The following is a 72,089-nucleotide window of genomic DNA, read 5'->3' as shown; positions in this document are numbered from 1 at the left end:
TAGGTATAATAGGTATCCACTGCTGTGCAATGCATTACCACACACTCAGAAGTTTAGAATAAATATCTTAATATCTCATAGTTTGTGGGTCAGAATTCCAGGAATAACACGGCTTGGTCTTCTGCTGTCTCACAAGGCAGTATTCAATGTATTAGCAAGGTTGTATTTCTGTCTGAAGCTTGGGGTCCCCTTCCAAACTCATATGATTATTGGTAGAATTTCCTTCTTGCTACTGTAGGAGTATGGCCTCACTTTTCTTACTGGCTGTCATCACGGAGATGCTTTTAGCTCCCAGAGGCCACTCAGAATTTTTTGCCACATGGCCTTTTCTCAGGTTCTCTTACAGACCTCTGACAACATGACAGATTATGTCTTTAAGACTAGCAAGGGTCTTTCTGGCTTTACTCTGTTAATATGGGGTCTTACAAAACATGAGAATCACAAGAATGACTACCCCATCACTTTTGCCATACTCTGTTGGCAAAAGCAAGTCAGAGGTTTCACTCAAACTCATGAGGAAGAAAACTTTTCAAGGATCAGGACTCATAGGGGTCACCTTGCATATGCCCACTACAACAGGTTACCTTATAAGCCTTTGTTTTGATATCTTTTTAGCCTTGATTTTAAGAAAACCAAAATGGAGTGAGACTAACAGAGACCCATTTATTCATATTAGATCCAGTCTTGTGATTTTGCCAAGCCTATCACAATGAGCAAATTAAATACGTTCACATCATTTGAATATGTCATTGTGGAAACAGGCATGTGGAATGCAATTTGATACAAAGTTGTATGTTTAGAGAGTGATCAAAAGTGTGAATTAAATTAATCACATATAATAATATTTACATAATCCTGCCTAAGGCAAAAAATGTATTAAATTTTTCAGCAAATACTTGATCTGAGTGTGTCATAAATAAATGTCCTTCCTTCAAAAAAAGAAATTTTAAGGTATTTTTGGAAGTAGTTTAAAAAAAGTTAAGAGTCAATCAATCTAAATTGAGACTAGAGGGAGATTTTGGTTAAAATAATACAGGATATTCATATCCAGTCTATATTTATATTTCCTTGAGCTAAAAATCAATTGAGCCAAAATCATCATGTTTATTTATGTAGAAAGGATATGACATAAAGGCAAATATAATTTCTAACCTCGTTTCACTTTTTCGAAGAGTAAGCATAAAATACACAAATAGAACATAAATTTGAAAAAGTTAATATTTAATATGAAGCATAACAATTTTTGAAGTAGGTATTCTGCCTCAAGGATGTTTTGTATAAAATAAAACCTAATGACTGTTGAGATCCACCTGAAGAATATGACAGAGGATATGTTACGGTATCCTCAGATGAAGATGAGGGTGTTATGCATTAATTTTAGTGCCTATAATTCCTCTAATCAAAGTTGTATCTGAAGGCTTTAGAAAAAAAAAAAAACAAAACAGCTTGACTTTCTTCTCATCTTTACTTTGTTACCGTAACTTATAAATGGAAAAATACTAATAGTACTTGCTTACAGAGTTTACTTTAATGTTTTAATTTTGTTTGGATTGTATACTTCAAATTCATCAATCAGACATATTAATTGTCCTGATTTGTAATTTTTTTCTAAATTTTATTCCAGTAGGTAAACATGTAAATTGTTTCAAATGGATGTCCTTGTCGTTTTCATGCTAAGGATGCATTTAGAGATAGATATCAAGTAATTGCCATATGCTTCTTTGAATACAGGTTAGCACAAAGGGTTTTATAGAAAATGTAAAGAATGATATGATCACCAAGGGAAACACTTACAGTGTGTATAGCTATTAATAGAAATAGTTGCTTTTATGATATTATGTTTTTCATTACAAAAGATGATTCTTTGATGACTAGTCAAATACAAAGGACTACAAAATCATGTTTAAGATAAACTACAAGTGTTTAGTGACCTATAGACAAAAACGACAAATATGTTTACATTACATTGTTTAAATATTTCACATTTCATAATATTGAATACCGATTTTCTTTTAGAGAAAGTAAAAAACAATTCATAAATCTCTGAATGGGTATTCAGTGTACTGTGAAGAGGTGTTAATGTGCATCTTTGCTTAATTGCAATGATATTGTATATGGAAATATTAAGTTTAATATACTTTTAAATAGTGAGTTTCAATAAATTCCCAATGCATAATGGTTTATAAAAACTGTGCAAATGAGGCCGGACATAGTGATTCACACCTGTAATCTCAGCATCTTGGGAGGCTGAAGTGGATGGAACATCTGAGGGCAGGAGTTCAAGACTAGCCTGGTCAACATGGTGAAACCCCGTCTCTCCTAATAATATAAAAATTAGCTGGGCTAATAAAAAACAAACAAATAAAACAAACAACAACAACAACAACAAAAGCAAGACTGGAATTCTGCAAGAAAGCAAAGATATTCAGTAAAAGTTTTAGTTAAGTTCTAGGCATCTACATAATTACACAAAAATTCTTGAAGAAACAGAAGTTCAATTGACAAATGATGATTGTGAAGCCAGGGCAAGAATTGCATCATTAGTTGAGAAAGAAATAATTTACAGAGGAATTATAAGAATTTTAAAAGTTATTTCCAAGGTAAAATGTCAAAAGCCTCTTATACATTTAGTATAGATTCTGTTTCACTTAGGGCAGTGAATATAAGGTGATCAAATGTCTCCATTGACGCAGGAATACGGGCTTTCCCAAGAATGGTAAAAGTAAGATAATCCATCATCAAAACATGACAAGCTGGTCAGTCTAGCAGTGGTTCTTACCATTTACCAAATTATCTGGGGATTTTTTTTTAACAAGAAAAAATGAATTGAAAACATGCCCAAGCTCCTACAAATAGATTAGCTTTGAACTGGTCTGAGGTCAAGCCAGGCATCGCGTTGTTTGTGTAATGGTTTTCTATTGCTACCATAACAGATTTCCAGAAATGTAGTGGTTTAAACACAAATGCATTATTTCATTGTTCTGTAATTCAGACATCTGGGTGCAATGTAGCTTGGCTGGTTTCTCTGGTTAGTCTCAAAGGACTGAAAGCTAGGTGTCAGGAAGTGTGATCCTAGAGGCATTGGGAATGAATCCATTTCCTTACTCACTCAGGTTGCTGGGGGAATTCAATTTCTTGAAGTGGGTAATGGAGTGAGAACCTTTGTATCCTTGGCCAGCTGTATGCTGCAGACTGTTCCCAAATCCTAGAGTCCACCCACATTCCCTAGGTGGTGAACACTTACTCTCTCTTCAAAACTCACAATGCCAGGTTGAACCCTTTCCATGCATCCAGTCTCCATGATCTGCCCCGTAGCTTCTCTCCTGCTCTTTCCTCTACATCGCTGATTCTTTTCCATCCTCTTCTGCTTGTTTAAGGCCATGTAATTACCTTGTGCCCACCTGGATAATGTAAATCCATCTCCTTATTTTAAGGTGAGCTGATTAGTAACTTATTTTCACCTAAAGCCTTTTTACAGCAGTGCCTAGACTGGTGTTTGAATAACCAAAACGATGGGAGTTTTGGAAAACATCCTTAGAATTCTGCCTACTCCAGTTTGTTCTATTATAGGTTATCTGAGTAATTCTAACCTGGCAGCCAGGTTAATTGCTTAATTTTGTCAAAGACCTTCTTTGCATTTATTGCAGTATCAGGTGGTTTTAGTCTCTGGTTCTGTATATGTGATGGATTACATTTATTGATTTGTGTATGTTAAACTAACTTTGCATCCTAGAGATGAAGCTGAATTGATCATGGTGGACAACTTTTTGATGAACTGCTGGATTTGGTCTGCTAGTATTTCATTGAGGATTTTCACGTCAATGTTCATCAGGGATATTGGCCTGAAATTTTCTTTACTTTGTGTGTCTTTGCCAGGTTTTGGTATCAGGATGATGCTAGCCTCATACAATGAATTAGGGAAGAGTCCCTTTTTTTCTCTTGTTTGGAATAGTTTCAGAGGGAATGGTACAAGCTCCACCAAAAAGTGGGCAGAGGATATGAACATTTTTCAAAAGAAAATATGTGTGGCCAAAAAGCATGTGAGGAAATGTTCAATATCACTAATCATTAGAGAAATATGAATCAAAACCACAATGAAATGCCATTCACACCAGTAAGAATGGCTACTATTGAATAAAGTTTAAGGAAATGCTGGATAGGTTGCAGAGAAAATGGAACACCTATACACTGCTGGTGGGAATGTAACTAGTTCAGCCATTGTGGAAGCACTTTGGCAATTTATCAGAGAACTTAAAACACAGTTACCATTTGACTCAGCCATCCCGTGACTCGGTATATACCCCAAAAATTATAAATTGTTCTACCATCAAGACAAATGCATACATATGTTTATTGCAGCACTATTTACAATAGCAAAGACATGAAATCAATGTAAATATCCATCAGCAATAGACTGGATTTTAAAAATACGGTATACATACCATGGAATATTATGCAGCCATGTAAAAGAAAAAGATAATGCCCTTTACAGCAATGTTGATGTAGCTGGAAGTCATTATCCTAAGTGAACCAACATAGAAACAGAAAACGAAACACTACATGTTCTCACTCGTAAATGAGAGCTAAACACTACATATGTATGGACACAATGAAACACACTGGGGTAGACCTGAGGGTGAAGGTTGGAAGGAGAGTGAGCATCAAAAACTACCTATCAGATGCTACGCTCATACACCAAACGTCTGCAACACCCAGTTTACCAATATAACAAACCTTCACATGTACCCATGAATACAAAATAAAAGTTAAAAATTAAAGTACCTAGAGCAATGCTTGACTCATGAAAGTTAATTTGATAAATTTTGTCTATACTACTATTACTGTTATACATAAAACTTGGTGTTTCTATTGCTGTTGGGAGTTTTACTGTGGTGTAAAGTGGGTTCTAGTCTTAATTTCTGGAAGATTTTATTGGGCCAAGGCTCAGCTCAGCACTCCTGGGTTGTGTGTTCCAACGTTGGGGAGCTGGTACTGGGCTCTGGCTTTGCTTTCTGGAATTCCAAGGTAAGAAATCTGCTATGCTATAGGGGCCAAGGTGTTCCCAGTCCAGTGGCCACAACTCTCCACTCAGTGGTGCCATTGTTGGCATCACTTATCAATTTGCTGCAAAAATGTTTACCTAGGAAAACAGGCCTGTAAATCTGTAAATAATTTTGCATTTTTACCAAGACTTCTTTTCCAAGTCATTTTATTTTTCCTCAAGTGAAGAGTTAGATTTAGGCACGCAAGTCTCCCCTTAGACAATAGATTGCTAACCTGTCCAAATATCTTGCTTATTTCACAGCAATTTGCTTAGCAAGCCTATCATCTAACTGTGTCCACTAATCTTAATTATGTTACCATCTTTGCACAAACCCAATTAGATTCTGTCTTTGAAAGAACTGAAATAATCTACTATATCACAGATTGAGGCATCCTGTAACTATCATCTACTGTCCATTCCATTCTGAAATGGTGCAAAGACCCAGGACTTTTTTTTTCAGTAGGAACAATTTACTTATCTTTCTTTGATGAACAGTTTTCTTTGTTATTGTTGATTTTTTGATGGTACCAGCAGTCAAAACCTATTTTGTAGCAGATGTAGAAATAGGTTCTAATCCATGGTTTGACTCAACGGTCTCAACATTCTTCAGTCATCTTATTGAATACATCTTATTAAAATACATCTCCACTGTATTTTTTACTCTATGGAAATGAGTTTCCTTAAAATACTCACTTCTATGCAACAGAATAATTTATCTTAATCTCTAGTTTTTACCATTCTTTTAACTTCAGTCTTGCATTTTCTACTGCCTGCAGGACTTTTCTGCTTGACTACATTTCCATCATCTGACTCCATTTAACTGACACTATTTAAACTAAACTCATCTATGCCAAAAATGTAATTCTCTGGACTTCATTATTATACCAAAATTTGACAGACGTTTTAAAAATCTTATGCATACATTTTTGTCACCCTATTAACATTGTAAATGTCCTGAGGAAAAGGATCTCATAAGATACTCCTCGATATTGTCCTTCTCTTCTGCTAAGCACAATGTAGTGCATGAGGTATTCAGTAAAAGGGAGAAAAAGCAAAAAATGAGAGAGCTGTAAGTCATTTTAATTACTATATAAAATTAGGTTTAGCGTGACATTTAAAATTACAATTTAATTTGATTCAGTGGTCATGAGCTACTTTCATTAGGGGTGTTCAAGAAACCCTGGGGGTACTTATAATGAATAATTATTATACCCTGACCCCTAGGCAGGCTATTCTTAGGTTTTGGTTTTCATGAAATGAACCCTGGAGGTGATATTAGGGAAAAGAGAATAAGTGAAGATGGAAAGGTAGGGGCTTCTTTTTAATCTTTTTGCTTTCTCTCACTGGAATAGTCTATTGACAAGAGGCAATTAAATTTTCAAGGATATTTGAGACCGGAAGCCCATTTTAAAAATGGAAGAGAAAGTTGAGTGATAGTAGGGTTAGATAAACTAAGTTTAAGTTAGATAAATTAGTTTGCTAAACTTAATTTATCTTTAATTTAACCTATTCTTGCAAACCCAAGAATAAGTTCCGAAAGGAAATCCTTGTAAACCGTTTTTTTTTTTTTTTTTTTTTTTTTTTTTTTTTTTTTTTTTTTTTTATAGAATCACTTAGTTGGTCGCCACAGAGATGAGACAAGCGATGATGACAGTCTTCTCTTCCTCTAAGCTTGAAAATGCTTCTGTAAGAATGGGCACTAGCAAATTACGTCCCACAAAAAAGAGATATAATAGAAAGAGAGCAATATTGTCAAACACCAGGACTTCCAATCTATGTTCCAGCAGTAAAAAGGGAATCAACAAAATAAATGTAACTATTTTCTTCCTATAATTGTAGATATACATGAGAAGTCATATATTATTAGATCAAGGATAAGTCAAAAACGATGCAGTATTCATTCAATTTAATTCAACAAATATTTAGTAGAAGTCGTGGTAGATATTCTACCAATATTGTAGATACACAAAGGGAATTAAGACATAATCTGTTCCCTCAAAAATATGTATTTATTTGTAGTTAGAAGCTTTGGTGCTATGTGGAAATTCTATATATTTTTATTCCCTTCCTCTTTCTACTTTCTTGGATCATTTCACACTTTTCCCATTCTTATTAAACTTCTCAAAATTCATTCTGACAAGAAAACTCTTAAGTTCCTCAGGAAAGAAAATATATAACGAAATGAATGTGTGAATGAAATAAAATAATTTCAGTATTTTTGTGTAATAAAAATCACAAAAACAAAGTTATCTGGTTTTGACTTAATATTTTTGGCAAATAGCTCTTTTTCTGATGGCTTATTTGTTTTTAGAGAAATATTGCCACGATTCTGGTTGCTTTTTTACACTAACCATCACAGCAGATAGGTAAATGTAGAAACCTTTCCTGTATAATTTCAGAAGGCAATGCATTTTAATGTAACCCTATTTTTTAAGATTTTGATTTTAGAACAGGGCTTTAGTGTTGGTAAGGCATAATTATATACATGTATTAATAATTACATGCATGTACAGGTATCATATATAGTGGACATTTAATATAATATAAACAAAAATAAAATTATAAGCAAATGAACATTATTAAAATGCATTATTAACAAAACTAATGCTGTAGGCAAAACTAACTAAAATCAAAATATTTACTAAATCTACTTACTCCTATAATTTGCTTTGCTGGTTAAAACCCAGGTATAAAAATTTTGATCAAAGATTTTTATTTTGTAAAAGATCTGAGACAGCATAAACGTTAATCACATTTCTTTATTTTATTTGCAGATTAATTTGAGTAAATGAAAAATTATTAATGGTCCTAATTACTCTCAACACCTTACAGTATTTCCTGTAGACACTGTTGGTGGTACTGAATTTAAGTTACATTTAACAAAATAGTTTTTAAAGTAAAAATTATGATTTGGAGTTTACCAACTAAATCTTGTTAGCTTTCACTGTCTGTATTGAGAAGAGCAGCAATTCTTGTCTTCCTCCTTTTTCCTCTTTAATTAACAGGAGCCTATTTGTATAATAGTTATAAAACCAGTTCAGGTCTTGCCTGACACCCCTGATTGCAATGGTGCACAGTTTACTCTATTATATTAGTCAGCTTTCATGCTGCTGATTAAAGACATACCTGAGACTGGGTAATTTATAAAGAAAAAGAAGTTTAGTGGACTCACAGTTCCGTGTGGCTGGGGGGGCCTCACAATCATGGTGGAAGGCAAAAGTCATGTCTTACACGGAATCAGCCACAAGAGAATGGGACCCAAGTGAAAGGGGAAACCCCTTATAGAAACGTTAGCTCTCATGAGACTTATTCACTACCAGGAGAACAGTATGAGAGAAACTGCCCCACAGTCCAGTTTTCTACTCCTGGTTCTCTCTCACAATGCTTGGGAATTATGGAAGCTGCAATTCAAGATGAAATTTGGGTGGAGACACAGGCAAACCATATTATCTATCAAAGCATTATTTTTCCCTGACAAGCTGATCTAGAAGTGCAGCTTATGATCAACTTTGGTGGCCATGATCAGTGAGGCGGTTAAGGAAATCTACAGATTTTGTGGATTTGTGCCTTCACAGACAACCAGAATCTATTTCTGTGTTCGTGATGAGTTAACTAACAAAGCTTTATCCAAAATTTTGAATTTCTTGTTAAATGTATTGTGACGAAAGAACAGAGGTTACAATCAATCATTCAGTCACACAGTCTCTTCATCAGTCATTAAGGCACATATCTGGTGTTCCAGTTATTCAGTGTGGTGTAACAAACTACCTGGAACTTAATGGCTTGAAATATTCACTGTTTCATTATGATTGTCCATTCTCTGCATCAATAGTTAGGATTTGGCAAAGAGAGAATGGTTTGCTTCTAATGGAAAGACTCCAATGGCTGGGAATAACTTGAGAATATAAAGGCTTATTTTTAAATTTATTTTCTTTAAGATTATTTTTATTCCCTATATTTAAGGTGTACCCAATGATGTTTTTATATACACATGAATTTGGCGTCATGTTTTAAGACCATGATCTGGATCTGGTGAGGGATAGGTGACAATAGAAAAATGGTGTTAGAGATGGCTCCTTTAACAGACCAGAAGAAGAGTTACTACTTAGCTAGCATATTTAATCTACATAGACTACCACTAGAAAATAGTCATATTCTAGGTTGAGATACAAGCAATAGGATGTGTAAGAGAAAGATAATGAAGATGCCGATAAATTCTCCATTTTCTGTGTTATTTGATTCTACATAGCATATTGGTAAAAGACTACAACTATTTATTTTACTACTTATGATAGCATCATTGTAACAGATTTTTAACACAAATGCATAAACTACTGTAGTAGTTTGTTTAATAACTCTTTCATTCTGAAGCTTCTCAGGCAAATGCTAAGTGAACATAAAATGAATGTACATTATCTACACATTTAATATGGAAAATGAATGAATGAATGGATAAATAAAGGTGGAGTTCTTAAAACATAAATGATTTAATATTTTCAAAAAACCATTTTCATTTTAAATAGTTCAGGGACAATTTTTAATTCCTTATTTCCCTTAAAATAATTCAAGATAATTATTATAAAATTATTCAACAAATCGCTCACTCTAGAATTAATATGAATGGCGTATTCCCTTCTCTATCTTGGAAACAGTCAAAATCTACCACATAATTATTAGGCAATATTTTGGAAAAAATCTTAAAGACGCTAATTAAAGAGTTTGTTTTTCGTTTTAAAAGGTCACTAACAAGTAATGTGCTGGTAAGGGTCACTTTTAGAAAATGAAAGTTATGAACAATAAAAATTCAAGTTCATTTTTTATCTAGGAATATTAAATGTTTTATTATTACACTTAGTTGTAACTTTATCTGACTCCATATTACTGATGGTAGGGACTTTTGAAAAAAAGTAAGGATGATATTACTCATGGGTTGCTCATCAGAGATATTGATTATGCTCAAATATTTCCTATAAATGCAGGATTAAAGTTTATGAACACAAATGAAGGAGCTTGGTTTACTACATTCAACCATTACTTGAAAGTATACATATTATACATATATATATATATATATATATATATATACACACACATATATGTAAATTTTTGTTGTTGTTCCGGTTTCTTTTTGTAGTCCATTTAAATAGTCAAATTTGGTTCGTTTCTGCTAAAATATCAAAACGTCTTAATCCTCTGGATTATTATGATAATTCGTTCATTAATTCAAAATTTGTCAAGCACCTCTTAGGTACTTGGAAAAAAACCACTAAACGTAACAAATGTTTCTTTCCTACTTCCGTAGAACAACAAATACAAAATAAATAAGTAAATTATGTGATATGTTTATATGTGATAAATATTATGAACAATAGAAAAATTAGATGAAATAGAGATGGGGGAGGCAATGATGTGTATCATGGCTTATAATTATAAATAATTGATTCCGATCAATATCTCCTTATTGGGAAGATGGCATTTGAACAACAAGTAGAAGGAAGATAAACACTAAATTGTGAGGATATTTCAAGTTCATAAAGCAGAAGTGTGCCTTCCCCGTTTGTGAAACCTCTGAGATGTTGGTAAGCCTGAAATGCGATACTCAAGGAAAAGGGACTGAGAGACGAGAGGTTGGTGCAGTTTGTAGATTTATGGAGGGACCTGTGGGCTACTGTGAGGAATTTGCTTATACTCTGACTGAATGATGGAGCCAGTATTAGGTTTTGAGATGATCTGATAGAGTCACTCGAGCTACCGGGTTAAGTGTAGGTTGGTAAGAGCGGAGTTAGGGAAATTAATTAGGAGGCCATTGAAGAAATACAAACAAGAGATGACAGCGTCGAGGACCGGCACGTAGGTAGTGGAGGTGGTGAGCAGTAACCATTTTCTGCATATTTGCAAAGTAAATGCCGCAGAAATTCCTGGTGGATTGGAAAAGAGAAGAGACGTGAAAAAGGAGAGACCAGAAAGAGGCTTGTTTGGGCCTGATTGGAAGGGCAGTGTCGCCATCAGCTGGCCGTATAGAAGACTGCAGTGGAGCAGGTGCGGTAGGGAGGAGCCAAGTTTTTGTTTTAATTAAGCATGAAAACTCAACACAGACGTGAAAGTTTTTGTTCATTCAGAAATCGTTTTGTTTGGTTTGCTAAGGCTAACACTGATTTTTTTGAGGGGGATTGTGGGACACATTGTGATGTAACAAAGGTTAACTGATATAAATACCAACCAGGTTAGTTAGTTAACTTCATCGATATTGTAATCTAGATGATTACAACATCTCCATTTCATTGAAAAAAGACAAACTTTTTTTTTTTTTTTTTTTTTTTTTTTTTTTTTTTTTTTTTGAGACGGAGTCTCACTCTGTTGCCCAGGCTGGAGTGCAATGGCGTGATCTTGGCTCACTGCAACCTCCACCTCCTGGGTTCCAGTGATTCTCTTGCCTAAGGCTTCAGAGTAGCTGGGATTACAGGCACCCATCACCATGAACAGCTAATTTTCTTGTAATTTTAGTAGAGAATGATTTTCACCATGTTGGCCAGGCTGGTCTTGAACTCTTGACTCAGTTGATCCACTCACCTAGGCCTCCCAAAGTGCTGGAAATACAGGTGTGAGCCACCGCGCCCAGCCAAGGCGTAACTTTTGAGATGGGTAAGACGTGGCTTTAAATCTGGACCTTGACACTTTGCTGTTGTGTGACTCTTATCTCTTAATTTTGCCTCTTAATTTTGCTGCACTTCAGTTGAGCCCTAAGAAAAAAACAGGGGCAAAACCTTTTACTTTTTGTAAATGAAATAAACTGTATAAATAAAATATACTTGGCATATACTACATGCTCAACAAAACTTATTTTCATGAATTACATGTCATTATTTAGACATTGTAATTTACTTATTCTGTTCCTTATATTATTATTATTATTAATATTTCACTGTCAAAGCTTTAGAGCTTACAATTTACATTCTCAGCTATCATTAATTACATCTTTGGGCATTTTACTAACATTTCATGGAATTCAAATCAGCATTACAATTCCTTGAAAAAAAAAAGTGATTTCCTTGCTACATTCCTTGTATATTAACCCATAGCTGATCTTTCTTTCCTGGCAGAACTGTGAGGAAATTGGCCTTTGAAGGCATTCATGACAGCATCTGTAAAAGATTTACAGCACTTAATCTGTCAGAGATTTGTCCTTAGAATTAAAGAGCAGTAGGATATCTTTAGACCACAGTTCTCATGCTTAGTTTCATTCAAAATATCTTGTAAAATTAGTTTCAATGTCAGCATACTAACGCCTATGTCAGCTTTTTAAAAAGAGTGGCAATGATATACAGCCACCTAAACTTTGACTGGAGACTATAAAATAGATGGAGTGGTCAAATTTAGTCCTAAGTAACCTTTTATTCAATGACAGTAATTACTTATTTGAACCTTTAATTCATTTAAATTTGCTTGAACTTTCAAGTGACTACCCACATATTTTCCATTTTGACAGATAAAATTAAATGACTAATATGTAGAACAACCTACCTAATGCTTGGTGTGATTGACAGTTAAAAAAATCAGAAAGCACCTTTTCCTCTGCCAGATTTGAAAAACTGAATCTTCAATAAGATCAATTTATACTTATTACTTTTTTCACTATTTTTATAGAAACATTCTCCAAAATAAAAATTAATGATCCATGAATGAGATTGCAGAGATTTGAGAAAACATGAAAATATCTTGTATATATACACTTTGCTTGTGAGAATTCCAAACTTTTCATGATTTTTCAAGTTTGTGTGTGTGTGTGTATGTGACCAGGTGAAATTATAATCACTGCTTTAATGACATTTTAAACATTTGTGAATCGAATAACAAGTGATTTTACAAAAAATACATTACAAATGTATTGCTCTACTGAAATAATCAAATAGAAATATTCTTCTTAATTTTTCCTCCCACATATTTTTCTCTAACTCACTTGCATCGGTTACAATGCATGGGTATATTTATGGACATAAAGTGGATGTATTTGTTGAATAAAATCCTTTGAAATGGTTTGCTTTATGTGGTCTTCTAAAAAAAATTAATGTGTTAGTTTTACATTTGTATTTTTGTTATTTCTGATAGACCAGATAACAAATCAGCCATTTATTGGTTGAGCATGCAGAATTTTGGAATACCGACTTTGTGCTTGGACACATTCTCTGGAACTGTGGTAGTGCAGCCACATTCTCCCCACAGCTAACACTCAGAATGTCGATGGAATTGCACTGTTTTTGAGAGCTTTCAGTCAGGTTGCTATGGGAGTGATTATAAGGAGTAAACTTTCCTATGGTTTCACTGAACTACTTGAAAAGACTCTCTCCCAACTCTCTTGCCATCTCTTTGTTACCATAGCTTAAAGGCTAGCTCTAAACTAACCTGAAAAATCTTGCTTCAGCTACAGAATCACAACATTCTTTCTAAGGTTATCAGTTCAAACTCATATAACTTGGAACCAGTGGTCATCCAGATGCAGAATAGATGACTCATGGCAAATTTGTTTAAAAATAAATTAAAGCAGGTACGATGGTATCTGCAATTAGCCTGTAATGTCTGTTTTTGTAGTTATTATTGGCTGCCATTTTTTTTTTTTTTCTAATTCTAATTACAGGTTGTTCTCGGATTTTATCAGTAAAGCTTGGGCAATTTATCATAAAAGATAATTATTGAGATCCATTGTTACTTTCTAATCCAATAGATTTTAGATGCAGCCCAGGGATATGAATTTTTTATGCTCTTCCACTAATGATTCTTCTTCTGATTTTCTGAAGATCCTGGTTTGAGAAAATTGCTTGAGAATTTAAGATGGGTCTCTCAGCTAAGAGACTGTTTCTCTTTCCGAAACTTCATAAGTTGCAGTCAGGAGATATATCCAATAAATATTGTACAATCTTGGGGAAAACTTAAGGCATTCTTTTAGATATGAGGATTCTTGTTTTTGTACGTAAACTTTTGTGCTGTTTATGTCACCATCCTCCCTACTCCTATTTTTTCTCATAAATATTCATAAATAAAAAGTAAGTCATTTTCTTGGTTTTCCAATGTGTGTATTCAGAGATAAAAGTATATTTTCCATGCTTTTTTTTTTTTTTTTTTTTTGAGTCAGAGTCTTGCTCTGTGGCCCAGGCTGAAGTGCAGTGGCATGATCTCAGCTCACTGCAACCTTAGCCTCCAAGGTTCAAGAGATTCTGTCATTCCTCAGCCTCCCAAGTACCTGGAATTACAGGTCTGTACCACCACACCCATCTATTTTTTGTATTATTAATAGAGATAGAGATGGGGTTTCACTATGTTGGCCAGGCTGATCTCCAGCTCGACCTCAAGTGATCTGCCCACCTCAGCCTCTCAGCGTGCTGGGATTACAGGTGTGAGTCACCATGTCCGGCCTATTTTCCACACTTCTTAATGGAAACAAGGTTATATATCTGTGTATATGTATATACATACAGCAAAAAATTAGATATATAGAACTGTTAAGTGTTTGATTTGCCAATGCATACTACAACATGATCCCTGATTTCATACTATTGAAAAACATATATTTTTAAAATAAGAAAATGCTTGATTCAAATACGGATTTTTTCCATTTCTAGTTGTGTAACTTTATGTTATATAAGCAGTTAAAGAGTTTCTGCAAAGCTCATGTTATAAAGTTGCAAGGCTTGGACTTAATCAAACATTTTATTGATAAATCCAATCCTAGGATGTATTTATCCCTGACTTGTTTAACCTCAGGACATATGCTATGTCCTAAGAAAATGAGAATTATGAACAACCAAGGTGAGTTTATTTTTCTTCAAGAAATAAAATGTGCTTCATAGCAAATTTTAAAAAATAAGTATTGTAGACGCATACTAGTTTTACACATTTATGGGGAACATGTGATATTTTGATGCAAGCACACAATGTGTAACGGTCAAATCAGGATATTCATTGTATCTATCACCTAAAAAATTTATCCTTTTTTTGTGTTAGGGACTTTCAAACACCACTCTTTTTTTTTTCTTTGCTTTTTATTTCAATAGTTTTTGGGATACAGATGGTTTTTGGTTACATGATAAGTTCTTCACTGATGACTTGTGAGATTTTAGTGCACCCATCACCCAAGCAGTATGCGCTGTACCCAATATGTAGCCTTTTACCGACCCCCTGCCAGCCTTCCCCCCAAGTCCCCAAAGTCCATTATTCATTCTTAAGCCTTTGCGTTTTCACCGTTTAGCTCCCACTTATAAGTTAGAACAACGATATTTGGTTTTCCATTCCTGGGTTACTTCACTTAGAATAATGGCCTCCAGCTCCAGCCGAGTTCTTTAAAAGACATTATTTCATTCCTTTTTATGGCTGAGTAGTAATCCATGATGTATATGTGTGTGTGTGTGTATATATATATATATATATATATATATATATATATATATACATTTTGTTCATCCACTTGTTGGTTGATGGGTACTTAAGTTGGTTCTGTATCTTGGCAATTATGAATTGCCAGCAATACTCTTTTAGTTATTTTGAAATATACAATAAATCATTGTTAATTATAGTGGCCCTATTGTGCTACCAAACACTAGATGTTATTCCTTCTATCTAACTGTATTTTTGTATCCATTAAACATCCCCTCTTTATCCTCCCTGCCTACTGCTTTTCCCAGTTTCTGATAACCATAATTCTCCTCTTTTCTTGAGTTCAATATATTTTTAGCTTCCACAAGATATTTGTCTTTCTGTAAACAATTTAAAAATCATTGACTAAGATTTGTGTATTTTTGTTTTGAGTAGAAACACGGTTATTGCTAATGACATTACTTTTTGTCCTTACCTTCCTTTTTCCTGGGCAGTGTTATAACTTTGTCAGGTTATGATAACAGGAGGTAATAAACTCCACTTTTGTTCATCAACAGGCTATTCTGATGGTCTTTGGGAAGTCACATTCTATATTTTTATGTCATATTATTACTATAATATTAAAAATAATCCTTTATAAGCCAAATAATTAGTCAAATTAAATTTTTCCTGATTGTGATCAAATATTTCATTAGGCTATAATGTTTTCCTTTTTATTGTCTAAGATTTCTTCATTTAGTCTCTTGTTTGCAATGCAAATTATTTTGTAACCAATTCTTACAATAGTCCTCAAGTCATAATTTCTTTTTGTCATTGTTGAAACAATTACAAAGAAATTGTCTGTAGATGTCTTCTAGAGTTTCCAAATCTTACTTCACGATCTATCTTTTTACTCTACACCAGTGATTTAATTTTTTTTTTTTTTTTTTTTTTTTTTTTTTTTTTTTTGAGACAGTTTTGCTCTTGTTACCCAGGCTGGAGTGCAATGGCGTGATCTCAGCTCACTGCAACTTCGGCCTCCGGGGTTCAGGCAATTCTCCTGCCTCAGCCTCCTGAGTAGCTGGGATTACAGGCACGCACCACCATGCCCAGCTAATTTTTCGTATTTTTAGTAGAGACGGGGTTTCACCATGTTGACCAGGATGGTCTCGATCTCCTGACCTCGTGATCCACCCGCCTCAGCCTCCCAAAGTGCTGGGATTACAGGCGTGAGCCACCTCTCAGGTTGTTAATTTCTGAATTGAACATTGAACACAAATAGTTAAAGTTCATGTCTCCTGCTGAATTATTCTGTTAATAACTTAGTAATAACAAGTGAAATTACTTTAGCTATTCATGAATACCTTCCACAGCTTTCAACATAAGGACTTATTTTTAAGCTTTTTTATTTTTTTTGCTAAGCATAAAAGATTATGTGTAAGATAATTAATGCCTAATTGAGTTAAACAAACTCTAAAAGGGCTTCCAATAATTCTAGCTTTAAGATGTCCACAGCCCTGTGTTATGTCTTCCACGCGAGTACTTTGCTTCTAACCAACAGAATGCAGCAGAATTGAGGAGATGTCACTTCTTGGATGAAGTTATAAAAGATTGTAACTTCTGCAATGCTAGCACGTTTTCTCAATTACCTTCTCAACCTGCATGCTTTGATAAAGCAAACTGCTCTATGAGAGAGTCCCACATGGCACAGAACTGCCAGCAGCCTCAGGTCAACAGCCAGCAGAGAACAGAGGCCCTCAGTCCGATTGTGTGTGGAAGAACAAAGTGCTGCAACAATCACTGAGTGAGTTTGCAAAGGGTTTCTTCTCCAGCTGAGACTTGAGTGAGACCACAGATGCTAAACCAGTAACCTGATTACAGCTTCCTGAGAGACAGTGAAGCAGAGGACCATAGCTGGATTGTTGACCCATAGGAACTGTAATGTAAGTAATTTGTTAACTGCTAAATTTGGGGGTAATTTGTCATTCATTCATCAGTGACCGATATACTCATAGATGAATTAAAACCTTTTTGGGGGTTTCTTCTGATGCCCATCAGGTTCTGCTTCTCTGAGTGCAATGATCGTTTTAAAAAAATAGGCTTAGTGGCTGGAACCTGTAATTCCAGCACTTTGGGAGGCTGAGATGAGGAATTTGAGGCCAGCCTGGCCAACCTGGTGAAACCCCATCTCTACTAAAAAAAAAAAAAAAAAAAAGAAAGAAAGAAAGAATAAAATACAGTACAATACAAAAAAAAAAAAAAAAAAAAAAGGCTTTCTAAAGTCAGAGAGTCTTCATGATTTGATCATTTAGACGCCATGGTAATCAGTATTATTTGGAACTGATAGAACCCTGATTAAACAGAAGGGGAGATTTTGCTGCTGTTTTTGTTTGTCTCCCGACAGTCCATGGAAGTGCTGAGGACAAGAGAGCTATGCTGGAGACCCAGTTTGCTAAAACACAGAACAGGATGCTAAGGAAACGACTCCAGCTTTTGCTGCTCCCTCTGAGCTCGGCCATAACTCCCATAGCCACTGCAGTCGTTGATGCAAGAAGGGACTCCACTTTAAAATAACTAGGTCCTTTGAAAGCTAGAGATATGTTTTCTTTTACCAAATCATCCCCTCCAAATGGAAGTATCTTGTGAGTTTAGCAGACTAGTAAAGTCAGTGTTATATCTCTGAATCTTGACTCTTACACAGGCTGATATTTTCAGTATTTCTGAGTTTCATCTCTTGGGATAATGGAACTTATGAGGCTAAAAATTATGCTAATATAACGAGGATATAAAAAAATAAATAAAAGTACAAATGCCAAAGAAATGAGAACAGGTGTTGCTAAACAGGTATTATGTTGTTTAATGAGTAGCTACTAAGGGAAGACGTAAGGTGATTGGCCAGCAGTGAGAAACAGGATATTATCTCACCAACTATAACACAAAATTCATATAAATATTTCCAAATTGTTCCACATTTCCAGTTATTATTCTGAGATTGGAAGGAGGAGAAAAAGCCCTTTCATTCCAAACTAAAGGAAATTCACATGCCTAATGATAGACACTTGGAAAGTCATTCAACTTTGCATTTTGGAAGAAGAAAAGGAAGTCAACAATATAAATCTACATCTAAAAAAATTTAAATATTCATTTAAAAAGGAGAAGCTCAGTAAATAAGGTAAAGCCTTATATCTGAAATTCAAACATGTATTTGAAAAGGAAGTGAATCACACTAATTACAAAGAAGAAAAAGGAATATAACACGAAAGAAAGAAAAATTGTAAAAGATGTATTTTAATAGCTTAGCTTCAGATATCATAGTGTTTTGTTGATTATGGATGGGTGGTTATCCCTCATTACTGGACAGGCGGAAAACATTAATGTCATCAACTATAAAAAACTCCCACCTGATATAATGTATTCATACCATAATCTGTTTTTCTAGACATTTTTAAGTAAGATGCTGCTCTCTGTCTCCAAGCCTGGAATATGTGTTCCTCTTCTTACTTTTTATATCCACTTTAATTGTTGTCACAGTTAAACTGTATTATAATTTCCTGTTTATATCTCTGGAATTCTATTTGACTATAAATTATTTTAGGACACAGAATAGCTCTTATTTGTCATTATAATCATATTTGTTACCAAAACCTGAAGCAAAGTATTACAGGTAGATTTCTGTGGAAACTAAAAATGCGGCTTACCTGACATTTCTCAAACATTTGATACACTAAACCATGTCAATCTATGAAAAAAGAATACCAGAATGTTTTTAAAATTATAAAACCTGTAGAAGAAAAAAATAGTATTTAATACATTGTATGTTAAATGCATTAGATTTTAAGACGTTGATTAACATTAGATTAATATGGAATTATGAACTTTGGAAATAGTTAAGAAAGTAAATACTGGTGAAACAAAAAAGCAAACTTGAAAGCAAATTGAGAAAATAATATTAGCTTACGTCAAATAAGCTAATATTATTATTATTATTTTTTTTGGTGTTAAATATATTTATTGTAAACTTTAGACACAAAAATAGGTTCTCTAGGCCATTCACATGCACGTTAAAACCAAAAGTTGCAAACTACAGCAATGCATGTAATTATACAAATGATGACAACTCTGTGATGTTTACAGGATTGCTGTCCATGCAAGGTGATCGGAGGCATTATTTATGAAGCCTTAAGATCCAGAAGTGTTGTTACTACCAAACCTCTGATTAACACTGTGAAGTAAGTGTTTTGGAAGGCAGTTCCATGAGTTGGCTAACATTTCTTTAAAACAAATGACTGCTTCTAAACTTAGCCGTACAAGAGATTTGGGTTGAACTGAAAATATTAGTATTTCATTACTGTGTGCAGCTCTGTGATGGACAAGCAGGTTGTTGGCACATCCACCAAAAACAATTACTTCTCCTTCATCACTGGCACAAGCTGTGTGTCATAACCTTGGTTTTTCAGCATATGGATGATTAAACTGTATACATTCATTTTTGCTGATGCAGTAAGTCCAGGCATCACTTAGTGGCTGTTTATCAGTGGTAAATCCTCCAAAGAGAAAAAGATGATCTGAAGAAACTGGTGTTAGTGAGTGCCAAGATTGGCCAACTGGGCATATGCCTTGTGGAATTAATTCATTCCACTCCCATGTATCCCGATTAAGATAGTGAAGGTCATTCATTCTAGCATCTCAGTATCTGCCTCCAAACACAAAGCCTTTGTTTCCGACAGTTGCACAAGCATGGGCAGCACGAGGTGAAGGTGCTTTACCAGTAGTTATAGGCTGGCTCCAGGTAAAAGTTTCAGTATCTAAAATATGTACATGATATGGACCTGAGATTTAAAAAATACAGAAGCTAAATATGACTGAGGTGCATTTTTTATTATTATTAGCTTAAAGGTCAGTGCTAATATTGAGAAACACTCTTTCTTTAACCAGACAGGTTCCTGTGAGTTTTTTGTTTGTCTAGTCCTCATCCTTGGATATCAAGAGCCGAGGTGGAGCAAAAATCTTGTCAAGTAAGTTTGGCAAGAAGCCTCACCCTGGATGTCTGCTCACTCTCAATATCTAATCAAATTCCTCATCCTCCACCACCCCCAAGGGGTATGTGATCACCCTGTCCTGTTCTCAGCAGGAATCTTGTTCATTTAGCCAGAAGCTTCCCTTACTCCTGATGTTTCCTCTTAGTAATTTTTCATCTACTGATCCTTTCTCTGTTCCTTGGCTATAAATCCCGCTTGTTCATGCTGTGTTAGGAGATAAGCTCAATTTTCCTCCCCTGCTGCAAAACCCTATTGCAGTAGTCCCTTGTATAAAGTCTTCATTACCATCTGTAACAAGTGTCAGAATACATTTTTCTTTAACACTATCACTGGAAAAGTGCCTGAGGGAATTAATATAAATAAGCATGACAAAAATGACCTAAATTAATACCAAGATGTGTACCACTAGGAGGTAAAGAGAGAATGTGGAATTATGTCCATATATCTTACAAGGCATGCAGGTTTTTTTTTTTTTTTTTTTTTTTTAAGCCTATTTCTCAAGTATTATACAAGGAACCTCTGGTGAGAAACTTGTATTTGAAGCCAAATAGTTACAGGTTAAAATCCTGTTTGGTTTTTCTTTTTTCTTTTTTTTTGTCTTATCTATTGCTTCTTCCTGAGCATGACTTAGAGACACTTCTCAGACTGGAGTTTCCTTATGTAAAGTAAAAATAATATCTTCCCTTCCTATACTAATAGTAATTTAAATGTTAAGGTTACATTTTATGTAAGCACTTAATTAGGAGCTCACAAATATAGGCATTATGGAACGCTCTGACTAGAAATCACATTTCCTCTGATCTTAGAACTTTTAAAGACAAAATAGATGATGTGGGTTGGATCCTAATGACCCCCATGCATATCTAAATTATTTATGTCAAAAATTTCCAGGTGCTGAAGTAGTAAAGACAATTGTCAATTCTTCTCATGAATGAGTCCTAGTAAAGTTTTAAGTTTAGAAATCTGGCCATCTAACACAGTTATGGAAACCATGGCTATGAAAATAGTGGATGACCCATTTGAAGATGTGGTATGGAACTTTAAATAGAATAACATATTATTTTCAGTCTTAAAATAGCAGTCCATTGATTCAGACACCAGCTCTCCATATTTAAAGAGTACATGAAACTTTTTGAAGTGATCTCTAAATATCCTGAGTTTGGAAAGATATAATCTATCATTCTCACTTATATGGAGAGCTGCCACATAATGATACGTAATACTATTAAATGGGAAATTCAGATTAGAATCTCATCTCTTATGAACTAAATCTTTTATTCCAAAATGAAAGTGTTGCAATTTTCAATGAAATGTGGTTTCTTCAATATTTAGAATTCAATATCTGCAAAAGCCAAATTAAAAGGAGCTTAATTGTCAGAAGGGCAATGTGAAGATGGCAATGGAAAGGAATAGAATACTTGGCTCATTTATTTTTCCCCACTTTCAATGACTCTCTTTTGTAATGATTATCTTTAGGTCTCTGCACGGTACTGTTTTTCTTCTCAATTATAAAATTTTAATCATTATCTGGGGTCTGTGAAATGAAATAAATTTAAATGCAACTCTGAATTATTGAGGGTAATGTTCAAGAGCTATTTACCAATTCTGCCATAATATTTAAATTATATATGAAAATTATTTATATATTATAATTATATATTATATAATATACATTATTTTCAAATTATAATTATATAATAAACATACATAATATAATTAATTATGATTATATATAAAATTATGTATAATTTGATTATGTCCAGTTTGATATATATAAATTATATATAATTTGAATGTTATAATATGGCAGAATAGGTACTTTTTGCAGTAAGACTGGATACCAAGATTCTTTTCAACACTCAATTGCCTACCCTATGCACACATATTCAGCTGCATTGCTATTCTTTTATACTTGCATCTAACTGACTTAAATCTCATTCCTTTGTTCGAATGCCCAAAAATCACATACTGAAACCAGTTTATAATTTATATTACCCATGGAGGGGCACACCTCAAAAGCAACATAAGCTGATGGACTATTTTCCAAAGCATAATTTATTATCATTATCGTCATCAGTGCTATCCTTTGACCCCTGTCTAAACAGGCCAAGGTTATGTTAAGATAGCTTATTAAATGAAATATGTATCTCTGCAATTAGATGGCTTATTACTCTCTTGAGTTTGATATTATCTATACTTAAAGGAGAGTCGCATTCTCTTACAATTTCTATCTTTATTTCAGAACACGTTAGTTACTCATATTTTAGTGTCTTTTATCATGAGTGCTCTTTGCTATAACGAATGCATGCACCACACCAGGTAGTTGGTGAAAGTTTTCTTTCACTTATAACTAAGTTCTTTTTCATTTCTGTGAGTACCAAAATATTAAAAAGAGGAATATAAAGTTGAGAGAGAATTGATTTCCTACATGTCTACATTAAAAAAGAAGTGTAGTCTAGCTGGCAGGGTATTTGATCTGTTAGCTCTGTATGTTGCATGTAGATCAATCTACTTCTGACCTTCTCATAACAAGTTGTTAAAGAAATTGTCTATATATATATATATATATATATATATATATATATATATATATAATTTTATTTTAAATATAATTTTGGTTAAAGGAAACACACTAAAAATTCCCAGATGTGTATTCAAAGCATGTGACAATTATGATTCCTACTAAGTTTGTTTCTAAACATTTTAGGCACGTAAACTTTCACTGGAGAGGGCAAGCATAAACACCGGACAAAAACTCTCTGATTGGAGAAAATCACACAGTAACTCCGCCATCAACATCTTTTCTCTTTGCTAAATTTAGGAGAGAAGACGAATGGGAAGGACTTAAAACTAGGTCTTTGGTAATTAGCAATGACTGGAGCAATTCAAAATCACCACTTTAGGATAATTCTGAGTCGGTTTACATTACTTAAAGCAACATCTTCTCACATGAATCTATCATCCAATAAATCAGAGATATTAATAAACGCTATTTAATATACAAAGTGTAATTGAAAATTAGAGTTATAGAAGATAAGTGCATCTAGCTGAGGGTAATTTTTACAGCCTACTTTGCAGAATATATACCCACATTCAGAGAAAATGTATCTAGAAGATATTTCTAGAAGCATGCTCCAGTTTCCAAGATGAAGCAGGTCCAATGGCTATTTTGTTTTCCAACTCTAAGTAACAATCAAATCTTTCAAACAGAATTTGACAAAGAGTCAAACAGATCTATTCCTTCTTCCCTTGCAGGAGTAAACTGAAAGAGTATTCTGGGTTCAAATATATATCTTAATAAAAGACTTCCTTTCATATGGAGACCATAAACTATCTTAATCTTTTTTGGGTATCTGGGAAGTTCCTATCTCAGAAAGATTATAATAGCAAAGTAAAATGTCAATCTTTTGCTCCTTTCTTCTATTTAAAAAGTTAAACTTTTAAAAAAGTTGATTTATTTTTCAAAATGTTAACATTTTACGTCTATAGAGTATTATAATGTCATCTATGGTATGGTATAATTACTCTCAGAAAGAGAATATAAAAATACTTACTTACAATGAACAAAACGTGAAGGAATAAACAATCAAAAGAGAAGCCTATCTGTAATGGTAGAAATAAAATAGAGGGGCTTTGAATAAAACAAAGAAAGTATGCTTTTTAAAATATTACTTCTTTGTAAATTTTATTTGTTTTATTTGAAGTCATGCTAATATTGCATATAGTTATTACACAATATTAAAATAAAAATCTCAACACAATCGAAACTAAAGTGTAATAAACATATAAATATGCACCCAGTTGATCATATACATAGAGGCAAAAATTATGCCAAATGGATTTAAAACACAGTAACTTGACTATAAATTTGTAATGGAACAAATATAGGTATAAATTTTTAAACTAATCATATTACTTTTGTTAGTGTTAGTATTTTTATTTTGAGATGATTGTAGGTTTTCTAAGGCATAAAAATTAAATAACTGTGTAATCTTGTTAATCTTTTGCTCCCAATGTCCTAGAAAAATGAGCTTCTCAGCGTAAAGGAGATACAAATATGTAAGGTAAAATGGATTGAGTATAAATTCTATAACCTGCATTTTAAATGGGAAGCATTATTATCATAATCTCATTTTGTACCTTATTTGGAAATAAGCAAAGAAAAAAATAACAATAAAAATTTCTATTTTTTTAATCTAAAAACACCTAGAAAATATGGTCTATATCATATTAATAATACTTTTACCAAGTGTCAAGATATTGAGCATAAATGACTTATTTAACTAGGGATGAGATAATAAAAAAGATGAGTTTGCAGTATCTGATATATTACATAAAAAGGAAGCTTTCAAAGACACAGGAATCTAATAGAAGTTTCCACTGACAAAGGATGACACATGCTTAGTCTCACAAAAATGTCAACTATCAAATGTAATTATATCCATAATTTGACTATATTTCTTAAAAATAATTTATTTTTTGAAGCATGAGAAAAAAAAATTTTAAACCCATTTAATTCAAAGAAAGAAGGATTTATTCTGTATTTTTCCTTAGGAATTATACCACTTGGTAATCAAGCAGAAATTGATGGTAATTTCTTTTTATAAGGATTTTGCAGATGATATGGATGTAAATATTTGGATTAGAATATTGTTTTGACAATTTTCAATAAAATAATAAATCTATGCAATAATCACCAGTAGCTGCTAGCACCGTAAAAACATGACAATCAGCTAATATGTTTTGCTTAATATAAAACACATCTTCTGATTAAAAAAAAATCACAACAGTACACAGATGTGCTATATAATAATTGTGTCAAAATATATAAAACTTGCATCTAGATTTATCTTTCAGTGCATAAGGAATACAGTGAACAGAGAACACAGTTTCATTATTCTACATCAATACAATCAACACAATCTAGAATGTAAGAAATGCTATAGAAACAAATTTTTTAAAATGAGAAAATGGAAACAAAAGCAATTTATTCAACAAATAAGTGGAAAGGAGAGAAAGGGACAGGGGACAGGAAGGAAGAGAGAGAGAAAGAACAAAAAGAGAAGGAATCTCTGGAGTAAATTAAAAAAAATCTTTACAAATATAATTTACTTACACATCTTTCTAAGTGTGGTTAAAAATTTGTGACAATTTTGAAATGATTGGAAATGTGAACATTGACATTGAGTATTAAAGTATTTGCAGATATTTTCGGTACACTAATGACTGTTAGCATGCTTTCACAAAGGCTTACCTTTTGACTTTTTTTAGAAATTTTTCATTATAAAAGTTAAAAACAGTGTTGACATTTACAAAAAGTGATAATATTGGATACTTATTTTATTGTTAAGAAAGATTTAATGCACTAGTTTGAGAAGAACAATTTAAAGCCACAAAGACAGCTTTCTAAGAACTACATTGTATAAAAAGGTATCCACTACCAACATGTATCCACTACCCACATTTCACTTCAAGTGAAAAGTGTCTAATTCAAATTAAAATATAATGTGTTATAAACACACAATGAATTTTTTGTAAATATTATATTATTGATAAATTATAATTACATGTTATTTTGATGTATGAATACAATGTGGAATAACTCTATAAAGTTAATATATATCATCTCACTCATCATTTTTTACGGTGAGAAATTTGAAATTTGGTCTCTTAGTTACTTTGAAATATACACAATAAATTTCATATGTAAAATGTCTCTTTTATAATTTTATATTGATATTAGATCTAAGATTTTGAATATATCAGTTTATGTAACGTAGCTTATAATGTAAATTTCCCACTCTTCTTACTTTCTTAGTATGAAAGAAAATTAAAAATTAAATTAGACTAGAAAATTAAAAATCAGTTTTTAATTAATTTATATTATATTTCTAGAGGGCAATGCTGTTCTAGGTAATATAAAAATGCAAGCTAAAAGATACTTTAATATTAGAGACCTGTTGAAGTGATTATAAGTGCTTAGGACATTTTAGTCATCAAGAATGACAAGACTGAATAACATATTCAGATAGCAGGATTAAAAAATATAGAAATGAAAAAAAATGAATAAATTCAAAAGTCCAAACTAGAATAATTATCGTGATAGCTAATTACTTAAAGATTGCCATTTAATTAAGTATAGAATGATAAAAATATTTTGTTATACATGATCTATGGAATGATTAATAGTAATGCATATTCAGAATTTTAATAAAGTTTTATGTTTTAGAAAATTATATAGAATTATAACATCTAAATGGTTTAGATGTTTAAATATTTGGTATTGAATAATTCAAAAAATAATAGACTGTGTGTTTGATATTTTCTTATAAACGTCATAGGACTGTAGCGCTGCATCATTTAAGATGGAGTTTGGGGGGTTTGTTTATCAGTAAATTTTATTCTCATAAAAGTTTAAATGCTAATTTGGAAAAGAAAACAACACTTATAGGTTTAAATAGAAACAATGCCTTGCTCTTATTAATTTTACTATTCAAAGAAAGGAACATTTAGAAGCCATCTTTATAGATAATTAATTTACTAAAGCAACTTTCCTGAATTGACGAAAACTTACACCTTATATGTAATCATGTATGATTGCATGTATGTACCAACATTTAAAAAATAATTATAACTCATTTCTCTCAAAAAGTATACAATTAATTCTATTTTCTCTTGCTCTCTTTCTCCCTCTCTACTTATCTGTGCATAGAGGTCACAGTGAATGTGCTCTTAACTGCATCTGAATCCGAGCTCTATTTATATGCTCTATGTAAGTTCCCTGACCCTCTGGACCCAAGTTCTGACTAGTCGCAAAGCACTAGGATAATATTACCTACTGTGATTTTTTAGAAATATGTGACTATAAGAGACAGAATGTTTTGTCAAATGTGACATCGAAATCCATACAAAACTGACGTCTTTAAGACAATGCTACTGTGTAACCAACGTTTAGACTTTAAGACCTTGACCTTTTTTCAAAATGTCAGAAACTTTACTTCTGCATCTGACACTTCATCAAGAGGCAAAGGTTACTGATAAAAAGTCTTGGCATGTAGCAATTCTGCCAGTGCGTGAACTGCGCTCACAGAACAATGTGCAGATAGAGAATCTTGTCTGAAGAATGGAAGGGAGCAAGCAGAATCCTCAAGCAGCTGTTTTGACGCAGGTGAGGGTGAAGTTATTTTAAGCAGCAAAAGGAAAGTTCTTTGGGGATTCACGGTGACAGCCTCAGTCAGCCCTGCTCTGCGTCTGGATTATGGAATGGGATGTAATTGCAAGTGTCAGGTGAGACTGGTATTCAACCGCCAAAGGCTGAAATTTTCTACTTGAGCAACTCCCCAAACCTATGCGATAGAGTTTACTATTCAAGTGAAAGCTCAGGTATACATAGCAGACAACGATCCGAAGTCTTAACCAATTAACACTGCCCAGTGTGGTGTTCGCTCTGAAAATGAAAATCATCACTATCAGCATATATGCCCATCTGCTTGTCTACGAATTTTCACATCTGCTTTACTAACACAGAAGGGAATGCAATGTCAGGTGTCTCTGGGTTTACCGCAACACAGTATGGACCTCTTGTTTTCCATCTTTGGATGTAAGTCTTCACAGGTTAGAGAATCAAAAGTAATATTAAAATTACATTGTAACGATGAATAGGGTTCTTGGCTTATTAAAAAAGAAAATCACACCATTCCAGACAACTGGCTTGGTAAAAGAAAAAGGAATATAAATGTGAACTTACCTAAATCTCACATAAATAAAAGTAAACTTGAATATCTATAGGGTCTGTGTTATAAAACAGAAAGGAATAAATTCTACCGGCTAAGCTCCCTCAGAAAACCAATTATGTTCCTTCTATTTCTTTCTTGCTTGGCTGCCATTACTGCACTACTACATAGAATGAAGGAACTAGATAATTATGTCTAGGCTGCATGACCAAATAGAAAAAGTGGGGTTGCATTTTCATTGTTCAAGGAGTAGCCTGTTGTTCTACATACTTCTTTGCATGGCTGTGTTAAAAATTTTCCAGCAAGTATTTACTTGTATGCATTGCTGAAGAACACAAGGAATGTATTTGAGGCCAATTCAATTTTTAATTCATTTACAAAGGAATTCTAAATAAATTACTGTTCCGAGATTCTTGCATTTTCTTAGGAAAATCTCTTTCCTAAGAAGAAATAAAACTAGAAAGAACATTTCAACTTCATTTATATCAGCTTCTCACATCCTTCCCCTTTGGCACCATCAGTGTAAATGCATCTTATTCTATTTCAGTTTTCATTGGCATGGAAAAGGACTAGCAGTTCTTTCCTGGCAGCTAGCAAAACAGAAAACACAGCAAGTCAGTTATTAAAATTTAAAGCACTCTTTTTTTTTCTTGGCAATTGTAACTGTGACTCACAGTTCAGGAGAGTGGTAAAAATGTAAGTGTGGCTTAAAATCATAAAGTTGCTTGCTTAAGACTAACAATTTCATGATTTTGAGCTGGCTCCAAAAAATAAATACAGAGAAAGTTCATTTTCTATTCTAAACAACTTTCTAATCTCTGATGAAACCTTCAGGTGTAATCCTAAAAAACACAACATAGGACTTGTTTCTTATTTAAAAAAAGAAAAGGGGAAAGAAAGAACATTACAAAAATGACTTTATTTAGAGTGAAACTGTTGTAAAGTAGAGCCTGCCTGCTATTTCGAGATCCGATACAATTTCCTAGATTTTATAAGCATCAACTTGAGGAGAAACAAAGAGAAAATTCAGTGCCAAATCTGCCCATTGAAAACCACATATCCTCTCAAGAATGATGATCTATAATTAATGCCAATCATTTGAGAAAGATTAGAAATGGCAAACAGCAGCCCAAAGGAATAGTGTGGTGATTTCCACCCACCATTTTGATGGAGATACACTGTAATTAGATTCAATTCAAGAGCAGGTTTGGGGATAATGAGGATGACGAGGATGGGGACTCAGAACACTGAAAAAAACAATTTGAGTAAAGATGATAAAAAAAACTATGAAAGCCAATGAGATACTCAAATTAGTTTGAAATAATAACTGAAATAATTATTTATTATAATTTCTCTGAACTTATTTTCATTTTATTGTACCTGCCTTGGCAAACTTTAATGTTAGATTAAACCCAACTAATTTTCTTCATGCTCAGTCTTCATATCTGGCTAATGACTACAGCTAGACGGCTTTGTATATGGAGAGTTTACCAAATGAACACCTTTGTAGACATTCAACAGTGCTTTATTTATCTTACTATATTCCTCTTGTTAACCACTCTAGCACCCTGCACAATAACACATTCAATATTAATCTAATTATTTATAGCTGCATAGCCAACCACCCTCAAAACTTAGTGGTTTAGATTAATAATTTATAATATATTTGCCTCGTAGTTCTATGGATTTCCTTTGTTCAGCTTGGTAATTATCTCTTTTCCTTGCATACTGATATTGTCTTGGGATAGAGTCATCTGAATTCTTAATTGAATTGCTTAATTGCAGCCACATGAGTTGGCTTCCATGTGTTTTCTTACATGTTTGGTATTCTGTTGCTCTGCTTTAGCTCTCTTTGTATGGCATCTGATCTCTAGTATCCCTCCTCATGGCTTTGGCTTCTTGTAGCATGATAGACTCAGGACAACCACACTTCTGATATGGTTCTGTCTTCCAAAAAGGAGAATCAAAGCTGAGTTTCCCATTACAGGCTATATGTGGGATTGGCAGAGTCATTTTGGCTGTGTTTTACTGGTGAAAGCAGTCACTGTAACTAGTGAGATTCAGCAAGGTTGAAAAATAGGCTTCAATTCTTAATTGGAAAGTGGTAAAGTCACAGACCTGAAGAGCATGTGAGATGGGAAATACTGTTTTGTACCTCTTTGAAAAACACACCTGCTATCCATTCACAATTATTTCAAATTTCTCAATGTCGTCCCTACTTTATTCCTCATCAGTACACCATTAGCCTTCTAAATGCTGTCACTTCTTACTTTACAGTGAACACTGAAGTCATAAGGTGGATGCCAACTCAGATTGTCACTGACAACTTTGTAAGCGTTTCGGCATCGGCACTCACCTCTTTCTTTTTCTCTCCCATCATCAATGGAGGATACATGCTTCTAACAAAGACTCAACTCTCCATATCTTCCATAAATTTCATCCCTATATTCCTTTCCGGCACCTTGTCCTGTTGCTTAACTGCTTCTCTCCAAGATCCTTGACTTCCAAATTTTTACTATTTAATTCTATGTTTACAAAACATGGCTCAATTTTCTCCCATCATTAAAACAAGCAGGCAGACATTCAACAAAATAAAGCAGAAGCTTCTTGCTTGTCAATGTACCCACTCAGTATCCATGAGGACATAATCTTACTTGTTTCCTGGATTTTACTGTAAAAATTTTTGAAAGTTGTCACCATTGACTTTCTCCATATATTCTAAAGGAGCTTGTTCCAGGATCAAAAAAAAAAAAAAAAAAAAAAAAAAAAAAAAGAAACGAAACTAGTTTCTTTGGTGTTTATCATATTAGAAATCTCAAGCTACATTTGACAAAATAGACCATTTATCGTGGCTTAAAATACACTGAAGTGTTGCTGTGTCTGATTCAATATCTTACAATGGTTTATAGAAAGATAGTACTTTCTGAATTTAGTTAAATTTGCCCCACGGCCTGGAGAAGAATCGGCAGGCAGAATTGATGACCTTTTCTTCCAATGTAAAGGGCTCAGCTAGGTCAGGTTCATTGTGTCTGGTTTCCTTATCCTTTAAGATGATTTCTCTCCCAGGAATGTCCTCAGTTTCTTAATAGAATTCTTTTGGGTCATCCCCACGAGCGCATTAGAGAACTCTGAATCACAGTTTAGGTTAAGCTTGCACCAGCAATATACTGGGTGAATTAAAAAATGTATACATGTCATTCATGAAAACATATTGGTCAGTGGAATCAACATAGTCAAGTTAATAAATAGTAATAAAATTTCATCTCCTTAAAATGTAAAATTGTCACTATTTAACAAAAGTATTTGGCCAAGTGAAGGACAATAAAAGAGAAAATCAAGTGTCTGAAGGCTTTAATTAGAAATTAAAAATTAAAAATGCATCAATAACCTGATCATTTTTTCATGAATTGTTTAAAATTTAGCTACAGGAACAAATTCATGAGCCTTTAAAAATTCTATAATTACGTTTATAATGGGTAAAAACCTCAAAAGTGTATTGAATTATCTTTTTCTTGTGTAATTAAAGAACTGAGGCATATTGAATTGTTCAGACCTCAATCAACTCTGATTTAATGCTTCACTGCAATTCTAGCAGGTGGAAGTAGAAATCAAAAATAAAATTTGGTACATTATGTGCTCTGAAATAGACTGTGATTATAAGTTCTTTTTATAAAATTTAGTAAATAAGAGAGAAAAAAACAAAAACAAGCTCTGTTGGCTGGCTATTCAGAAATATCAGAAAAAGCAAGAATTTAGAATCCTGATTAGGATTCAGAATTCTCAATAAATTAGGCTCTTTGTTGAATGATGTTAGAAGCATAAGAAGGTTTATGAGACCCCTGTTGACAGAATATGCTTACGTTTGGCTCATTATTACATATATTCAAGAAGCGGTGGTGATATATAATCATTCTAAAATATTTGGGTTTTTTTTTGTATCACTGTATCTCTAAGGTACTGCACATATAAATCATTAACATGTAATGAATAAAAAATTAATAACATTTAATTCTATACTTGCATTATCATTAGTAAATTTAGATAATTATTTGTGTGAACCATACATTTTCTATTGTATATTTTTGTAGTTATGTGTGAATATAGGCACAGGATCTTGAGAAAATCAATCAACAGAATAAAAATAAAATAAATGACTAGAAAATTGAGACTTTTGAGAAATTGAGAAAAAACATTTTTTAAATTGTACGTTAGGTTCTGGGGTACACATGCAGATCATGTAGGATTGTTGCATAGGTACATACATGGCAAGGTGGTTTGCTGCCTATATCCCACCCATCACCTATATCTGACATTTCTCCCCATGTTAGCTCTCTCCAACCTCCCCATACCCCAGTATCCCTCTCTTAGCACTGCCAAACACACCCCAGTGTGCAATGCCCCCCTCCCTGTGTCCATGTGTTCTCATTGTTCAACACCCACCAATGAGTGAGAACATGGCATGTTTGATTTTCTGTTCTTGTGTTAGTTTGCTGAGAATGGTGGTTTCTAGATTCATTCATGTCCTTACAAAGGACACTAACTCATCATTTTTTATGGCTGCATAGTATTCCATGGTGTATATGCCACATTTTCCTTGTCCAGTCTATCATTGATGGGCATTTGGGTTGGTTCCAGGTCTTTGCTATTGTAAACAGTGCCTCAGTGAACATACGTGTGCATGTGTCTTTGCAATACAACTATTTATAATCCTTTAGGTATATACCCAGTAATGGGATTGCTGGGTCAAATGGAATTTCTATTTCTAGATCCTTGAGGAATGGCCACACTGTCTTCCACAATGGTTGAACGAATTTACACTCCCATCAACAGTGTAAAACTGTATAGAATTTAAGGCATGTATCAGATTATTCTGCAAATACTATGAGTATCTACATAGTTTTGAATATCCTAATAGAGCATCATATATATACTATACATTATAGTGTACTATATACTATATATTATACTCTATATAAAGTAGTATATATGTACAGTATAGTATATACTATATACTCATAGTATATACAATACTCTATACTCATAGTATATACTCTCTGTATATACTACATGTAGATAGTATATACTGTATATAGATAGTATAAACTATACTATATATGTAACTGTCAGGGGAGACAGTACTAGATACAGTTCTGCAATGAGAGTGGTTCTTCACAGCTCTGGTCTTGCTACAAATTGCTCAGAAAGGGGAGCTATGTGAAAAACTCCAGACTCCTTTTATTTACTTAAGAATATTGTCCCTAAATTCTTATATATATGTCTTTCTGAAATCCATGAAACCAGAATGTATTTTAGAATTTAAAAATTTGAGAATACTTTCAGGAGCAATATGCATATCTACTGTGTATTACATAATAATTCTAGTGAAGTCTGCAATCAAGCACAGCTTTATGTTCATAGCAAATCATATGAATATTCACACTAAGTGGGAAAGAAAAACTATAAATAATCTCAAATCTATTTATCCACTAAGTGAATACAGAGCAGGTCCAATTTTACTGCCCATCAAGTAATAAAAACGTTCAATTTTTTACAGGATTTTGGAATTTGTAATCCCAGATAAGTGATTACGTGTCTGTATTTAATCATATATTTTATCGCAGTTACTGCAAATGCATAGTCACTTTAACCTAGCACCAGATTAACTAAAGAGTACAAATGTACATTGTAGGGTTAAGCCTTAAGGTCATGCTCAGTTTTATGTACTGTCTTGACATCTGGTGAATGCAGGCTGCCTAAAGAATTAGAAAGTGAATTAATACTTCTTTGAATAGAAATACTTTGAGAAGACTTAGATTTAGTTTGTCGAGTGTATAATGACACTAAACTGTATACAAAAGCTTAAGCTATTTGATTTTTATCTGACCTATGTTTGAATATTGGCTGAGTTGATAAAAAGATATTGACTATACTTAATTTGCATCTGATCACCAGTTGAATAATGAAATATACACAAAATACATAGGATGTGCTCAACTGAAATGTCTTCAAAATGTGGTAATTTGTAATAGGATGTTTCTGGCAGAATAAGAAACATAAAACACACAGACATTTTAGTATTTTTTTAAATGATGTCCAGAGGATGATTCACAATGTACTTTGTGTTGCCATAATTTTATAATACTGGAGGATACTTGCTTTCTCTAATTTTTAAAATATATTATTCTAAAGCCACTGAAACAGAGAAACTTCAATTGCTTCCACAAAAATATAACTTACTTGACATTAGATTTATTGAAGAAAAAAGATATTATACATGTTTAATAATTTATTTTCTTGGATACACTGCTATTAAATTTAAATATTTGGAAGGTAGATTCATAAAATATGGGTATGATAAAATATTTATTCTATGAACACTTTCTACCAGTTTATTTTGGTAAATATTGAGTTATTCCAATTATTTTTACTTTTCAAATAGAGCATTTTTATTAATATTGTAAGCGGTAAAAACATTCAACTGGAATTTCTTTTTCTTTAAATATTCATATACGAAATACAGAAAAAGGTGACATTCTTATACTACTGGAACTATTATGAATTTTTTTTCTTTCTGCTTCATAAATTTAAGGTATTTTTCAAAGCACATCCTTTTCAGCAAGAAAACAGTCTCAAATTTAGAAATGGTTAAAATCTTCCCTAATATTTCCTAATATTCCTTAAGTCCTTGGGAAGAAAAGAAAAAACATTATCAAAGATAAGTATCAGCACATGTTTTAAATCTATCTTTGCCTGCATTTCTCTCAAGGTAATTGCATTTATGTTATAACATGCTTAAGACACTCTCATATTTATTGCAGCACTACTCACAATGGCAAAACATGAAATCAACCCAAGAGTCCATCAATAGATGATTAGATTTAGAAATGTGATGTATATATACAAAATGGCAAAAACACGAATGAACTTAGGGAACATTAAGTGGAATAAGCCAGGCACAAAAGGACAAATGCTGCATGATCTCCTTCATATGTAGATTTTTTAAAAAGAATTGATCCTGTAGAAGTAAGGAGTAGAATAGTGGCTATCAGAGACTGGAGAGACTAAGGGGAGATGTTAGTCCATTGGAAAAAAGGTACCTTTGGATAGGAGGGATAGTTCTAGTGTTCTATTGTGCAATAGGGTGACTATAGTTAACACTCATATGTTGTACATTTCAAAAGAGCTAAAAGAGAGGATTCTGAATGTCCTCACCAAATAGAAACAGGAGGAGATAGATATGCTAATTACCTTGATTTGATCATTATACTATATATACGTATATGTAAAATGTCACAATAGAGCATAAATATGTACAGTTATGCATCAATTAAAAACACTGACACTTTAAAAAATTTTGGAAAAGTATTTATTCAGTCCTCAAACAGATGTTGGAGTTATGCCTAATATCTTTAAACATGTCTTGGCTTTAAACATGTTTACCAACTATCACTTCTTATTTTTTGTCAGATTTTTCAAGTTTCTTCCTTTTCAATCTAACCTTTTGCCTTTTCTATTGACATTGGTCTTTGAAAAGTTTGTAGGAGAATATCAAGAGCATTTTTATATAAGAACTGCCAACTTCATTTTGTAGTCTAGAAGTTATGTATCACATATTTAAAAGTGCTTGAAAACAGCTGATGCATCTGTTTTTTTTTTTTTTCAAGATGATGCTAAAAGTCCCATCTAATTTAATGGTTGGAACAGTTCTTTACAAGTTATGTTGTAAAAATATACATTAACATTGATGGAGAGTACTACTCAAACAGCAAAAATGTGTCTGTAAAAGCTTGTTAAGATTCAGAGGCTCAAATAATGTAAGAATGCAAAAATCTTTAGTAAAATTCAGCTGCAGGGATTCTATCAGATGTCCATTTCAAATGGAATTTGTTAAAATATGATTCGTTTCTGAGTAACAATTTGTCTTGGTTTTAAATACAAAGGTTTTCACATTGAAAGTGACATTTGCAAAATGGTCCTTAATTTGCATGGGTTACATAGCTAATATGAAATTGAGATGGTCTTACTTTGTTCATAAGTGTAGCATAGCATGTTATTTAAAATTATTTTTCACTAAGCTTTTTTATTGGGCTATAAAAATAACATTTCACGCTTTATATGTCTCTGATAAATTTGTGATAAACTGAAGTCTCCATGTAATTCCTTCAGTTAAAGGAGTATTTTCAGATTTTGAAGTATCTTTTTAAGTATAATTATGCAATCTATATTTAAGAAAATTATTTTTAATTTTGTTTTAATCTTTGAATGTCTACTACTCATTTACTGAACACATGCAAATATTTTTAAATAAAAAAAGTTGATACAATAACTAATACTATTACAAAGACTAAATCGCGTGTTGTATTACTCCTGGAGAAAATTATAAATATTTTACTGCCATGTATTGAAAATCTCATAATGAATTAAAATTTGTTCCTTTATAAAGTACTTATATGTACTTTGAACAGAAAAATAACTTATTGTCTAAGTTCTTTATGCCATATTGAAGTCAATTTTCTTTTTAATTATAGATAAGGGAAACAGGTCAAGAAAAGCTTAATACTTAAAGCAGAAACAGTATAATTATCCAATATTGCTAAATAATTAAGAATTCAACTAGATTGTTATATTGTAGGGGAACTTACATTTTTAAAATAGTTGTAGTTAAACACTCTGGCTGTAGTTTATAATATTATTAAACCCAAGGTTTCCAATAATAATTTGATAATTAAAAGTTTTTCTCCCTGTTTTAGCAGAAAATTATGAAGAATGTCTTTGCAATATTGAATCAGATATGACTTTATGATGGAAAGTCTTACTCTTCAGAAAATAAATTATTCTTTAATAACACAAAAATAAAATTATGGTTTGGAATATAAAAGAAATCTAATATAAAGACGCATGTGTATGTATGTTCATTGTGGCACTGTTTAAAATAGCAAAGACTTGGAACCAATGCAAATGTCTATCAGTAATAGACTGGATAAAGAAAATGTGGCACATATACGCCATGGAATACTACGCAGCCATAAAAAAGGATGAGTTCATGTCCTTTGCAGGGACATGGATGAAGCTGGAAACCATCATTCTCAGCAAACTGACACAAGAACAGAAAACCAAACACCGCATGTTCTCGTTCATAAGTGGGAGTTGAACAATGAGAACACATGGACATGGGGAGGGGACAATACACACCAGGGCCTGTTCTGGAGTGGGGGGTCTAGGGGAGGGTTAGCTGGGGGTGGGGGGGTTGGGGAGGGATAATATAAGGAGAAATACCTAATGTAGATGATGGGGGGATGGATGCAGCAAACCACCATGGCATACGTATGCTTATGTAACAATTCTGCACGATCTGCACATGTATCCCAGAACTCAAAATATAATAAAAAAAAAAAAAAAAAGAAAAGAAAAAAAGTCACTCTCAATAATTTGTATTTTGGAGAAAGTAAAATCATTATTCAGTTAGCACATTTTCATTTCTAATTTATTTTAAAGTTTCATTTTTTTTTCAAAGATACTTTTTTCATTTAAACCTCTTCAAATGCAAGTAACTCAAACATCAGTCAAGGAAGTGACTTTATGGTGAATTTGTGTTTTCCAAAGTTTGCAGTTTGATGTATAGTTTTATGTAAACATAAATTAATGTACATTTAAAAATTTTTGAAGTAATAAAATTTCTCTTTGAACCCAAAAATAGTAGGTAAATAAGCTTTCTTGTTAGTTCTCTTAAAGGTGACACTCGTTTCTGTCCACTAAGTCCCTATAGCATGAGGTAATATTAAGAATGGAAAGAAAAACTACCACTGAGAACCCTTGTATGAGATTTCCTTAATGTGCCCCCAAATTACATTATTTGGTGCTACTTTGATGGTATTTTTTTCTGAAAATGTGCAATTCTTATAATATTACATGAATTTTTAAAAAATATGATCAGTTTAATATCAGCTGAAGATGGTGTCTCAAAATGAAAACACACACACAAGTGCAAAGAATTGTGTCTATCTTAGATTTTAAAAAATATCAAAAACAACAATAATGATGACATATGTACCCCATCTACAGCTTTCCCAATGTAACAGTTTACCACTTCCCTGTCTATCTTTGACTCTATAACAAAATACAAGTAATGGGGGCTCCCTTGTGCATCCAACTCTGAATGAATAGACTTCACTTGTTCTCATTTTTGTCTTTTTTATTTATTTCTGCACATAATACATCTGGCCTACCTAGACTTTTCAAACAAATCCAAATTTTAAAAACAAAATAAATTATGAGGTGTATTTTATACTAGATAAAAATAAGTATTCTTGGAGCAAAGTGTGCAAATTACTTTTAAATATTACAATGTATGTGTGTGTGTATGTGTTATTGTATCTATGATTAGGTGGAAGGAGATTCACCAAATGTGGTAAAAAGTAAAAATGTGATTATTAATATTAGGTGAAGGACATACATATATTCATTGTATATTCTTTTATCTTTCTTATGGGTTTTTGATTTTTACAAATAAAGACATAAAGGGAAGGAAAATATAATACTGTGAAGAGAAGATAAATCATGGTTATATCTATAATATAATCCTAAACCTAACTGCTTTTTACTAATGTACCAAAGAAAACTGGAATTTATGTTCATGAGCAAGGTCATAGTACTCTTATTTATTCAGGTCATGTTTTGATTTTAGCTGAGGTGTGATCTTCTGCATGAGCTAAAGACAGGCCATTAGATTTTAATGTAAATTATCATTATGTATACACAGTAAACAATCTACATATTTCTAGGAAGTCAAGTGACCAATACCATAAACATTTTGAAATATAAGTGTGTTCATTTACTTAAGGATAAGCACTCTTAATAAACAAGGATGGCTATAAATTATTAAAACTAAAAATGTGAACCTACATTTGTATATTTAGTAATAGTTGCTCCTTGTTTATTTATAATATCTCAGGGAATGGTTAAAGTGCCCAAGAAAATGCTTATTTAATTTCCTTTAATATGATATAGTAATAATTTACAGTTTGTGCTGCTTTATAATTTACAGGTTATTTACAGGTAGCACTATGTGATCTGTACTCAATACATACTATCCATAAAAAAGGAATTTAATATTCTAGTTATTGCTCAAAATATAAAATTATTACTTAACCCATAAGTAATAAGTAACCACTTTGCAGGATCTTAATGTTTTGCTTTTTGTGTTTTTTTTTTTTTTTTTTTTTTTTAAGATTTAATCACCAGCATTGTGAATACTGTATGTTTCTCCTCATCGTTCTCCAGAGAAAAAAATTGAAGGTTTTTGTCAGTTCATACAAACTATTTATGTTTTGCCAAGCACACAATAGATATTAGAATTGTGTATATTTCATGATCAGGTGAATTGAATTAGCTTATCAGAAGAATGGTTACTTAATTTGTTGTGTGAAAGAAAGCTAAGTGGGTTAGCTGATGTCCAACAGAAGGTGAATTTAAGGACATGATTTAAACCTTGAAATTTTACAGTAAGTATGCCATGTTTAGAAGACTGAATGATTTTTATATAAATACTAATGTCATTTTTATGTTCTCACTAGTTCACTTCCTGCCATGCCAAAGCATTTTAGGCTATTTTTTATCCTCCATATGTAGGCAGGGATATATTTAGCATTAAGCAGAAAAGAGTCACAGATAACCTTGCAGGGATTTTCAAGTCCCAGGGTAAGAAAGAAGCCAGGGATGATGCCCTTGGCCTTTCAATTGACATGAAAGTAGCAGCAAGAGCAGTAGAATCTGAATGAAGTCAGCAGTCAGAAAAGGAGAATGCTTTAATGAAAACCTGAAAGAATCAGTGACTGAAGACGAAATGTGATAAAGAAAATCTCAGAAGATACTCATATGGACACATTACTTCAGGGCTAGTTGATTCCAACAACATCTCAGTACTAAGTAAACACCCAGTTTGAGTGAGTTCGGGAGTTCAGAAATTCAGGTCGAAATGCATATCAAATTTCAAAAGAAAAAATAGCCTTATAAAGATTGTATACCTTATTGCCATATTTTAACAAGGTTTTGACTCTGAAATGTTGAGTTACCACTTTTTAAAAAGGCACTAACCTGGCATTACTTTACGGAGTCCATAGTTTTTAACCAAATGACCCAATTTCCTTTTTATTCATTTACTAAGCATTTCTTATTTTTCCTTCTTTTGCAGGGTAGATTATGTTAGTCATAATACTTATTGTATTATCTAGTAATGGCAATAATAGTTATAGTAGATAATAGCGGTAATAGCAATTGTAGAAACAGTAGCGGGTGGCAGAAGAATACCTAAAAATTTTGAACAGGCATTGGGCGAAGCACTTTCCCTATCGATTGTGCTAAGCATTTTCTGTAGAGTAACTCATTTAATATTCTCAGAAACTCCTGAGATAGGTGAGATTTTAGCCTATTACATAAACAAGAAAACTTAAGTTCAAAAAAATTAAGCCACTTCCTCACGTTATGCAGATGATAAGTGTAAGCTATAATTCCCACTGAGAGCTTGCTCTCCCAGTACCCCTAGTAGACAGCATGATACAAAAGAGAAAAATTAGGCAGGCAGCAAATGTTAGCTCTTTCCCCGACTGTTACAGGGGCTTTCAAACTTTGGCCGGTCACCAATATCTGAAGAACTTCTTGAAATATGGTTTACTGGGCATTTTCCCCTGGGTTTCTGATTAAGACTGAAATAAGACTCCAAAATGGACATTTCTAACAAGTTCCCAGGTGATGCTGCTGTTGCCGGTCCAAGGCTCACACTTTGAGAGCCAATGTTCTATGTTTAGATATGTGAACGAAACCCACGAAGGTTAAAAAAGTGGTCTTATTGAAGGAAGTGTAGCCGCTATTTATACTTGGATAAGGGCATGCGATCATCTAATTTTAGGTTCCCATTCAAAAGAGATTTCCTCATGTCTGAAATGTAAACATTAGAAAATTATTTGTTTGTACTACTGTATTTTCTCCTTGTTAAAATGGAATTAATATTATGAAAAGGATCATATCTATTCATACAGTTGTGATTACTTCAGTGGACACAAACGTAATATAAAGATGAAATATATGGTGCTTATTTTTAAGAACTTTAAAATCTGGAAAATGAAAGCAAATCTATAAGCAAATAAGGCACCAAAGCTTATACATGTTTTGCAAAAGGCAAAATGTATTTATGGCGTATAAACATAGTATAAATATTCTACTTGAATTGGAGTATGTAGTGGGAGGTATTATAGAAAAGTTAGATGGAGAATTTGCTGTCTTAGCTAAATGCTGAAAACTAGGAAGATTTGCACTAATCACCAATTAATCACACAGAGCAAGGGCTAAGGATAGTAAAGTGTGGGACGGAGGGAGAATGCTGTAATAGTCAAGAACGTGAAGTTACCACATTAGCTTAATTATATATTTAACTAAAGCATTTGAACTTCCTGCTGCACACAATAGTGCATCTTGAAATGTTTTTTGATGAGTGTAAAATATTTTCCATTATGTAGCTTATATAGCATGGTCTGACAAGTTTGAAGCGTTTGCTGACCAAGAGGCAGATCAAGATCAGTTTGATTAATTTTACTAACGAATTAGTCCTAAGGAAAGATGAGTTCTCACACAAGGAAGTGATAATTATATATAAACAGGAATTGAATTTGACAGCTGATTAAGATGTGAGATTGAAAGGATTTTTAAAAGTGTCTCTTGCTGGTGTTGATAGGTACTAAATGAAAAATGAATCAGGTTCTAGCTTAAAATTGTTAGTCCAGTGATTCTCCAACTTCAGCATATCAGAATGATATGGGAACTTATAAGTACACTAACATACAGGCCAGACCACTTTCGATCTATTCAAAATCTTTGGGATCATTTATAATTCCCAGCTGATTCAATTTTGCAGCCCAGTTGAATAATCACAAGTATACCAAATAATGGTGCTATTTAATAAATAGAGAACAGATCTTTAATATGGAGCAGACTTTTAAAAAAGAATACAGAGAGAGGAATAATTGGAAGACACAGGAAAAGAAATGAGATAACTAAAAAATAAATGGCCGGGAGACAATACAAGAATAGAGAATGAAGGACACAGGTTGAAATATTACACTTTAAATTTGAGAAGTTATGCTTTGGTTTCTGAGATCAAAGGAAAGTAGGTAATTCTCAAGTACCTGGAAAAAACTAATAGGAAACTTTATCCTCATATCTTTGGTGTCTAGTCCTGAAACCCACCTGTGATGCTAGAGCACGACCTCAGATTTGTATTTGTCCTGTAAACTTAATAGGTGATAAAAGTATGTATTAGAAATCAGTTTAGGATACTCTGTGACATATGTCAGTGACTGAAGACTGGGCATGCAAGGAATGCATAAACAGATATTTCATTTTTTGAAAGAAGGTACAAGCATAGCAGTTTATGTAAAAAAGAAAATCCCAATAAAATATACAAGCCCTAAGCATATTAAAACCATGGGTTTCTTTCTGCTTATGGGTTATATTTTGTAACCATTGCCCGAAAGCACTGTTTTCAAGCCTATTTTTTTTTAATCAAGAAAAGTTTGTCCAAAAAGAATTACATAGAAACATAAAATGACAAATAAGAATCAACTAGAATGGTTGTAGCCCAAGCTGTGAAAGGAAGTCATTGTTCCTATATGCCCATGTCTCCACTATAGATTGATGGTCACTGATAGAGAGTATATTAACTTATTTTCTGAGAAATCAAATGGGTAAAACTTGGAATTCAATGAAAACTCTCTTTTTTAACAAAATGCAGAACAAGCATTAAAGTTACAGCTATTATTTTTAATATGGTAGCTACTAACTATAGGTAGTTATTAGGCCTTTGCATTATATAGTCCAAAATCTAATATGCACACTTGATTTAATAAATAAAGCAAAAGAAGGATACATTAATAATATTTATATTATTGATCATATATTGAAATAATACTATTTTGAATCTATTAGATTAAATGAAATATATTGTTAAAATTAAGTTTATCTCTGCCTTTTCTACCCTTTTAAATGCAGCTGCCAGAAATTTAAAATTAAATATGCAACTCACATTTTGTCTTTATTAGACAGTGCTAATCACCAAGCATTTGGGCATTAGGGAACATCAATGAATATTAAGTTGGAACTTAATTTAGCTTATGGAGTATGGTCACAATTAGCTGTTTTCAAACTCTTAATATAGATATTTTAAGGCGGAATTAAAAGTGTATTTAGAGAAGGAAATATTTTAAAGGTATTGCTGCTATAGAATCCTTAAAAATGATAAATTACCAATACAAAAGGTACATTATATTTTTCTTTCATCTCTGTTTCTTTTCAGTAACTTTTGTGATTTTTAAGAAAGTCTTGCCTCTCCATCTGTATATAATTTCTAACAGCTTTTTCTTTATCCCATTTCATCCACAGAATAACTCTGTGTGATGGGAAATAAATTATCTTCACTTTATCTTTACCTTTCCTTTACTAATAAGCCTGTATGTAGGGAGCCGAGCATGTTAGAGCAACATTTCTTCCTTGAATAGCTTATAATGTAGTCATTCATTCAATAATCAGTCAAGAGATCTCTGTCTTATTTTTGCATAATTGACATAATTTCGAAAGATTGGCTGTCCTCAATATCGTTCTTTTAGAGCCCAACAGGCTACTTATTCATCTACCGGAATTCACTGTGTCAGGCAATGCAATCACTTAACTTTGGGTAGTACATCTGTGCCTATTAGAGATAATGCCATTGAAAACATCCTCCTTAGAAGCACTGAAGACAAGAATGCACCCTAAGGTACTTTGGGGAAAAAAGATGGTATTATGAAGTCCAAAATGTCTAACTTTCTTAAATAATGCCCCACATCTTCATAAATCTTGGTTATGACTTTGCACTGAGGTCTTCATTGAAACAACCTAGAAGTTTTAGCTGTGTACTAAGGTCACCACTGAACCAACTGAGCTGTGCTCACAATTGCCTGCTGGTGGTAAGCTATCAGTAGTATGTGTAAATATTTTTATGTGCTAGATGACCTTATTTGAACAGTACATTTTTAATCTCATAGATGTGTCTCTATAGCATAATTACTTTGAAAACCTCTGTATCAGTTTCTTTCTTTCTTTCTTTCTTTCTTTCTTTCTTTCTTTCTTTCTTTTTTTTTTTTGAGAGGGAGTTTCACTCTTGTTACCCAGGCTGGAGTGCAATGGCACGATCTCGGCTCACCGCAACCTCCGCCTCCTGGGTTCAGGCAATTCTCCTGCCTCAGCCTCCTGAGTAGCTGGGATTACAGGCACGCACCACCATGCCCAGCTAATTTTTTGTATTTTTAGTAGAGACGGGGTTTCACCACGTTGACCAGGATGGTCTCGATTTCTTGACCTCGTGATCCACCTGCCTCAGCCTCCCAAAGTGCTGGGATTACAGGCGTGAGCCACCGCGCCCGGCCCCATCTGTATCAGTTTTCTAATGCTGCTGTTATAAATTACCACAGACTCATTGGCAGAAAACAATACAAATGTGTTATCTTACATTTCAGGAGTTAGAAGTCTGACATGGGCCTCACTGGGCTACAATTAACGTGTCAGTACCAACTGCATTATATTCTGGAGACTCCGAGGGACAATCTGTTTTCTTGCTTTTTCTGGTTTCTAGAAACCTGCGCATTCCTTGGCTCATGGTCACCTTTAATCAACTTCAAAACCATCATCTTCAAAAGCCTTTGCATTTGTTGACCCTTCCTATGATTACAAATGGGGAAGGATTCCTACTTTTAAAGTGTGTGTGTGTGTGTGTGTGTGTGTGTGTGTGTGTGATTAGAATTGAGATAATTTCCGCATCTCAAGGGACTTTGCTTGTATTTTAACAAAATCTTTTATTCTCTATAGGGTGATATATTAATATCAAGATCTGGTGATTAGAATGGGAACATCTTTTAAAAGGGGATTGTATTACTATGTGTACAGCTTCTTCTACTGCTCTGAATATTTTGATAGGAACTGTATCTCTCACTAGCAGTGATTCTTTCCCTTTCATTTTACATAGATATTAAGCCAAAATTTTTCAGCCCATAAGACAGTGAAATACCTTCTTAAAAGCAATTTATCTTATAATGACACCCTTAAGTCATCTAAATATTCATTGAAAGCAAGATTGAGCTTTGCATAATTAACATAGATATATAAGGATTGTTTGTTAAAATTGTGTTCATATTCTTTCTCTTTTAACACACATTTTATATATATGACATTCACTGCCAAAAGCAATTTTCTAAAAATCCAAAATATTAATCTTGTTTGAGATTCACAATAATGGGATTAGGACATTATTTACACATCCTACTGGATTGACCATTTTTAGGACAGAGTAGATATTAACCCATCATCAATTAAAACTTATTCACTGTATGAGTTAGGGTAATCTGGAGAACCAATAGCTCTATCAATTTATCATCTATCTAACCATCTATCTAGAAATATATTTTAAGAATTGACTCTGGCAATGTGGGGGTTAGTAAATTTGAAATTTGCAGCCAGCAATCTGGAAATTCAGGTAAAGGGTGTTGCCATCTTAAATCTCAAATAGTCTACGAATGAGTCAAGAAGATGGAAACTCAGGCAAGGTTTCTATCTTGCAGTCTGGAGAAGGAATTACTTCTTGTTTGAGATTCTTCCATCTTGTCTTTTTATGCATTCAATAAATTAAATGAGACCCACTCTTTTTTTGGAGGATAATCTGCTTTTCCTTTAATTCCTCTGACTGGAAAGTTTAATAACACACACAAATACCTTCACAGAAACATCTAGATGGAAATATGATGAAACCACTGGGCATCATGGCCTAATAAAGTTGGCAGATAAAATTAGCCATTACATTTTCAGAAATTATTATGAAATTAAAACTTCCTCTGAAGAACTTATTATTTTGGGGAAAGCCTTTTAAAATCAAATACTGTCTTACAAGCTATTGATTCAATGTAATTATCTATTGAGTGCTTACTGCACTGTGTGTGTGTGCGTGTGTGTGTGTGTGTGTGTGTGTGTGTGCACTAAAGGTATCTCTTACGTTTTTACTATGTGCTAGGTGCTACATTTAGTCATATAAATATGAATGACACACTGTCCCTGACAGCAAGACAATTGTTGTTAATTATAAAGGTAAATACATATTAAAAATCACAGCACAACATTCTTGGTGTTAAGAGGACTGGGAGTGCAGTGGCAGGCAAGGGTGCAGCATGAATACAGTGCAACTGACACATCTCTGGGGAATCATATTTGAAGCAACAGAAGAAACTGGCAAATGAACAAAATAGGTAATGATGACATAGACAGACCATAGATCAAAAGGCATAACATTCTATTGCCGGTTTATATAACCGAGTATTTTGATATATCGTGAAAGCAGGGCAAAATGTTAGGACGGTAAGTGGAGTTGTATTGTGAAGAGCCTTGGGTGTCAGACCACATTTTTTCTTACAGGAATGAGAGGACAGTAAGGTAGTGGCTGTTAATCAGTGCAAGACACAGATTTGACTTTGCATTCCTAGAAAAGGCCATTTCCATTGCAAAAACAGACTCAATCCTTGCTCTTTGTCTGTCTTTGTGCTGCTATAACAAAATATCTGACACTGGGTAAGAGATAATGTAAGTATGTAAATAAGTAGATAAATAAATGTGATAAATTTACTTCTTGGAGTTCTGAAGGCTGCAAAATCTAAGAGCAAGTCACTAGTCAGCCTTGTGTCTGGTGAGGGCTGCTCTCAGCTTTCCAAGATAGTACCTTGCTGTTGTGACCCTGAAAAGGACAGACATGGTGTCCTCACATGGCAAAGTTGGAAGGGCAATAAAAAAACTCAAAAACCCCAAAACAACAACAACAACAACAACAACAACAAAATAATAATAAAAAAACCCCCAAAAAACAGTGCTTTTTGAAGCCTCTTTTATATAGGCCTTAATCCCATTCATGAGAGTCTCAAGTTATGACTTAAACACTTCCCAAAAGTCCCATCTCTTAATACCATCCCAAAGGGAATCAAGTTTCAACACATTCAGTTTGGAGAATACATTCAGACACTAGCACTCCCCCCACACAGTATATAAAAGCAGAGAATATGAAGGTTTGTATTCAGCAATTCCAACTACTAATGACTGAGTCTAATTTTTAATTATTATTGTAATTTTTTAGTAACTTTCAAAGACACATCTGATTTATAGTACTGCTAAGAATGACAACATTTAGGACTGTAAATCATGAAAGAAGAATAACTACTTTTCTTTGTCTACTCTCATGCTAATTCTAATGGATCCAGGGCACAAAATATAGAAGTGAAATAATTTCCTCATTAAATATGTCTCCATAAAATGTTAAATGCATATTAAAGATGAAAGTTTTCTTTTTTTAATCGTGACTAGCTTCATAAGGTTCGGCTTTAATGCAGTGTTCTACTTTGGCTACAGGCATATTAATGGATGAGTGTATGAATGTCTATGCTTCCTAACAAATTACCATACACTTAGTGCCTTAAAACAACACACAGTTGATATTTCAGTTTCTGTGTGTCAGAAACCCAAATAGGGCTTAATTGGATTTCACTGTGTCAGGGCCTCACCATGCTGAAATACAGGCGTTGGTCATAGCTTCAGTCTCATCAGAGGCTCTCCTGGGATCAGAGTCTCCTTCGAGCTCTCTGGTTGTTGGCAGGATCAATCTTCCTGGATCTATAGGACTGCAATTCCTGTTTCCTTGACACCCACAGCCTATAGGCCTCTCTTGGCTTCTATATGTGCCTCAAGTTTGTTTGTATGTTTGTTTTTTCCACATGAGAAACTTTATAGGTCCTCTCACAAATGGAAGCTTACTTTTAAATCAGCAAGGGTGAAATTTTCAGTCTGCTAAAAGGAAGTCTTACATAATGTAACCAAGGGAACCATGGGATAGGTGTTCAATCACCTTTGCCATAATACATAACCTAATCTCAGGAGTGACATGACATCACTACTGCCATTTTTGCCATATGTTAATGGATAGAAACAAGTCACAGTTGCCACCTCCAGCCAAAAGGCAGGGGTGGCAAGGAGAGTACACAGACATGTGATATATCATGGGGTGGGAATTACTCGGAATCCTCCTGGAGAGGTCTGCCACAGTGAAACCTAAAAAATCATCATGTTGGTAATGTTGAAATATTTTGGAATCTCCGCTCTTGAAGCATTCTGGATCAATACCTAAAAATTATTTCTAGAATGCACTAATTGAGAAATGTTTTAAAAAATATCCAAACAATGCATTCATCAAACTGCTTGGAAAAACAATGATTACAACATTTTATTAAAAAGAAGCTTAACAAGGATTAGTCATAAGAGAAAATTCCAACACCAATCAACATAGATAATTATTGTCCTTTCATAGTCGTATTTAAGTTATTTTATTTTGAACTAGATATCTTCCTCAATATACGTACAGCTTAGTTGGTTGGCTTGATTTTACATATATATGTATTTATGTTGATGTGCATGTGTGCTATTTTTACATATACTTGAAAGTACTTTCAATACTTGAAAGCACTGAGATGGGAACTTTATCGTTATGGTGAATAGATATTTCTATGTTAAATTTTTGACTATCACAAATGTGCATTAAACATATGCAAATCCAAAACAAGCTGTATAATGATCCCAAACATTGCTTTTTTGCTACATTAAGTTTAATGGCTCAATCTCAAGCTCTCTGTAGGAGGGCAAGTATTTCCACCTCTCTAAGGCTTTGCAGAAAAGAAAATGGTAGAATCGCCACATTCATATGCATACCTGCCAGCAAAGGGTGCATATATGTGCTATATGCCCTATAACATAACATGTCACTTCGCAGTAAGAAAAAGTCCACAGAAGAAGATGACCTTCAAGATGACCCTGTCAGCCTTCAAGACAGATATTAGTTATGACTAGAATGAGATGATCCTGGAGCTTATCAGTGAAACTTATGCATCAGTAGAAATGCTGTTTTGCTAAAGTTAACTATTAGATCTGTAAGACTATAACCAGCAAGCTAAAGCTATTCATGTTCTCCTATAGAGATGCCTCTTTTATGCTGCATTTATAATTATTATGCTGTGAGTCAGGATTTCCATCCCACATCCATCACCCAATTGTGTAAATCCTGATTTGGGACAGAATTCTAATATTTATATGAAACATTCATGTGGATCATTTCTCTGCTGTTACAATTTTTATCCAGTGGCTCTGTTTTGTTCCACTTAGAGAAGCCTACTTAATTTTTCAAAAAACAAAAAATACATGGCAATTTGTGCATGATTTTGTCAGAAAGTGATTTATTGTTAGGGATTTGTATTTTTGCTGTTATGTATGTACTCTCTCAGTACCTGTCTACACAAAATGAATACTCCTAACTTACCCAGGTCACTGTGTCTTGGTAAGCTTCTCCCATACTGCTTCTCTTACTCTTCTGTGCCCATCTTCATATATGAACTAAGATAACCCTCTAATATGTTTAAAGTCTTTAAAGTGGAGTATGTACCTGAATCAAACAGAATATTTGCAAAATTGCAAACAGAATATTTGCAAAATCACTCATATTTTGAGTTTCTACTTTGGTGTCTTAGTGCTTTCTTGATATGGGAGAATTCCTGTTCTCCAATCACAAGTATGCACTAAGTAAGAGTTATTATGTCTGATTCCTGATTAAGTACTAATCTCGGAATATTATTCTATAATAGGTCAGAGTACATATATCTCCTGATAATGTATTAAATATGATAGATTTAAATAATTGATTAACTAAATACTAAAGCAAATTGCTGCGTGTATTATTTATTTTTTCACTGTGTAGAAAGTGCCTGACTCAATGCTTAAAAATTGTCTGACTTTTTCTCATGTATAGTGTGCTTTCATGTTATTGTATAAAAGACCCAACATGATCTCTGTTTACAATAATCACCTAGTGCCATAAGTTTACAATAATCACCTAGTGCCATAAAGACCATAATAAAGAATATGACCAATTGGCTTCTTTATGCTGTAATTTATTAGTGCACATTGCCTTAGTAAAGAATCACCTTGTATTATCCATAATGCTTACAGCATAAATCAGACATGTGCCTTGAAGGAAAAGAGGTGCAATGCAATGTAATAAAAAACTACGTATTGAAAATGCAAGTTTTGTTATGTGGTTTTGGGTACGTTAACCTTTGTTCCTGATCTCCATATGCATCTGTAGCAAAAACTGCCTGTTCCTGCTTCATCCCACCACTGAATAGCTATCACTCCATCTGTCTCAGTGATTAAACTTCATACTGTGTGAACCAGCCTTCCCCTCCATGGTCACACCAAGCATTCAATTCACATGTTCTTACAGTCTACAGAAGAGGCTTAGAATGATGGTAATACCTAAACGCCTCTTGTTTTATAAAAATTTGAATTCAGGATGTGTAAAGACCTTGCCTTTTAGTAGCAAAGATATTTCTGGAAGGTCATCAATTGAATTAGAATAGAGAAGCTACTATCAGTCATGTTTCCCTGAAGTTGGAAAAGCACATTACTCCCTTTTATTATCTGAGTTGCATTATGTATGTTGAGGACTGTTATAAGTAAGTTGGTTAGTTGGCCTGGGACTCTGCTAAGCAAGAGAATCTTAGCAGGTATAGTTATTTGAGTAAATAGGACTGCAAATAATTCTTAATAATGTAGAATATAGATTTCCTTTTGCATAAAGGTAAAATGCCAAAATATGTCATGACTGATGATTATTACACTGTGCATGATTTATACCATAAATAAACTGAACCTCTTCCATCATGCCATTTCATATCAGCCATAAATGAGGAAACAAATGAGGAAATTGTATTTGTCATGTGATTAAGCAGTCAGTCAAATCCATTCTCTCTAATAAGTGACTGATTGCTTTAGAATGGAAGCCAGAAATTATAAGGGTAAAATGAGGGGTGAGGGGTATATAATCAAAGTTTTGTGGAGTATTGCATTTTTCAATGATGATCGCAGCAGTATCTCCATTCCATATGTTCTTTCTACAGTGCAACCTATGATAGGGTCTTTGCCCTCTCCCTTTGAAACTCAATGGGTTTTTGTGACTGCTTCAACATATTACATAAAAATGCCGTCATCATCCACTATGATATTTTGAGATGCTTCCTGTAGAATAAGAGCCACCATGCTGTGAGAATGTTCAAACAGGCAAAGCAGGGAGACTCCATGGAAAGGATGTATGCATGAATTTTGCCTGAGAGTATAGCTGAGATTCCAACTGATAGCTAGTACCAAATTACCACCTATGTGAGTCAACCATTTTGTTAGGTCTCCAGTTAATAAACCTCTTGAATCAAATGCAAGCTCCCTACTAAACTCTTCATGGTCCCTGCCTAAGTAATAGATACAGAAACAAAATAATTGTTGTTCTTTCAGGTCAGTATCTTTTGTGATTTTTTTTTAGCATACAGCAATGAATAATGCAATCAGCAACCAATGTCCTGTCCTTCATCATTTAAATTTTCTTTTTATAAATGGGATTTACTATTCTGATGCCATTTCAGTAACATATCGTAGTTAATTGATACCAGTGGTGGTTATATGATTCACAAGGATTAGAGAAAATAAAAATGAATAGAATTGTGACTGAATCAGGAAATAAATGAACACAGCTTGGAATTGTAGACTCTGAAATTAGTAAGCACCTTGAAAGAGGTTTTGTATCCTCACCTGTATATTTAATAATAGGTTGTATCTCTGGTTACACTGATATATATGACGATGATATTTACATATAAGGGTTAGATCACATATAAAGCCCAACATTTTTAAAAGTGATATTTCATCAGATAAATAATAGTGTGCATTATAGAGGATGATATATTTTGGACTAGTTCTCATTTCATTATTCCTTATGAAGAATGTAGATTTTGACATACATTCATATTTGTGATATATATTTATATCCCTTGTTTCCTAGGGAGCCTCTTTGTGTATACCATGTGGCTGTATATCCAGTGTAAGCAACGAACACAACAAATCCAGAAACTTCTTTGTGACGTGTGTAGACACTGAAACATGCATCATATCAAGATGAGCAGGATTCTTCACAGTATCATTCTCAAAACTAAAAAAAAGATATGATTTTCAGTTATGCAAAAGTACTGGGACTAGAGAAGGACATACTGAGTTTTTTACATATCAAGGCTATGAGGTAGTTGATGATAAAAGAGAAAAAAACTGAGCAAATTGAGGAATATGAAGAGAGCTTCAGAATGTAAATGGGTCATGTCGAGCAAAGGAGAAAAAAAAAAGACATAAATTCTTGTTTTTAAGCTTGCCACAGTGAGTTGAACCCAGAACTAGCTATAGAGCTAATCTCCATAAGGACTGGCTGTCTCTGAATCATATCTTTAAATACCTAGGAGAGCTACCCCTAGCTTATTGTACCATACATACCATCTGCTTGCTGATAACATTATCTGTCACCCATTGCCTACAATTTTATTTTTTTTTGCAATAAAAATTGCTAAAGAGACACAGGAGTATACTATGGCAAATAGATTCACAAAGGGCACTAGATCAATGAGCAGGTGCTTTCTATATTTCATTAGAATAATGCCCTTAAAATTAGTCTTCAAATGTGAACAGTTGTCCAATGGTGAAAGAAGACATTCAAGGGGGAAAAAAGAAAAGATAAAATTATGAAACATTTATTTTCAGAGGTCATAATTATTTAAGAATAGCTAAAGATGGAAGTCCTAAAAAGAACACAGTACAAGGTGACATTAGTGACAGTAGCAGAAACCTTATGATGGAGATATACATATATCCCTTTCTACTAAGGTTAGATTTGATTTTTAAAGTTATACAAAGTCAAAACAGACTTTCCACAGAGCATGAGAAAATTGGATCTGCATTTTAGGTATATTTCAAGAGAGAATGATGAAATATCATCACCAAGTATATATATCATATGTATTCTAACCTAACCCTAATCTTAACCCGAACCCTAACCCTAACCTAGTTCTTAATAGATGCCTGGTAGAGGTCTGACACAAAAATATTAAGACCTTATAATCACCTAGATCTGATTATTAGTTAGATATGAAGAGTGAAGGTAATAGAGTCTGAAAAGCTTCAAATGAATGACTTACCAGGACCAGATTGGGAGGGGTTGTATGAGAAATAATAAATTCAACTTAGCCCACCTTACACTCAGTCACCTTGCTCTTCTTACTTAATTTCTCAGACCAAAACCTTGGGCACATTCTTGCTTTTTCTTTCGCTTTTACAACAACTCTGAAGAATATCAAGTATGATTACCTTCCAAGTCTAGGATACATCTTATCACGTTCACCAATGCATCTTAGTCTTCAAACTGTCATCATTCGCAAACTGATAAAGTTACGTGTGTGTTAATGTTCTACCCTTTATCATGAAATCAGTATTGGTGAAGCCTGTTGAATGAGAAAAATACTAATGGAAGATGATGTCAGGAAGACAAGATTGAGCATGACTTGGCTTTGCAGGCTCTGGTAAATCATTTGGAATTTACTTTATGTTTCAAAAGAAGCTACTGAAGTCCCTTCACTGGCCAAACAAAGCATCTGATGAGGGTTTTCAACAAAGGCTGCTGCCTGGAGAACTGAATTCAGGGCGGCAAGAATAAAAACAGCTAGAAACCTCTTTCTGTAATATAAACATGAGGCTGGTATTTCTTTCTCCTTTGCCAAATCAAACTTGTTCCAATCTCAAGATACTATCCTTGTTTACTTCTTTAACCTAGATGGTTAAGAAAATATTTTCCTTAGATTTTCCTATCTTGCCAATAAGATGTAGGACACATCAAGATCAACGAGTTCTTTCAGCATCCATTCAAAGTAGCTTTTCCTCTTGTCATACATTGGCCAATATTTTTGCTTTGGATTTTCAAAGCACAGAGCACTCTCTGGAGTTAAATTATTTACTTATTTGTTTCTATTTCATATTTTCCCATTAGAATGTAAGGCATCCGAGGATAGAAAATATATTTTTCTTATTGACATCATATTCCTAATGTTCAGCATAGTACTTAGAGTGAAATATGTATTCAACACATATTTGTGACCAGATTAGCAAATGAAAATAAGATAAGATATAATTTAAAATTTGGGAGAGACTTGCTTGGAGATAAAAATTGAAGGAGATTGTCTAAGATGAACATATTGTTTTAGACTTGAAGATGAGGGGAAATTTCTAACACCCATTTATGGATTGATGTTAAATTAAATTATCTTTTAAAACATAGCAGAAAGTAAATAATAATCTTTAATAAAGAAGGGAAATTGAAGGAAACAATTCTCCATTGAGTATTAGGCTCTCTGTTATGTACTTAATATATTTAAACTCATATAAACCTCTAGGAAATGATGTTTTTAAAGAAATAATTTTTTTAAATAAAACATTTATGTTTTAAGTATCAAGAATTATATTTGTTAAAATTCGTGTACTTATAGAACAATGAAAAAAATCACATGTACAATACACAGCACTCACTGCACTTAATTTTGACAAATATTTTTCATTTTTAGCTTTAATAATAGAGACATTATTTGCATTTGGAAAAATATTTCTTAGATATGTTGGTCACTAAGCAATGAAGTAACATGTCATGGTGGTTTTATGTTTACCTGTCTTGGAAAAACGCTAGATTTGACTAATAATAAAAATTTCCACTGTTAAAATGCCTGCAGAAACACCGTTCACATCAAATTACAACCAGGTTCTCATGCTCACATTGTCAGGCCATCAATAAAACAATTCCAAGTTTATAGTAGAGAGGTACATTGTACCCAGTGTTGTTATTGTGACATATTGTGCTATCTTGTGCTGTATCATATTGTAATTCAGACATTAACTTATGTGACTACTACTCTTTATGTAGAAAATACAGTGTTCTCATTTGTCCCCAAAACTGTAATATGCATATTTCAAACTACAAAATATATCTATTTTCACAGTAGTATCACTTATTCATTGGGATTTTTCATAATATACTAGTAAACATATTTTAAATTAAATTGTGAAAATAAATGAATAAATAAAATAGAGAGAGAGCTGTAAGTTACTGAGATTTTTGGAACATGTGAATATGTTATCTCAGTAAAGCACTGTCTGCAATATTTTTTCTGTTGCTTTCCACTTTTATTCCTCAGACTTGATTTTTTTTCAAACTTTAAAAAATGTGGATTAAATTTTTGTCAAACTTTAAAAAACACTTCTTATACACAAATTGTTAGGTAAAAAAGGGATAATAAAAAGCAGTGGGAAGTAAAAGTGATTTTTTAGAGTCAAATTATCATTTCTCTATGCTAAGATTGAAGATGTACACACATCATTGTCAGCATTCAGCATTCACACACACAAACACACACACACACAAGCACAAATGCAATTTGTACCTTAAAATATTATACAAAATAAAATTGGTGCCTAGGAAAAGATGCAGAGTTCAAACATAAATACATCACCATTACTATTTTAATTATAAATTCTCAGAGGATTATAGTGTTGGAAAAATGTCAAATCAGCAGGCGAGCTGTTGAAATTCCAGCTCATAATTAAATAAAACCAGTGGTTTTTTTTTAACTGTTTTTATTTGTTTTACATTTTGATCATCAATAATTCCCTTTGAACTAGGGGTTGTGGAGCTTAATAAAATTGAGAAAATCCAAACTATCTGTGGGCTTGAACGTTAACACAACAACTGAAAAAAAGACAATGTAGGATGCATCCAAAAGATAAAATGATAAAATCTAACTAATCAATATTGTATTATCTTTTAGCATAAATTAACAATTTTGAGTAAGTTTGCTAATATGTATTTCAAATGATACATTAAGATTTAACAAATAATTACAATTTTTAGGAAGGGGTCTAGGAAATTTAAATCTATTCTTTGTAATTCACTATTATTTTTAATTTAAAAACCTTAAGTCTCTCTACTAATACTTCCATTTTAAGAAGGAGATGTACACTCATAGACGTAAAATGATATATCTAATGTCACACAGTTAATTAATTGTTGGAAAGATTTTAAGCGGCTTATAAATGCTCCATAGCTTATTCTTTTTAATTACCTTACACTGCTGTCAAATTTCATGAAAAATCTCAAAAATTTGTGTTAAAGTTTTTAATTCAGTTAAATGGATACTTTCATTTTCTCTAAAGTTCCTTCAACTTTAGAGAGACCAAAGTAATTACATAAGTGAAATATCTGCAAGAGTAAACAATGAAGAATAGAAAATGCTTCAAAAATGCAATTTTTACTAGAGTATTTACCATGTCTTTAATTTATGTTTATGGAACATGAAAATTCATGAGAAAGACTTGGAGACCTTTCATAAGAGAGCAAATATAAAAGTAAAGAAAATATAATACGTAAAGTAAGAGTAGAATTGATAATATTTTGCCTGAAATGCCTAGACAGATTTAATAACTATCCTAAAACGTATAAAAGGTTACCCTTATTAGAATGGTTCCAGGCATTTTACAGTGTAAGCAACAGAATATAACAATTGTATGGCCTTAAAGAATGAGAAAAAATATCCCCTGCCTCTCCCCTGTAAACATAAGTATATCATTAGATTTAATTTTTTATTTTTTCTAGAGTTATTCATAGAACAGTAACAATATTGGAAAGGATATATGGAAAAATAGTACTACAGATAAGAAAACATATATTATGGTTGCAATTTTGTAACTGTGTGACTTTGTATAAGACATTTTATTGGTCTGAATTTCACATGCCTCATTTGAAAAGGGATAAAGTTGAACTATAGCAATTTCTTTTGATCTTTTTGAGTCACGGACATTTTGAAAATTTGGTTAAAGTTATATCTCCTCTCTTTATAAAAATGACTTGCATTTTGCATTTTACTTTTAATTTCAGGAATACAATAAAACCCTGTAGCACATTCATGAGTGTTTCCTAGAGTTTCCTGCTAGATAAATAATTTCAGATTCAAAGTCTATAATAGTAAACAATTCTAAAATTTCCTGGCCTGGGTGTTATCATTATTTGGATGTTTAGATATATTTTTGCTAGTATCTCTTTTTTGTAATAATAATCCAATCAAAATTTCCCTCTTATATAATGAAGCATTGATCAATTTTCTAATAATTTCACTGGAATAAGAGTGAAGAAATCCATTCTACTTTTTCATTGACTTTTTAAGTGTCTGGCACAGACTTTAACATAAAACAATAAATAGTAATACACTTCAAAAACTCTGTTGGTCAAACATGCATAATAGTTTATCTTGATTAAAAGACTCATTGTATTTTTAAGCTTTACAGGTAATTTTAATCATTTTCTCTGTTTTTTTTTTTTCCATATCTCTTTTAAAATGAGAGCACTGAATAAAATGTCTTCCATCAACTGTAAGCTTTATGATAAATTGAAATTAAAATTTAAAAATACCTCCCAGATACATATTTAATCAATGTAGCTCTGGATCTTATTTATTCAGTTTAACCCCTGATTTTTTTTTTTTAAAGTCCACTCTCCTATTTTCAATGAAACTATTTTATTACATACTTATTCCATAACCAGATTATTACATTATTTTACTGCTCCTTATCCTCCTTTTGTTTCCTAATCTGAAGTATTCCCAGGGCTCTGTTTTTGAGCATTGTTTCTTTTGTTCTTTTCCTTTCCCTTAGGTATTTTATTCATTCCCATTTTTATTGCAACATTCTACATTTATTTTCTCGGCCTGTTTTTACACTTTAGCTCTAGAACTAAGAAGACGGTAAACTGCCAAAATAAATAGTCAACTATCTCTGTGGCTTAACACAACGAATGCATGTGTTTTGTCCTTCCTAAGTCCAATATGGATTTCCTAAACATGCAACTCTCTCGGACGGCACTTTTGGAAGAACTGAGATACACGATATAGGTAGTCCATCAAGTGATTCCAACATCTTCCAAAAACATGGAGCTTGCCACAGACTCATTTCCATCTTCCCAGCCTTCAATAGGAAAAAGAGAAAAAAGAAAATGTAGGTAATAAACCAGGAAGAGTGGTGCCTCATCTCTGCCCACATATTATCAGCCAAAACTTGATCCCATGGTCTCACTTTTCTACAAGATGGTGGTTGTAGGCGAGAAAAGAATAGTTTAGCTTTGTGTGTAGGAAGGAAAAAATGACTTGGTGAGCACTTTGGAGACTCTGCATTGCAGTGCCTCATTGCCCTTTAATTAAACCATTTTCTTCCCATATTGGTTGACTCTGAATTAGTGTACCTCTTTTATTATTTTAATGTCTTATCAGCAACTGGCTTTCTCTATCCATTCTACATTATGAGCAAAAACTTCCTTTGGTTTCTCTCTGTTTGTTTCATATACATTAGTCTCCCTGGATAATTTCAAACTGCAAATATAGAGGAGGTCCTTGACTGAATGACCTGTACCTCAAGGACTGAAGTCCCCTGTGGCAGTGAACACATGTATATGCTCTTATGCTGCACTTCCATTTTCTTTCAGTTTCAACTGGCCTTCTAGGTTTATTGAAGGCCTTGGTGAAGGACCATTTGATACCTTTGCCTACAGGTTAGAAGGGAAATGTGCCTTGGTAAAAAAAAAGTGACAAAAGGAAGAACATTGCATTATGGTAATTAAGGCTAATCTTAATCCCTGGATCCTTTACAGTATAGATGTACCTGCTTACCAGATACTCAAAGGTAACTAATAAATAGAGACAGCTCTGTCCTTCAGTTTTGCATCTTATCAACAACCATGCTGAGCAGGATGGTTTTAATGTTCTCTTCAGCTTGGCTAAATCTTGGACAGTCTTCTTTCTGACTCTAGGACCCTGAACTCTCATTTCTTAAAGCATTTAGTTTTGAAACCACGTCATTGCAATTTCTTCCAATGCTTCTTTGAGATAAAAAGCTTTTTCAAAGGTATCTTGGTGCCTTTACACCCCAGCATTGTCCTCTTCAAGGACCTGGGAGCCATGTCTTTGAAATGTAATCATTAAGGAATCAAAAAACAAACAAACAAAAAACTTCCTAATTTTACAAGTTACAATTAGGCTTCAATGCTTATATCTGAGCATTGAAGCCTAATTGTAACTTGTAAAATTTCCTCCAGTCATAAAAAAGAGAATTTACATTTTTAAAATAATAGGTCATTATTCTAAGTGAATTGATGCAGGAACAAAAAACCAAGTACACCATGTTCTTACTTATAAGTGGGAGCTAAACACCAAGTACACGTGGACAAAATGATGGAACCCTGGAGACGACTAGAGGGAGAAAAGGAAGAAGAGAGGTAAGGGCTGAAAAATTACCTGTAGGGCACTATGCTCGGCCACCGGATAACAGGATCTGCAATACTAAAACCCAGCATCAATATTATATCCATCCAACAAACCTGCACATAAACCAGCTGAATCTAAAATAAAAGTTGAAATTACATTTCCTTTGTATTAGGCTAATTTAAAAATACATACTGCTTATAATCTACCACCCCAGCCCTTCAAAACTCTCTAGCCTTTTGCTGCAGTAGAGTTCAGTCCACATTGCTTTTTGCTTTATCTTCCCTGTTGCAATAGTCTTGAATAAAATCTTCCTTAGTGGTTTTACTTTGTCAGGTTTAATTTTCCCTTGACACTACCCAGGGATTTTCCTAATTCTTGGTCCTTCAGGCTTCCTGAGTCCAGTTCAGACTGCCTTTTGTTTTCTTTCCTGTTGAAATAATCTTGTATTAAATCTTCCTTATCCTTCTAACTATATCCATTTTAATTTCCCTTGACACTACCTAGGGATTTTTCTAATTCTTTGCCTTTCAGACTTCTTGAGTATATATTCTGCTCCTCTCTCTGCAGAAGTGGTCTTTTCTTATTCTCATTACCTTTCCAGAAGTAGATTGGTTCTTGAGTAATTACATGAACTTAAGTTCTCCCACCTTGTTTGCCCTCTCTCCTGTGGCCCTTGTCATTGTAAGGCTCTGAACAATTGCTTCATTAACTTTAACTTCATAAATTTTTTAATTTTGTATTAGGTGTACTTCCTGGCCTGCTGCTTCCATGGGTGATAGAGTAGGTGTTTGGATTCAGCTTCTTTATGGTAAAACCCTACTTTCCTTTCCCACGTTTGTAGATACACTTGTTGCAAATATTCTTCTACTTAGCACATTTTTGTTATTGTTTTGTCCTATTTTCTTTAGATTTGTGAGCCTTTACTTAATATTTTCCTGAACTAGAATGAGAAATGTGCAAATCAACTATCAGAGATGCTGAAACATAAAAAGTAATAAGCTGAGGCTATCTGTGAGCTATTACTTCACTGAGTTGTATTCTTCTTCTTTTATTTCCACTGAGTATTTCAGTGAATTTCTGAACTGAAGAATAACTAATTCATAATTCATATGAACTAATGAATATACTCATTCATAATTCAGAACCTAATAAACTAATTAAAATTTCCCATGATACATTGCAACAAGAACTCCTTCCATCTTTTAACTATTTGTGTTAACACATTTACTACAGGTTTTCAATTTCCAGAAAAGCTTACTTTTCAAGTTGCAATTTCTGAATGCAAGCAGAATAAGATATACTGAGGAGGAGAAAAAAGAGGGAGGGAGGAATCAAGAAAGACTGCACAAAATATTATATCCTCCCTACAAAATAAGTATCTCTGTTGTAGAAGAAAAAGTATACAGTTTTAAGGCAGATTTTGAGTCTTTGAGACAAGTTCCAAAAAGTAAAATTCATGGTTTTTTATTCAGTCCTGCTGATGGTCAGCTTCTCTGAGAAAACATAGTGATGTAATATATCAATCTAGATCCATTGATAAAGGTGAACACTTTCATGATTGTATTTTGTTATGAAAAAATTGAATGATTCTGCACACAGAGAGAGAGAATGTTATAATAAACTTCCAAATATACATCATACAAATTAAAAAATGATCAACATTCTTCTAAACTTGTTTGTTATCTTTGTAATATCTTCTTTGTTTCCTCACATGTGTTTTCTTTTGGTGACAAAATGTTTCAAAAAGTATCTCAGACTTTACGGCCTTTCACATTTTCATTTGTAAATGTAATGCCATCATCACACATAGCTAAAAATGTGTAATAATTCCTTAATATCCAATCTATACAGAAAACTTTAGATAAAATTTAAGATTTTTCAGAGGTTGGTGCAAGGTGATTTAAATCAAAATGTTTAGTGTTTTAATAAGGGCAATGTTATGTCTGGTTTATTTGATATCTCATTGTATTTTTTATTTGCATTTCTGTTGCATGATCAGTAATGTTAAGCACCTTTTCATATGTTCACTTACCACTTGGGTGTCTTCTCTTGAGAAATATCTATGCAAATATTTTTCCCATCTTTCAATCAGATTCTTAGACTTTTTCCTACTGAGTTGTTTCAATTCCTTATATATTCTGGTTATTAATAGCTTGTCAGATGGGTAGTTTGCAAATATTTTCCCCAACTTCTGTGGGTTATCTCTTCACTTTGTTGATTGTGTTTTTGCTTTGTAGAAACTTTTTAACTTGCTGTGATTCCATTTGTCCATATTTGCTTTGGTTGCCTTGTGGGTGTTACTAAAATATTCTTGCATACCAATGTGCTTGAGAGCTTTCCCTAAGTTTTCTTGTACTAATTTCATAGTTTGAGGACTTAGATTTAATTCTCTAATCCACTTTGATTTAATTTTTGTAAATGGTGAAAGACAGAGACCTAGTTTCATTCTTCTGGATATGAATTTCTAAGTTTCCTCTTTTATAGAAGACACTGTCTTCTCCAGTGTATATTCTTGACACTTCATTGAAAATGAGTTCACAGTATGTGGGTCAATTAATTTCTAGTTCTCCATTCTGTTCCATTTGTGTGTGTGTGTGTGTGTGTGTGTGTGTGTGTGTGTGTGTGTGTCTTTATGAGAGCACCATGCTGTTTTGTTACTGTAACTCTGTAGTATAATCTGAAGTGAGGTAATGTGATTTGTCTATTTTTCTGGCTTAGAATAGCTTTGGTTATTCTAGGTCTTTGTGCTTTCATATAAATTTTAGTATTTTTTTTTCTATTTTGTGAATAATGTCACTGGCACTTTTACATGGATTGCACTGAATCTGTAGGTTACTTTTTGTAATATAGACATTTTAATAATGGTGATTATTTCAATCCATGAACATGAAATATCTTTCCATAGTTCTGTGTCCTCCTCAATTTGTTTCATCAGTGTTTTATAGTTTTCATTACATAGATATTTCACTTCTTTGTTAATTTAATTCCTAGGTATTGATTTTTATATGTGGCTATCATAAATGGGATTATATTTTATTTATTTTTTACATTGTTCACTGTTGGTATATAGAAATGCTTCTGATTTTTTATGTTGATTTTGTATCTTGCAATTTTACTGAACCTGTTTATTCGTTGGAATAGCTTTTTAGTGGAGTCTTTAGGTTTCTCCAAATATAAGATCATATTATTTGCAAACAAGGATGATTTGAATTTCTTCATTTTAATTTGAATGCTCTTTGTTTCTTTCTCATATCTGATTCCTCTAGCTAGGGCTTCCAGTACTATGCTGAAAACAGTGGTGAAAGTGTGCATTCTTTTCAGATCTTAGAGGAAAAGCTTTTACTTTTTCCCCGTTCAGTATGATATTATTCTATATGATAGCTGTGGGTCTGACATACATGGCTTTTATTATGATGAGTTATGCTCCTTTTATACTCAGCTTTTTGAGGGTTTCGATAATGAAGAGACGTTGAATTTTATCAAATGCTTCTTCAGCATCAACTGAAATGATCACATGGGTGTTTTTCTTCATTCTGTTATATGACGTATCACACTGATTGATTTGTGTATTTTTGAAACATCCTTGCATGGCAGTGATTAATCCCACGTGGTCATGATAAATGACTTTTTAAGTTTATTATTGAATTTGGTGGGCTTATATTTTGTTAAGAAATTTTGCATCTCTGTTTATCAGGGATATTTGCCTGAGGTTTCCTTCCTTTCTTTTTTTTTTTTTTATGTATACCTTTGTCTGGTTTTGGTATCACAGTCATATTTGCCACATACAATGAGTTTGGATGTCTACCCAAGGTCTGCTGTTACCACTCCCTGGTATCACCTATGTTCCCTCAAAGTTCTGGATCTCTACAGTCAACATTGTAGCCATCCAGATCTATGTCCTTTCCTTCAGAGCAGTGAATTCCCCCAGGCCCTGGGAAGGTCCAGAGGTTCTGTTAGTGAGCCAGAGACTAGAGTCAAAAACCTTAGAATTCCTCCTTGGGTTTTACTGCGCTGTGACTGAGTTTGCACTCAAACCACAAGACATAGTCCTTCCCACTCTTCCCTCCCCTTTCCAAAGGCAAGATGTTGTACCCCATGGCTACTATGACATAACGCCCATAGGGAGTCCTGCCATACTACCTCCAATGTATCCATAAGGCCCTAAGGCTGTTCAGTCAGCTTGTGGTGAATGCTACCTGGTCTGAGACTTACTCTTCATGGGAGTGGGGTCTTCTCTAGCCCAGGGAAGGTCTAGAAATGCCATCTAGGAGCCATGTACTGAAACTGGGGGCCCCAAGAACCTCCTTGGTGCTCTACCCCTCTTTGGCTAAGCTGGTGCCTAAGGTGCAAGACAAAGTCCTCTATACATTTTCCTCTGCTTTTCTCAAGCAGAAGCAGTCTCACCCTGTAGCTACCACTGCTGGGAATGTGCTGAGTTTCGAGACCAGCAAGCCTCAGCATTTCATCAGTGGCCCTCAATGTAGTACCTGGGTATTGCTGCTGGTTATTCTTTGCCCAAGGGCTCGTCAGTAAGCAGATGATGAATCTTGTCAGAAGTGAGTCATTCCCTTTAACATAGGGGGGTTCCCTTCTGACTCAGTGTGTGTAGAAACGTCTGAGAACTAGCGCCTTGGAAGAGGCTTCATAACTTTAATTGGTGCCCTATCCTGTTGTAGCTGCACTGGAATCCAAGAGGTAAGACAAAGTTCTCGCCACTATATTGTCTCCTCTCCTCAATCAAAATGACGGACTCTCTTTTGGAGCCACAAGCTGTGCAGCCTGGGTTAGAGGAAGGGTGATGTCAGCACTGCCTTAACTACCCTGGCCAGTGTCTCAGTAGGTTGCATGCCACCCCAGTCCAGCATCTCTAGGCCCAGCTCAGCGCTAGGACATGATTTGCCTAGATGTTGTAATTCTTGCAGCCTAGACTCCTTTTCAAGTTTATTTGGAGCCACAGACCACTTTAGCCTGTGGAAATTCTGACCTCTGGGATCAGTCATTCTCCTCTGGCTAGGACTGGTTTAAACGCACCCTCTGTGGACAGGCATCAGCTGAGTTCAATTTAGTTTTTTTTCTTCTATAAACAAGGGCAGCATGGAGTTCAGTGCCTCAAAACTGCTGGCTCACCCTCTCCCTAGGGCACAGAAACACTCCCTGAAGAAAACTGCTGCTGCTGGTGGGTGGGGAAAGGATGGCATCAGTGATTCGAGACTGTTTTCTCTACCTCTTCAGTTCCTCTTTCTGTGATACAAAGTAAAAGCCAGGTATTGTGAATGCTCACTTGATTTTTGATTATTACGAAGGTGCTTTTTTTTGTGTGTAGATAGTTATTAAATTAGTGTCCTTGCAGGGGATGATAGGTGGAGCCTTGTATTCTGCCATCTTGCTTCATTCTCAGCCTATCTCCCCATTTATAGTTATTACGGTCTTCATTTTTTGGGAAACAGAAGTAACAGGAAACAACAGTTGTTAACAGGAAACAATGGAATTTTCCTGATGAGACAATTTGGTCTTAGAACTGTTTTAGGAACCAAGTAAAGTGTAAAGTTTCACTAGGGCCCTCAAATAAAAATGATGTAAACCCACAGATGACAGTTTAATGAGTTTAGGCAGGAGGATAGGGCTATATAATATCAAGATAGATGGTGTTGAATCTCATGGATAGATTCGGTTACTGACTCTACAGATCAATAATGGCAATCATGATGATGATTTACTGTTAGGAAGACATATTTTGGTAGTATCTAGGGCTTGTCTGACAATGCATATTCAAAAGACAGATTGAATGCCCTGGAATGTTAACCTTGTCACTGATGATTTTAGCATTTTTTTGAGATGCGCTAAAACAGACTTTTTTTCCTATTTGAAATATTTGGGCTGAATAAACATATTTAGTTATATCAATTCTAGCTGAAAAAATTTAGTGTGTTTGAAAATATGACACTAAGGTTAAGTTGCAATTTTATTAGATCAAAAGATCTAATATTAATTTTTATTGTTTTAAATAAAAACTAACTGTAGCTTGAAAATAAACTGGTTTCACCTGAATTTAATCTACTACAAAGAGTAAAAGTGATATTGAAGAGTATTCATACAGTAAAATTGCAAAATGATATATTACATTATATTCAGGGAAAGCATCAGGATTCTGCAAAGTTGTACACCATTGAATCTTTTAGGAAAATAGTCATTGACATCTTTACTATATGAAAAAAAATGCATTTTATTTTTTTTTTGGAGATGGGTAAAAATGTAATTAATCAAAATTCAATTTCAACACATGAGAAAGCTTCTCCTTTCTCTAAAATAACAAAAAGATTTTCACAACTTTACTCCCTCAAGTTGTCAATTTTTTTATGTATTTATTTTTGTATGTTGCTAAATTTTGCATATTATTATTGTTATGTTTTATAAAATAATATTGTAAATAATAGTTTAAATAATTTGAAGAGCAAAATTCCTTTTATTTGACATTAAAATTAATTTTTCCTGTGTCTATTGCTCTACTCACTGAGTGATATAGAGATGTGACCCAACGTGTCTCTTAGGGAAGAGGTGTGCTTTTTACTGGAATATACTGGCAAGCAAAAGTGAGTAGCTTAGTTTGAGTTCTGCAACTTCTTTCTACCAGGAAGTCGTTTCATTTATTTTGCCATTGTTTTCTTATCAGCAAAATATGAATTTAGCTACCTACTTGAAAGTATTTCCATGGCAAGCAAGTGAACTGAGGCAATATAAGTAAGGGAAACAAATGCAAATCTCCAATGCCATTTCGGTGATGGGTATTAACTATCAAATGAAATACTAAATAGTTACAACACATCCTAAATTAAATTTGATGTGATTGAAATATCTTTTTTATCCTAATGAAATACTCAATGATTTATGATAATATATTCTTTAATTTGTGTTTTATGTCTTTGAAATGTCAACAATTTTACTTTCTTGACAAAAATCTTTACTGCTTTATATATCATCCATATCTAAAAACCTCCCCATAATTTTCATTTCATCCAACGCACTCTACCACCACATCAATGTAAGGACCCAGGTTTAGAGTGAATGTATCTCCTCTTATTCCCTTGTTCATGCCATTCCATGACCCCCCAAAACATACATTATCCTACATAGCATTTTCTTTTTCAACTCCTCTTCAACATTTTGATGGTTTTTTTTTTCTCTTGCTTACTAGGTTTAATGCTATAGTCAGTCACAATAGTCATTGTCTTGCTTACATTCTCAGATCTTCTTTCAGTGGTTTCAAATATTTATTTTAAAACACTTGATAAGTTTAACCTCCCTGACTATTCCATACCTATACTACACATAGCTGAATGTGACTAAACAGTAGTTTGCAAGCAGATATTTTTAACACCCCTTTTCTCATTCTCTTTTATTATCTTTTTAAATATTCCCAAGACACCTATTGCTTTCAACATATTACATTATTTACCTCCTGTATCTACTATTTACTAGAATGCATATCCTTACAAGAGCTAGGATCTTTGATGTTTTTTTTTTTTCCCCCACTGACACATCTCAAGTGGCTGATAAATGAAATACTAAAATATACTTGTCGGAAGAATGTATGCCACATGTCATTTAATATGTATGTCCTTATCTGTAGATTGTCCATTTGATTTAGAGTTTTCAGAAAATTGCTTAATGTTGCATCCACTGACAATGGAAAGAATACATTTATTTTTCTGTGCAAAGGGTTAATGTATAGGTATTACAGATAAAATGTTGATTTTTTTTTCTTTCTCATTCCCAGTCTTTATTCTAGGTGAGTATCTATAATGCTAGCAAAAACTCTGGCAAAATAATTATAATGTGCTCCAGACTGATCCTCTCCTTTTCGCTTTCTCCTTGCTTCGGAAACACATACTTTTCCAGGAATGCATGCTTTCTGAGGTAGATGAAAGAAGACTTGTTCAAGGTATATCAGGGTGAAATTTTAGTTTACTGAATTGCAGTTTCTACCCTTTCCCTATAAAACACTTCTCAATTAAACGCTGAGCTTCCAGTGTAAATATATCTGATATTATAACTGCTGCAATCTAGTACATTTCTAAGTGTCAGTATATCATGTTTATTATTTTCTTTTCTTTTCTTGTTTTAATTCTTTTGAGACAGAATCTCACTGTTGCCCAGGCTAGAATGCATTGGTGCCATCTCAGCTCACTGTAACCTCCACCTCCTGGGTACAAGTGATTCTTCTATCTCAGCCTCCTCAGTGGCTGGGACAACAGACATGGACAACCTTGCCCATCTTTTTTTTTTATTTTTTATTTTTTTATTTTTAGTACAGACTGGGTTTTTCTGTATTGACCAGGATGGTCTCGAATTCCTGACCTCAAGTGATCTGCCCTAGTCAGTCTCCCAAAGTGCTGGGATTAAAGATATGAGCCACCGCATGTGGCTAAACGCCACCATATCATTATCTTACTTAAAAAAAAAAAAAGTTGATTTGGGGGACTTACAAAATCCTTGATTATTTACATAGTGAGGGTGCAATTTTGCTTCTATTTCTTACTTTATGGTTAAGGAAACTGAGGCCTTGAAAAATTAGGAAATTTGCATGAGGTCATAACCATAAAGCACTTTTTAACTTTGAAATGGTTCTTGAGACTTTTCTTTCTAGAAGCTTAATATAAACATTACACACATGCAGGGAATTGTACCTTCATTTCTTTTTGGGAAAGAAGAAAATTACAACAGAGACTATTTCTCATTAAGATAGCCTTGATTCTGTGACATTTTAACTGTTCTATCTTTCTCATATTTAACGGATGGATTATGTAATTACATTACTCTATAGATTCTATTAGAATAGGTAGACATTTGAATTTGGGAAACCAATCTGGCTGGTTAATTAGAAGAAGTTACTTGAAATAGCCTGAGGAAATGAAAAATAGGATTTCTTTTATGTTAAGTCACAGGTTACAAAATTATGTCTACATTGTTACGATTTTCATTTAAAAATTATTTTATTCAGATTTTAATACACACTATGACATTTTACACCCTATAGAATGTCATAGTTTTCTTCTTTGTTACCTGATACAGTAATTCTCCTCCTTTAATGTAGTTATTAAAATGATCAAGGTTCCATAGTTCCTTCCTATGCTCTTCTTTATTGTAATACCCCTTCACTTGAGATTGGAAACTAAATGAACTTCTCCTTTTAGATATTTTTTTTTCATCTGAATATGTACATCATATGGTAATGGAGCAGCTCACTGTGTCTGTTGGATCTGTGACCACAGCTGTGATTAATCTTAATTTGCTTATAAAAGATGCTGATTATTGGTAAGGAATTCACTTATAAAATGGAAACCAAAGCAAACAGAAGAATGGTTTTGTTGACATGTTGTAAAATAAACAAATAATTCTAATTGAAACGTTAATGAAAATAATACATCATTCCTTTAAAAACTTGGATGTTCCAGATATATTTGAGATGCTCTTCAGTCATTGGAAAAATATTTATAACTCCATCAAATGTGGCTACTTGTTATATTAAAGAAAGGAACATGGTCAATAAAACTTAAGCTCAGTGATGTGTGTGACACACAAACGATGTCAGTTGTAGAACAGCCCATATTTAAAAATAAGTATAACTACTTTGGAATATACAAGGGAAAGCTTTATGCTTTAATAAAAAGATATCATCGAATGAGAATGAACTACATATTATATTAATAGCTCATTTTCTTATCAAACCATCTATGTTAGGAAAATGAGACTTTAATTTTTTGACAATATTATGACATGGCTGAAGTCTGTAAGCAGAAAGTCTGAATCTAGAGCCCATTTCTTAATTGCTTATGCTACTCACCTTTAGTCTAGAAGCTTTATTGGCAATTAATATTGCGAAACTCAATATGTATTTTCATAATTGCTATGAGGTCTGTTTTTCTCAGTCTTTTTTTCTGAGTTTCCAACATGTTTAAGACAATTTCAGAAGTGAAATGATGTTTAATGTAAATGGTTCAGAGTATTTTTGAATGAACATATTCATTCCTAACTGATATTAAAAAAATAATTGTATTGGGAATATCTTGTGATTAGTGGAATTGTTGAACAATGTCTGGATTATTTTTTACCAGGCAAGCATAAAATAGTTAGAATGGAATTAACTGAAATGAAAAAAAAAATATTTTTCTCAATGTATGATGCTTAAAAGTTTATTATTATGTAGAAATTTTGTAAAAATGTATTTTTAAATATTAACCATTTAGTAATCTTCATAGATTAATTGACCTAATGCTTTAAGAAAGTGAATAGTTGTTTAATTACTTTAAAGGTTACTTTAGACACAGGATTGTTCATAATAAGTTTATGAATTAGATCTCTTTCTAAAATTCAAAGTCCTGGGAAGTAAGCCAAGGTCAGGGTCTTGAAGCTAACCAAGTAGGCTAATAATAAGAACTCTCATATTAACCAAACTGAATTATTCAGATGTAACCAATAGTGTCTAAAATTTCCAAATTTCTTGGAACAACTTCAATCTGATGTTATGCTCTAATGTCTGGCTAATTTCTGGAAGGATTCATGACATATCTGTACTTTTTGGTACTGCATTCTTGACAAGTGAATAGCATTTCTGTTAGGACAAGAGATTGATCTATCCTGAAGGAGAGGATAGAAGTAGATAATTGCTACCACATAAAAACAAGATGAAATAGATGTGTAATTTTCAGTAGGTTGGTTGCATTATGTAAACCCATTTAAGCACTTGTTCTTGTGTACATCTTAAATGTATTTATTTTTAAGGCACATAAGAATCAAGTGCCTTTTTCTTAATCTTTGTGATTCTCATGAAGTAGTTATGAGGTGTGAATCAGGATACATTCTTAGCAAATACTCAGGTGATTCTGTTGCAGATGGGTCACACATTGTGCTTTTAGAAATACTGAGAGTAACTGTGTTTTCCAATACACATAGCTATAGTTTTCAGAAAGACTTGGTAGTGAGGGACATTTATTTAGAATGGGTAATGTGTTAAGGGATAAGCCTACCCTAATATTTGGAGTGACTGAATTGGTTAACAATGTTCTATCAGGGAAGGTTCCTTTACTTGACATTTATTTTCACCTTTGATATGTACATACACATTAAAAGTAAGAATGGTGCTTTGAATCCAATTAGTGTTCATTTGCAAAGATTTAGATGATAAGAAGAGAATGTACTTTGAACTTGGACTAGAGAAGGAAAGGGAATGTTACAGAAAAAAACAAAAAAATGAAAGGGTTATACAAGGAAACTTAATACTAAGCAGGGCTTTACCTATGGGACTAAGCTTGGAAGGGAATAACCAAAACTGGGACTGAGAGGAAATTGAAATTTGTTGCAGATTGTGCCCAGGATAATGGCATGGTTCTAAAGCTTTTGCTTGCACAAGCATTACTAGAAGACCAGATTAGAAACTGCTATTGGGTCTCTGTAAAGTGAGAGGATCTTAGAAAATTTCATAGAATTTCTGCATAACCCAGCATGGCTCCATAAAAAGTTGAATGATTTTTGTGTAAACCAAAGTCAGACAGGGTGGGCAAAAAACGGAATAATATCTCATTGAATTTTCTGTAGCCCTACATTAGTGAGAGGAGGAAGTTTAAAGATGCTTCCAAGATTAATGTTGACTTGTACCCAACCATCAGTTGAGAATGCTGACTTCTCATAAAATACGGAAAAGTTTTTTAAAAATTAAATATATATATATGTTTATATACATACATATGTATATAAAGTTGACAGCAAATACCACCATACTACCTTGTACTACCTAAATTTATTTAGTCATATTCTTTCTGCAGAGGTTTGAGATGTCATAAATTTACAGAAGTGCAGTTTCTACTACTTAGTGGTATTTGGCTAAAAAAATAACTTCCTTTATAAAAGAATAAGAAAAATATTTGTCAAAAAACTGAAATTGTGTCTGACAAAGATTCAAAATTATTCCTGAGATAATTCATAAAGAATGAGTGACTATATTAAAGAATGACATTGACAGCACACTTATGATTACAAATACATTCTTCATTCCCTTCTTTATTATTTCAAAAGATATTTATTAAATCCCTACTCTTTATAAAAAACTGCTCTAGGTGCTGGGTAGATAAGAGTGAAGAAAATAGGTAAGATCATGCTAAGATCTTACAACATGGTGGTGAGAATGCAGAAAGAAAAACAAAATCAGGAGGTCAAAAATGCTAAGCAAATAATTTAAAATAGGATGATACATTAAAAAGCGCTGAAGAGGTATCTCTGTTTGGGATGGTAATGGAATGACTGTGATGTGATTGTTAGTTTCTGCTGTCTAATAACTCCCTAAAGCTTCCTGAATTTAAATAACAACCATCTGTTTATCCCTGAACTCCTTGGAATGCCTGCCTGATTTTTCTGCTCTGAGATTTTCCATGTGCCTTCAATCAGCAATAAAGTTGGCTGGAGTATGGGTGACATTGGTGTCTGTCACATATTTGGAGATCAGCAGGCTGTTTGCCTAAAGATGTCAGGGCCATATCCCTCTTATCATCCAATGAGCTATCTTGATCTTGCTTACACAAGGGTGGAATGGATCTAACATCCACCAATGAAAGAGAGTTGCAGT

General features: G+C 33.4%; 1 pseudogene; it reads right to left on the bottom strand.

Moving 5' to 3' along the window:
- Nucleotides 1-19,377: 19,377 nt before the first annotated feature.
- LOC101036880 (kelch domain-containing protein 2 pseudogene) lies at nt 19,378-44,841 on the bottom strand (annotated as a pseudogene).
- Between the last annotated feature and the right edge of the window lie 27,248 nt (nt 44,842-72,089).

The sequence above is a fragment of the Saimiri boliviensis genome, chromosome 18, assembly GCF_048565385.1.
Source record: "Saimiri boliviensis isolate mSaiBol1 chromosome 18, mSaiBol1.pri, whole genome shotgun sequence".
Lineage (NCBI taxonomy): Eukaryota > Metazoa > Chordata > Mammalia > Primates > Cebidae > Saimiri > Saimiri boliviensis.
Note: the sequence above shows the minus strand (reverse complement) of the source record. Positions and strands in the feature narration are given on the sequence as shown.